The sequence below is a fragment of the Carassius carassius genome, chromosome 38 (assembly GCF_963082965.1).
Source record: "Carassius carassius chromosome 38, fCarCar2.1, whole genome shotgun sequence".
NCBI lineage: Eukaryota > Metazoa > Chordata > Actinopteri > Cypriniformes > Cyprinidae > Carassius > Carassius carassius.
The window spans coordinates 14,670,996-14,743,084 of NC_081792.1; the positions used below are offsets into that span (position 1 = coordinate 14,670,996).

A 72,089-nucleotide genomic window follows, 5' to 3' on the forward strand; every position below is an offset into this window, starting at 1 on the left:
AAGAAAGCAAGAGAGAGAACTGAATGATAGCGAGAGAGGTTACTTAGCAACCACAAGTTAAAGCAAACCATAACACCATTGTGCGATGGTGTGATTGAATTCAGAGATAATCCGCCACAACACTTCTTCACCCAAAAGAACATGTTGTACGTGAACAGAAATACAATGTGATATTAAAGGTAAATACTCCAAGGTCTTTCAGTCCGATGTTTTAGCACCAGGTGACAGAGAAAAAGCTGCATCTCATTCCGGCTTCCTTGTAGGTGAGACATTAATAATTCATTTGATGTTTGCACACCTGCAATCTGGAGCCAAGAAAAAGGTGTTTCAGTGTTAAATTCACAAACGAATAAAACTAATCTTATTGAAACTAATCAAAACACAAATTCCAGAAACAGGTTAATCGATTAATCTTCATAAACACATCTTTATCCATTGTACATAGTGTGCTTACAATGATAAGTTACAACCAAGCCTTCATTAAATGCAGGACCCAATATAGGATTGTGTAATGTACGTTTGTATCAGAGCTGTATGACCAAATAGAGTCTTTTTTAAGATTGCTTTCAGTTTACACAATGCTTTGTTTTCTCAATATCCTAAATAATGATCATCTAACCTCATAGCAACCTATCTCCAAAAGCTTTACATCTCGAATGTTAATTTTTCAAGAGTGTACCTTGGGGTGAAACGATGACAGCTAGCAGGATGTGACACCAAAGATGTCCAACTGCATGTGTATAAGGATTACAAAATATTGACAGAGAACATGGGTGACATCTGTATGCAAACCCGACTGTAAAATGGATTTCTGTGGACAGTAGGTCATTTAAAGACTTATTTTTTGATAATATGGAAACAAAACGAACAACATATTGACCATTTTATGTCTATGCAATACTTTCATAAGCAGTAATGTCTTGTAGTAATGTAACAGTAATGTCTTTGAATGTTCTTCATTGGGGGGCTTTCAGTAAATCATAGTATATGAGATTAATTAGCAATTAATTAAAATATTGTGATTAATTTGAGTAAAACTTTTTGATTGAAAGTGCTAAAATAAACATAAGTACATAAGTAGCTGCTGGTTGTTGCCATGTGGCCCTCTGTGTGTGTGTGTGTGTGTGTGTGTGTGTGTGTGGTACAGGAGAAGTAGGTCACGCCACAGCCGGAAAATTATGCAATGCAGTAAGAATGTGCCTTTAGCTGAAAGGGAGCTGTGAGAGAAATAGTAGCTCTCACATTAATAACTGAGAGAAGGGTAACAACTGATCTGGCAAGCTAATGGATAACAAAGACAAGCTGGGTTGCTCCATTCATATATCAAACAAATCTGCCTGTGCCATTAAAATACCAAAAATACAAATGTGAGACTTTATGTCAATGGACATGCAGGTTTGGGAAGAAAAAGGTGAGCTGTTGATATTAAATAAAGGGCTGTATTTTGTAGGTGACTGTACTTCTCCAGCCAAGACTGTGAAAGCACAATGGCTGCTGAAGTGGGTCTCTGCACCATTCCCATGGCAACTGATCACATGGCTTCTGAGAAAAAAAAACAACGGGCACTGTGTGTTGTTTCATTATGATATGAACAGACTGTTTTTCTTTCTCTCCTCCTCGTCTCATACATGCTTTGTGTGTATGTACGAGAGACCCCCATCACTGCCCACCTGCAGCAATTGAAAATGTCATGGGCTTTTACCGGAATAGGGGAATTAAGATGGAGTATCGCTGATTAAAGTTATTTATGTGACACGAAAGCCGCATGTAATCATGAACAAGTGGATGGTTAGAACTGTGCTGACCGTTTCAAAGTAAAACAACAGATTAGAGTTTAATTGAGAGAAGACCCTTGAGAGCAGGAAATAAACAGCTGTGTTGATGACACACCAATTTACATCTAGTTACCCAGTCACTCTCTAACCTTGCGTTCGTTATAACAAACAGACAACAGGTTATTCGAGGGAAATAATGTAATATATACTATTCAGACATTGTAAAGTAAACACTGATGCCACTGATGGTGACGTTTTTTCACACATGCTGTCTGCGTAGTTTTAAAGGAAAAGTTCAGACAAAAACGATTGGTCATTTTCTCAAAAAAAAAAAAAAAAAAAACATTTTTATACTTTTTAACCACAAATGCACATCTTGCACCAGCTCTGTGATGCACATCCACAAATTCATGCATGACGTAATCACGTTGGGAATGTCATACAAGGTTAGCTCTTTGTCTGAGTGCTCCAGTTGAAAAAGGTAGGATAGGACAAATAAACTCCATCTCATTTTCTCCTGCAACTTCACAATCATCCAACGTTGTTGTTATACTTTTTTTTTTGTAAAGGACGTTTGACTTTCTTTGCACGTTAGCTTTGTAAACACTGGGTCAGTACTTTTGCCTATGTCACACGTGACCTTTCCAACATGATTACATAATGCGTGGAGTCAAGCTAGTGCAAGATGAGCATGTGTGGTTAGAAAGTATATTAATGTTTCTTTTTTTTTAAGAAAATTACCAATCGTTTAGCTAGATAAGACCCTTATTCCTTGGCTGGGATCGTGCAGAGCCCTTTGAAACTGGACTGAAATGCAATTTGGACCTTCAACCCTTTGGATCCCATTGAAGTACATTATATAGAGAAGAATCCTGGAATTGTTTCCTCAAAAAAACTTAAATTCTCTGTGACTGAAGAAAGAAAATCATAAACATCTTGGATGAGATAGTATAGGGGTGAGTAAATTATCAGTGATTTTTTATTCTGGAAGTCAACTAATCCTTTAATTTACTCACCCTCAGGACAAGATATAAATGAGTTTCTTCATCAGAATTGGAAAACAAAAAATAACATTATACCACTTGCTCACCAATGGATCATCTGCAGTGAATGGGTGCTATCAGATTGAGAGTTCAAACAGCAACGGTTTAATCATAAATGACTTGATGGATTTGTTTATTACAAACCTGCAGCTTTTCACTTCATAACATATTAATTGATGGAATGAAGTCATGTAGAATACTTGTGGATTATTGTGATGTTTCTTGAAGAAGCAGCAGTTTGCTGCAGTTTAGTGAAAAAACAAAACAAAAACAACCTTGACAGGAAACATGTTTGTGCTGAAAAGAATGACAATAGTTGCTTTACCACCTCTGAGACGAATGGTTCTAAGAATATTTTTTCCACTCGGGCTTGGTTGGGCATGGCATGTTTACAAACCGCACTATTTTAGCACATTTTTTTGCCTCGTTAGACTTCATTAAGAATCGTTGTAACCTTCTGGGCGGTCCTCCAAAACATTGCATGGTTGTGTTTCAGCCAACCTGAGCCTAAAAAAAGCCAATCAGAATCCAGTCAGAATGACTTTAAAGAGCTTGAGCGGTTAAAGTGACAGATAACAATAACTTCAACCTGCCACTTATAATAAGCAGGCCAGTTTTGTGCCTTGTAATTATCTTTAGAGTCATCATTCTTAGCGTGAATGGGAGTTATTGGTAAATAACCTGCAGGTTCTGGCACTAAAACACTGTTTAGTCACAGTAGTGAGTGAATTAACTAAATAATGTTGAATTACTGTGCATTTTTTGTTGTCTTGGATGTCCTTTAGATGAATTTCAGATACACCAGTTGCATTACTGTCATTTTGAAATCAAAACAATGAATCGTGTCTGAAATTTAAGTGTTTGTATTCTGTGTATACTTACATATTAACTGTAATTTTGTGGAACCGAAAACATATGGCATTGATGACTGTGCACAAAATTGTGTAAAGGATGATAACATCTGCCTGTAACTGAATGTCTGGCTTCAATTATTGGCAGTTTGTTTCAGAAAAGACCACCAGGAAATTTCTCAGTAAAGGAAAATGTATAACTATTGATGTAACATTACTTGAAAGGATTTTTTTTATGCTCTACCATGTGCACATTTTTTGTAATTGATGAATAGTTGATTTTACAAGACCCATAAGGTTCATTAAAAATTCTGCAACAGTGGAGTGAATTGAAAAATAATCACAAAGAGAATTGCTGCATGATGAATTGCTGCTCGTGAAGTCGAGCTAGTGCAAGATGAGCACTTGTGGTTAAAATGTATATACATGTTTCTTTTTTTAAGCCCCACACCCTACATTCACACCATTGGTTGAGCAAATGTTGGTGTTAAAACAGAACAATAGCAACATGGTTACAGTATTTAACCTAAGGTTGGCTTACTTATAGATTTAAGATATGAGAATGTATTTTAACAACAACAACCACAACAACAAACCATGCTTGAGCTTTAATAGATAATATGCTTGAGGCATTACTCTGTTTATTTCATAGTTCTTCCTGAATCCATGTCATGCAGTTTGACAGTAGAACATCAGATACATACACATAGCAGCAGCATCTTTATGTCATACTCGCTCCAAACTGCAGTTTTCATTACCGCAGGATAGTACACACACACATATAAACTGGCACACTGTGCCCCAATAGGTTTGCTTTGATAACAGCGAGGGCTTGACTTAGTTGCCATGCCAACAGGACAGAACAAAGACAGTAGCCATAATGACAGCAGCAAGATATGAGATATGCAAGATATGAGCAAGATATGAGAATCACAGCTTCATAAATTTATATTCACTGCCGTGATACAATTTACACACATAGCCTCATTTTCTGAGTTATACAAAGCAGACATTTTTTTGGCATTAGTGATGATAACAGATAAATAACATGCACATCCAATTATGCATCACATTTGCCGTCAACAACCTGAGACGCTAAATGCATTTAATAAACACATTTTTGTTGTTGTTGTTTCCTTTAAGAATTAGATCACCCATTTTATTATTACTGGTGCATTATACCATTACATATACAGAACTGAACAAGCTTACCCTTAAATATTAGTGAGGAGGCGGATTGATAAGAAGTAGAGGTGTCCTGTTACTTTTATAGACAGAAAAAACTATAGACGTATACTGAGGGATGGACCTGAGCTATTTTAAGGTACAATAGAGACATGAATCAGGTGATTTTGGGTTGAGTCAGAAGGCAACACCATCTAACTGTCATCCAGATAACCCCAGCTACATGCTAAAAGCAGCTCAGAACATTTGGAAATATTAGCATTTGTTAATATCAAAGCAGAATGTAAAAATATGAAATCTTTAAAATATATAAATAATGTATATATTTATTTTTCTCTTATTATAATTGTTATTAGTAGTAGTAGTAGTATATTTATTGAGAATAATTTATAAGTGACCCTAGCAAAGAGTCCAGACCCTGCCAATCAATAGATATGTACTGTATACACAGATGCCACATTCAACTGCTCCAGACAAATTGAAGTGTCTGCCATCTTGGAAAGGTCAACATGTCATCACTCACAATTCAAAATCAGTGAGTTTTCCAAGATTCAAGCTACAACATTACGCAGCCTCTGGTTGTAAAAACCACTGAGATTTAAACTCCCCATGAAATGGGAAAGCCTTTTGAAGGTGAGAATTTGTTGGTTTGCATTTTTAATATGTATTAACTCAATATTCCAGGTCTTTAAACTATGGTAACTTTTTAATTTTGTGTTAATTAATGGCTTCATGTTGAATTGTGTTAGTTTAGCAAAATAATCTGCCAAAGTCTATTGCAGATACAGATATTCATGCACATATATAAATATGGCTGCAGATACAAAGTCAACTTGCTCTGAAGTGTCCACAGACCGGCTCTGACCGCTTCAGTATGGTGGACAGTTTACATGTAGCAGCCCTTAAATTATTATTATTATTATTTTTAAAACTGCTAATAAGGCATATTTATCTATGTATCTATCTATCTATCTATCTATATATCTATATATATATATATATATATATATATATATATATATATATATATATATATATATATATATATATATATATATGTTTCCAATTGCTATAGAGACCACACAATGCCCACAACACCTTAGCAACTACCAAGAACTACATGCCCTATACGACCTAGACGACCTCAGCACTGTCCTAGCAACCACTCAAGCACCGTATTGACTGCCCAGAACACAGTAGCAACACTCTAGAGACCTTAATACTTTAAAATGCAATTCCTACCACTCAGTACACCCAAGTGAAGTGCCTAGCAACTAACCAGATTGCCCTAGCAACCACCCAAACATCATTTCCTACGTGATTTCCCAGAACATTTTACCAACACTCTCACGAACATGATATCCGAACAATGCCCTAGTTACCACTCAGAATACCCTAGCATCTGCCTAACAACTAACCAGAACGCCCTAGCAACATCCTAGCCACCATCCAGAAAATCTTATCAACACACTAGACCACAACTTTTTTTAACTAAGCATTTGCTTCCACCCAAATATACCAACAAAGCACCAATCAACTAACCAGAGCACCATAGCAAAGCCATATTAACCATAATACCACCCAGAACACCCTAGCATATCTTAACAATGCCCTAGTTACCACTCAAAACACCATATCAACACCCTAGAAACCATGATGTCTTAACAATGCCCAAGTTACCACTAAGAATACCCTGTCAACACTCGAGACCATAATATCTTAACAATGCTCATGCTACCATTCAAAAAACTCTACCAAAGCTCAGAGAAACCACCCAAAAATAATATCAGTGACTGCCCAGAACACCCTAGCAACACCCTAAAGACCATAAAACCGCAATGCCCTTGCGACCACCCAAAATACCACAGCAACCACCTAGCATCCAACCAGAGCATCCTAGTGGCCATGTCCTAGCTAAGACTGCCTCAGCAACCACCCAAACATTCTGTCAATTATTTTGTAGAGGCAAGCAGTCTGTTTCTGTGTTGTTATTATGCTGCAGCTACATATCTAGTGGTTGCTATTCTCTCCTTGGACTGTTGCCACTTAAATTCACTGTGTGGCAGCTCTTGTTCTCATTTCTTGACAACACAGCACATTCCCATCCTCCTCCTCATGATCCAGCATTTTATTCACCTGCCTGTGATCAGCACCATTATATTCTGATTCTCTTCATTAATGCTAACATGTTCAGGCACACGGGTGCAGTTGTGATCTGATCTTTCAGGTGTGACAGGATGAGGTCATATCCATATCGGCTCATATGGACTAAGCTCAGATTGCACTATAAAGCCTTTGCATGTGTCAAATCAGATGGCTATTTTAAGCCGCTCTATGTGGTCGGGAGTCTGGTGGGATTTGTAGATAGTGGCTCTCTCCTGCTCTAGGCTGGGAGACGGCAGGCAGGATGAGTAAAGACAGAACTAAACAGATTGATCCTATCTTCCCCACCCCCACTCCATCTCTCTTCCTACAACACACTCCCTGTTCCTTTCAGTCTGGAACGATTGATTAATCCCTTCGATTAAAGACCCCCACGGAGCTCCATTATCTGTAGCGGGTACGATTTCAGCACTCCGTAAGAATTTCGTAGATTGCACCAATTAAACAGCAAACCCTTGAGATTTATCGCTCGTTCTTTTGAGTATGCGGCCGCTACAATGTTAGTTATTCTAAGTGAATGTGTAATATAAGTAGCAATTAGCTGGGCTCCCCTTCCTGATGCAGCAGGGCAGACTACTGTACCTGACTGAATCAGTCATATAGATTGAGACCGACTCCCCGTTGAGAAACACAGCGGTCACCCCATATATGCTAAATATACTATAAGCAATTTTTGCAACTCCATTTTAGAGTATTTTGTCCTTTAGATTGCTAGTAAAAAATGGCAGGTTACAGATGGTTTAAAGACATGATTAAATTAGCTCGATGGCATACAATGTTGGCATGCAAAAGGATTATACTTGAATGTTTATTATTATTATTGTCTTTGCTGACTGTATAACAGTGCTTTTAAGCAGCATAGTTTTTCAAAATCATTACTCCTTTTAAATGTTAGAACTGGCTGTATAAATCTTAAATTTATAGCTTTTTAAAATTGGAAGGCAAGTGCCAAGGTAACATGGAGATAAATAGAGACGGAAGGATGGAGAAAGAGAATGTAAACATGAACTTCAATAGGTTTCTGTGTGAACACAGCCACCTAGTGGCTGAATATATTTATATGTATGTGCATATCCTGTACACATTCATAGGCAGTGTGTATCTGCTTGAAGAAAATCAGGCTATGACGGCTTAATAAAGGAACAGTTCACCCAAAATTTTACATTTGCTTAAAATTTACTCACCCTCAGGCCATCCAAGATGGAGATGAGTTTGTTTCTTCATCAAAGATGAATGGGTGCAATCAGAATGAAATCAAAACATCACAATAAACCACAAGTAATCCACATGACTCCTGTCCACAAATTAACATCATGTAAAGTGAAAAGCTGGATGTTTATAACAATCAATTTATGGAGTATGGATTTGTATTTTTGCAAGAATCAACAGTTTAGAACGTAAAAACCCCTTGATGGATTTGTTTATTAGAAAAACGCCGCTTTTCACTTTAAAAGATGCTAAATGTTTTTATCAGCTGTTTGGTCTCTCATTCTATGAATAAAAATATGACATTGTGATATACACTTAAATTAATGTTACCCAAATAATAAAGTTGTGTAATCATTTACTCACCCTCATGTTGCTTCAAAGCTCTATGACTTTCTTTATATTGTGGGACACAAAGGACAAAAAAATAATAATAATGATAATAATAATAATATAATAATAATACTGAAGATTGTCTGAACCCCGAAGAAAATCACACAGGTTTGAAATACCAACAAGGTGAGTAAAAATAAATAATAAGTTTGAGTTTTTAGGTGAGCTACATTGTAAAAAAAAAAAAAAAGAAAAAACGGTAAATGACTGGCAGCTACGGCTGCCAAACAAAACCCGTAAAATTACAGTAAAATATTTCTTAATTGAAATAACACAGTAATTTTACAGAAATCTTTCTTGAATGTTTTACAGGGGGAAAAAATATTTTACAGATTTTCCTCGTTTCAATTATGATATTTTACTTTCATTTTACAGTTTTTGTTTGGCAGCCGCAGCACCCAGTCATTTATAATTTTTTTTTATTTTTTTTATGGGATTAAAAAAGAAAAAAAACTATATTTATTTGAACTGCATTTGGATTGGATTTCACTGAATTAACTGTAAGGTTCACAGAGATATGAATTTCCTTGGAAATGGGGGAAAGAACTCCAAACCCACCTCTCCAGACATCAAGGCCAAATGTAAGGATTTGATGAAGTCCCTGTGCAGACGTGTATTTTTGTTGTTGTGGACTACTGTTCAGAAGTGAAGTCTGTGGCTCCCAGAGCTGCAGCTCTCACTCTGTTAGAACTGATGGAAGTGTTACATACTTCCTTCAGTTCTTTTCTCCTGGGACCAACACAAAGTGCTCCGTCAGAGAACAACACTACGGGGCAAGAAAGATGAAAAGAGAGAACAGGGGTACGGTGATTTTTCCCTTTTACTTTTTCCTCTCTCTTTTACTCACTGTCTCTCAAATCTTGAGGAAACTGTTTGAACAGTTTGATCTGTTTTGATCACTGCAGCTCATGAGGCCACTTTCAAGGGTTTATAATAGATGATTGTGATAGGATGTGCAACTTAAGGTCTCTAACACTAGATGGCATCAGCAGTGCTGAAAATATACCCATCAGCCTTGGCTCTAGAATTTAGAAAATAAATACTACAAATATATGAAAATTAATGTATTTTAATTTCTCCTTGTTGTAACCTCGAGTATTTTACTTTCTCTCCTATGAGTCAAATGGTAAATTCCAAGGTAAAAGGGAATATAACAAACCATTAATAAGATGAAGCAAAAAAGGTGCAACTGCAGATTTAAGACTTTAGTAAGAAAAAAAAAACTTAAAAGCTGATTGAGAAGGTGACTAAATAAAACCCAGGTATACGGCACATATATACTTACAACTTAAAATAACTATTTTCAATGTTTCAAAATGTAATTTATTCCTTTATTAACAAAGCTGAATTTTCAGCAGCCATAACTTCAGTGGTCAGTGTCACATGATCCTTCAGAAATCATGCCAATGATCTAATTTGATGGTCAAGAAACAGTTCTTAATATTCTTGTTATTATTATTTTTGTGGAAACTGTGATAATACTTTTTTTTCAGGATTCCTTGATGAACAGAAATGTCAAAAGGACAGCAATTTGAAATTGAAATCTTTGTAACATTATAAATGTCCTCATCATCACTTTTGATCAGTTTTTCTTGCATGCTTACTGGAGAAAAAACAAACAAACATATTTTAAATGGTACTTTACTATTGTATTTCCCTTGCCAAAGTACCATGTCAATACCCATTTAGTATCATGGTACAATATATACCAAAAAATATTATATACCACGGTATAATCTACTTACACAAATGTTCACTCTAAAGACTGTGTCAATGTGTGTATGTTCACTTTTGAGCATGAGAGAGCTAGTGAGTCTATTATGCCTGTCACTCTTGTTGCACCAGCAGCTATCTGAAACATTTTGAGCACACGGGCTTACACTCAGAGTTAGCACGTCTCTCTCACTAATAGTGCTCCTCACAGACAGGCTTAACCTACAGAATATCTGCATAAAATTTGAAACTGCCACTAACAGACACAGTCACCTGCTGGGATTGGGATTATCAGCCATGTTATCCTTAAAGAGCAAAGACATCTGAAGGTAGGCTCGATTTATGTCTGTCAAGTGCAAGGAGTTTGATTTGATTCATGATACCCATGCTTTATCTTGGATAAGTTGTTGGTTACATTTTTTACTTTCCTTAAACATCTATAAAATGGTTTTGCTTTAGTGGGTGACAGTTTGTGTGAGGGGTTGTGGTGGTGGGGGGGGGGGGGGGTGTGAGTAAACATCCACAGAGATGTAACTTCTAGCCTTGAGACACTGAGGCGTTATCCTTCATTTAATGTTTAAATTGCATCCTGTTTATTTAAAATGTATTGGGGGTGTGGGTATAATGCTGTTTCATACATTCATAGTTGTTTACACAGTTAAAGAGTTGGATTCTTATGCTAAGCATGGACAAAGTTTCAAAAAACAGTTTGGACGTGTGACAGAGAATTTCTGTGCCAAAAATCTTACTTCAAGGTTCGTACAAGTTTCTGGGAGTTTTTTTCCGATCGAGGCTCTTGATGATGTAGACGAGGGTGGAACTCCTTATATGGGTATTTCTTCCGGAAAAAACCACCCGCGCACATATTGTCCGGAGTGAGAGCAAGATCCGCCCATCAACAAGCTTCATCCGGCAGCAACCAATCAAAGAATTGTGTTTTTGGTTGTAAGGGAACGATAATTTTGTTCAACTTCCTAAAGAACCCAGCATTATGTAAACAGTGAATACAGTTCATTTTTCCAGGGCAGCAACGGAGTTTTACAAGTATGCTTGTTGACGGATCATTTATAAACAAGACCCAGCTCTATGCTGGATTTGCACATCATTTGATACTGAAAGATAGAGCAGTCCCAGCTATAAAAGATCCTGGTCATGATTCAGAACTGCAAACGGTAAGTGAAACGTCAACAAATGTCTGTTTTGTTGGTATTCTGCGTTCAAGTGCTCATCACCCTTTAGCTCCGCCCAAGGCGCGCCTCCAGGAGCTCGGCTTTGTCCGGAGAGACTCGTAAAGCTGTATCTTTCTTTTATAAATATGATAAAACTAAATACTTTTTGGAGATATGAAGGGTGCATTACTACTCAATAGGTACTCAAGATTAACCTGAGATTGGGTGAAACTATGTGTGTTATGCCCCCTTTAAGGCTTTGAAAACAGCTGGGATTGCTTGAATACTACAGCAGACCCTTCAAGCAACCCAGGTCTGTGTTTTGGTTGCGTTTTCCTCTTGATTTATTAAAATTACCATCAAGGAATCCAAAGACAGTAGTTTATCACATAAAACATATGCTTCTTTGCTGTTACACTGGTGTATTTTTGTGCGTGAATTCCTGTTCTGACCTCTTGACCTGTATTTGGTGAAGGCCCACCAGCTGACCTTCAGCAAGAGCCCTGTTTTAGCCAGCAGGCAGCAAATCCATGTGCACTTTGCTCACATGGGAGAGAAGAGGGCTCACCCAGGGGTGTCACGACTCCATCATGCTTTCTAACGGGCTGTGAATCTATGTAACTATAAAGACAACAGATGCACCACAGGTGTAGATTTGAGTTTTTAAGATGAGTTGACACATGACCCTGGCAAAGTTAAGAGACTACTGAATGATACCACAATAGCGATTATAGATGTAAATAAATGATAGATAGATAGATAGATAGATAGATAGATAGATAGATAGATAGATAGATAGATAGATAGATAGATAGATAGATCGATCTAAAGAACAATTAATATGTTAAAAAAGTGTGAAAAATGAATAAAACAATGTAAAAAAATATGATTAAAATATAACTTAAAATATAAAGATATACATTTAAATTCATCATGATGATGATGATTATTATTATTATATTTGTTTATTATGATTATTAACTGTCTGCACTTGGGAAAATGAAAATGTTGGCAATGCAACTAAAAATCTGAACTGAAAACATACAGAAACACAGACCAGACAGACAGAACATTAGATAGACAGGGATGCAAAAAGATAAGGGTAAAAAAAAAAGAAAAAGGTGAGTACACTGCATGAATAGAGAACTTGCCTCAACTAGGGGGGTCCAGGGGATACTCCACACAGAATTCTTTTTTTAAAGATATTTACTTCACATGCAGGGCTGAACTGGGACAACAACAAAAAAATAACCCTAGTGTCAGGGTTTGCACTGACACTTTGTCTTGTGTTTTTCTTTCTTGTGTCTATGTTATTTCAGCACATGGCCTTGTTTTCCTTGTCCATGTGCTTCCTTAGCCCCTCCTCCTTGTTTCCTCTTTACCACACCCTCTTGTTAGCCTAGTTGGTCTAATTGTGCTCACCTGTCCCTCATTTATTTTCCTCCCTATTTCTAGTGCACCTTACCCTTTTGTGTTTGCTGGTCTGTGGTCATTATCACCCCCTCTGTCTCTGTGGCTAAATATATGTTCATGTCTGGTTGGTCTTTTGCCCGTGTCTCCCTGTCTGGTTGGTCTTGTGCCCTTGTCTAGTCCTTGTAATTCCATGTTCTTGTCTTGCTCCTTGTTTTAGTAATTTGTTTGTTATTGCCTTTTGCTTTTATTCATAATATTTATTTAGTTTTTCTAGTCTTGATTCTTGGTTTTGTTTGATTATTTGGAGTTGGTTAAATTGGTAATTTCTTATTTTGCTACTTAACCTTTTATTGGCTTATATTTTCCTTGTCTCGAGTTTAATTTGTGTTTTTGTGGAGCTTTGTCCTGTCTTGTGTTCGAGTTCCTGACCTGTCCCCATGTGTCCTGCCCCGGTTCTACCTGCCTGGCATTTGGTTTGTCTCAGTCTGTGGTCAACAAGTTCCTGAGCTCTGCTCTATGGTGTGGTCTTCTCTATCAACCTGGTCTTGCTGCCCCCTCTGCCAAAGTTGCCAAAGTATTCTGCCAGTTGTTTCCTGAAGCCTTCCCTGTGGCCTTCCCTAGCTGTTCCTGTTGTGGTATCTTTTGTGCACTTCACTACCTCTAGTATCAGTCTGTCTTGTCAATAAAACCTTATCTCACTGCAATTGGGTCCTCCTTCCTAGATCCCTGACACCTGGCATTTGTTTCAAGTGGCCCACCACTACGATCAGAATCAGTCAAGTTGGACCATACCCATATATTTACGTTGTCTTTGAAAATATACACACAATAACACCGTGTATACCTTTTGGTATCTGTTTAAGTGGATTGGTGTATTCACTCAGTCTGGATTTTCTCTTAAACGTCAAAGTTATGATGCTTTGAAAAAAACCATTGTTTACAAAAACTAGGCATGCACGATTATTATTTGTCATGACAAATGACATTGTTTGACCATGAAACATGGGACTTTCAACAACACAGACTCAGCTGATATTGTTTTGCTTGTAGCTGGCACTGTTATTAAGTTTAAGCCATGTAATTTTCCAGTGCATTTGCGAGCTCAAACAGAGACCCATTGATCAATGGAATGCTATAGTTATTTTGACCATGGGCTAAAATTTTGGAACATAAAATGCTAAGTGTGTACTAAAACAAACAGTGTGAATGCAAAAACAAATATATTAGGTACATAACATGATACAATCTCAATGTTAACTCAATCTAATGTTAACCTAGAAAAATGTGCGCTATTCAAGTGTCTGAACAGTTGCTCGTTCACAGCATGACAGATGGAGGCGCCGGTGCAGTAACTTGCTCTTAAAATACTACATAATTTTGGTCATACAGATTAGAGTAATACATCTTTCGAATCTGTAAAGCCTCTACATTTATTTGTGTCCACTCACTATAACAACAAAACATTGCGCTTTTGTAAAATAATGAAAGGAAACAAGATGTGCTTTCTACCTTTTCGGAGAGAAAAGAATCACGCTTTCTTGATAGCTCCATCCCCAAATTTAAGAAACATGCTATTCATCACAGGCACCTCCCCTATTACTGCTGGGCACACCCCTTACTGGTGGTTGGCTACAAGTGTGTTTTGGTGCTCGATTCGATCCACTTTCAACAGCGTTTCTCAGAAATAGCTTACTGCATCTTTAAGCCAAAATCACAGAAAACACTAGTTTATCAATAGATTATTAAAATGTTTATGCAGTTTAATCTTACGGTTTTCCCCTGACATGTTCGTCATCATTACTCCTGGCAAGCTTTATGTGTGCACTACAGCACTTATTAGGCTATGTAGGCAATTAAAGGCTCATTAGAATGATTTAAATGGTTTATTAATAAACGTGTGATTAGTCGACTATTGCTTAAAATTAACAACTACTAGTCGACCAGAAAAATCTTTAGTCGAGGGCAGCCATAAAATATAGTTATCACCAAAGCTCATTCTTGCCTTCAAAGTCATTGTCTGATAATGCAACGAGTCAACAAGTCAGTATCCTAAGCTTTCAGACGCAGCCAGCATGGGTTCTGACACATATCAAATCAGATAATTAAATATATAAAACCTGTTAAATTAAAAGTTAACTCATTGTTTTTTTCTTTCCATATTAGCCTATTTTTTGAATAAATGGGGGAAAAGGCTGTTAAAAATGCACAAACATGCAAATCAAAAAAATAAAACTTTTAATAATAATGGATCAAATCAGCATATTAGAATGATTTCTGAAGAACACTGTGATGACACTGAAGACAAATTAGCTGCGCCATCTTAAAAATAAAATATTTTTTTCAAATTTATGATTATTATTTATAGCATTTCACAATATTAGTGGGTTTACTGTATTTTTAACCAAATAAATGCAGCCTTGATGAGCATATACTTTTTTTTCAAAACATAAAATATCATCAAGCTTAACTTTTGAACAGTACTCTAGCATGTTTTATGTGCATATGCAAATAAATACACACACACACATACAAATGTTTTGCCATCAACACATTACTCTTCTACCACAATATTGTCCTGAACTGTGTTTATTTTGCGGCATTTCTATAACAAATACAGTATATGCAAGTATATATAAATTTATTCTGATTAAACAGATTACTTAAACAGCATATCAATCTATTTTGTTTTGTTTTTTCGTCCTAGAAAAAATGTTTGCTTGTATGTATTTTACAACAACTACATCTGAGTGCAAGTGCAAAACAGTTGTATTATCAGTTCCTGTTTTTTCAAATATAGCAGCATGACTTGTTCCTTGTGCGGGTATCGTTGGCCCTGCTCTGTGATTTATTCCTGTTGTTTAGGTGTCATTACCCTGTGGCTGCGGCTGTGTCACTGAGCCTGTGAGTGTGATCAACAGTCTGCTGACTGGATCTCTGACCAGTGGCAGAGCTGGAGGAAAACAGCAAGTTTTATATTTACCAATTGATGGCTGCTGTCGAGAGCACTCCGCTTTCTCACTCGAAACAGTATTGACAAACAGACAGGCTACGCTCTCACTAAGAGAGGCACGTCAGTCTTTCACGACCAGTCAGTGTGCTTTATTAAATAATCTGCTGGTGTGTGCTCCTGGCCTCATGTTATGACTGATGCTGAACGTGACGCTTGTCATACCTGCCGGAGAAGCCTTTGTGATTTTTCTAAATGCAGTGCAACAGACAAACAGCTTGAAATACAGTCCAATGTATTGGACTGACCAAATACAGTTATAGTCTTGATGTGGAAAAAAGAAATTAGCTTTGCTGCCCACTCTCTCAATGCTGAGCAAATATTTGCATTCTGACCTGAAACGGATGTCTTTGGTGGCAAGTAGAGTGTGGTATAATCAATTATAAAAAGTTGTTAGCTAAGTAAGCAGATCAGAATAAAACACAATGTAGAACAAGAGGAAATATAGGTCATAAAGCTCCACCATTGACTCATCTATCAACACACTGAAGGTGTGAGAGAAGAAGTGAGATTGCTGTGCATGTGAGAACAAGAAAGACATTTATTGACCTGACAGACTCATAGGAAGGAGCTTTGGTTTGAGCATGTTTGATTGTGCCCCAGTTGATATATATACCATTTTGAAGTTTGGGGTCTGTAATATTTTTTTTTTAATGTTTTTGAAAGAAGTGTCTTATGTGCTATTTTTACTATTTTAATTACAAAATACATTAAAAAAAACAGTAATAATATGAAATATTTTTTTTACAATTTAATATAACTGTTTTCTATTTGAAAAAACATTACAATGTAATTTACTCCTGTGAGGCAAATCTGAATTTTCAGTTGCCATTATTACAGTCTTCAGTCACACATGATCCTTTTGTTGCTCAAGAAAATATTTTTAAGGACCTCTTTAAGTAATGGCACATTCAAATAATGACACTCATCACCGTGTTCAACTAAATCCTGTTCTTCTTGAATCAGGATCCTAAAATAGCATCCAGCTGGTGTCACACTTGAAATACCACGTTCCTAAAGTGAGTAAGGCAGTTACTTGGATGTGTTTACTGCGGTAATAAATGATATCATCTAGACACCATCTTTTCGACACGCAGCTCTGCAAATGACCCATTTGCCCTGTTGTGACAAACAATAACAATGATGCCAATCGAAGACATTCTATTTTGTTCCTTCAACCTCAGCCACACTTTCAACACATATTTACAACCCAACAGATAGTTCAGCAGCACTTGCTCGTCAAACACACCCACCAGCACAGGATTCCAGACCCCCCTTCTTCTTCCCACTCATACTTTTAAAGCTAATCGTGGCGGTGATGGCTGTAAATCACGCATTGTACAATGTGAAGCATGTCTCTGTCTTGCTGTGGTGATTTCGGACTCCAGCTGCCGTGGAGCCTTTAAAGAGACACTGACCTTCCAACACCAAAGTCTTCAGGTTACACACCCTGTTCACACTTAGGACCCTTAGACCGGCACCATCTGCTTCGTGAGAGACGTTTCTCAACACAGGAATATCTTCAGTTGCTCAGACTTCAAAGTTAAACACTAATGCACCTGATACTAAAGAGTGCATTGAACTGACACAACATTTGGCTTCCTATCATTCATTAAAAAAAAAAAATAACAATCAGTATTATAACTATATAACACTGCCCTATATATATATAATTTTTATTTATTTTATCTTTGTTTCAGTTATTTACATCAGTTAATCTAAATAAAAATAAGTAATGATGCCATGGCAAATAGGCAGAGAAAGGCACTTTACAAATAAACCCAATTTACCCCTGAACTTTTTGATTGACCCCATATAAAACTTCTTTATATCCCTGGTAGTTCTTAATGTAAATGGTCAGGGAATTTCCTCAGCAGCCATTTATATGCAGTAAATAATTAATTCAGCTTTATAAATAGACTTCTATGCACTACTTTCTCTACAGTTTGTCTGCACACATTTGCATTTGCTGTGCAAAATAAACCATATTTATATTCCATATGCATGTGTTTAGATAATGCTGAAAGATTCCAAAATAGAAATATCATTAGAGTAATAGACCTGAAAATGCTCCATTAAAATTTAATTGTGTTTGCTTGATGAGAGCAGTAAATTAGCAGAAAAAGAAACAGTTGTCAAGATCTGAAACAATAACTGAATAGAGTTGTTAGCATGAAAAGCGATCTGTTCAACCCTGTAAATAGCCTGTGATTAACCAGCACTGAGTTTTTACCCTCTTTGGGTGACAATCCTTCTACCTAATTAAGTTTGTAATCATCAACACAGATAAGAATGACTGATTTGCTTTAAATTGTATTTGATCCCTACCGTGATGCACTATGAAAACACTTGACATCCAAAGGTTATTATCGCAAAAATACACTCCTAAAAGGGTAATCAGGAACTTGACAAAGTTCATTTACAATCTGCCTAGTAACAAGAATTGCAATAATATTGCAGTAATATTAATAATGAAGTCCTCCAATGTAACTTTTTCAACAATCACAAACTAAAATGCAAGACAGCTCTAGTTGTGTTTGTATGAAACGAGAGTGACACATTATTATTCTTTCCGAATGTAAGATTTAGCAATTGATTGCATATCTAAGGTTATCTACATGGGCTCGGTGATTGACCCATTGTTTCAGTCAGCTCTGAACATTTCATTTAGCTAGTCTTTAACCTTATCAGTGATGTTGTCCTTTGGAGTTTATCTCTGTTTTTGTCATTAAAGCCACAATTTGATGCCACATTAATTGTGTACTAAACTAAATGCTAAAATGCAAGACATGATAATGATAATAATTAATGCAAACAAAAATTTGCTGAGATGAAAACAGTAATAAATCATGATGTTTAATTATTTTGCTACCTGAGTGTTGATGAAGACACAAATAAATACAACTAAAACATAATGAAACAGTTTGTGCATGTTTTCCCCGCCACGTGATCCATGTTTATTTTATTCCCTTAATCAGCCCTTCCCATTCCTGTCCTTGTGATCATTTGATCCAGGTATTCCCCATTTAGTCCCATTAGTTATTGTGTATTTAAAGTGTTTCTTCTTAGTTCCTCGTGCTGTCTTAAACGCCTGCTCCTCGTGCTGCGTGTGTGTCTCCTGACTCCCCTGTGCTTTCTCCGTGCTCCCTCGTTCCTCCACAGAGGCATAATAGTGACACTATAAAAACATTAATATTAATATTAACCCCACATGCAATGCCATTTGCAACATTTCACGTTTTTGGAAGTATCTTTTTACTGAAAAAAAAGACTAAACTAAACTACTGTTGCACTACTGGAGACAAAAAAAAAACACCTTGGCTGTTCCCCAATACTGTTTAAGCCAGCCTCTGTTTCATGATTTTTTCCCACCAAGCTAATGTGGAGCATCAACAATGACTCAAAAATCACTGAAGTGACAATATGGGTTTAGTAAATCCCATTATGCACAGCCACATTTGATGAACATTCCAGCTGTTTTGGGTGAAAACCAGATGTCTGTGGTTTTTAGCCACAGACATCTGGCTTCTGCAAGGCATTATCTACCCAGCTAAGGTGACCAGAAAACACTGGATGTGGTTCTCCGTTTCATTTTGCCCTGGCAGTTTTGGCAGGTGTTTATAGGGGGCAGTGGGGACAATGGGTTTCCTTGGGTCAGTGCGTCCTGTCTGCCTTTGCCTCATATCTAGTTCATCGCCCTGTAAACTACCCCACTCAGCATAGGCAAGAGATTCAGCACACACAAACAAATGATATGTGGCATATTCCCATCATAGACATTTACAGCTCTCAACTGCAGGGCAGAGATTTGCTCACTGATGCATTTCATTCTAGATAAAATGTTGCTGTGGAACTTTTTTGGGTCAGTCAAGCTGGGCACAAAATTTGTATGATATTGAAATACATTAAATTTAAGTTTAGGCCAAGACATTTTTTGAGTGTAAATGCAGAATTAAATTTCGTTTTTTAATTAACAAGCTTAGCTTGTATCAGACATTTAAGCACATGGTAGATTCTGTGAAAAGAACATGTTGAGTGATAAGCCTGGAATGGATAGCATCTGAGGGCAGGAGTGTGCAGTCAGTCATTCGTAAACATATGGCCCAAAACACCTGTGTCTCCTCTCCATCAACATCAATCAGCAATAGGGTGCAAGGGAGGAGGCTTTGAACGGCAGTCCCTCTCTCTTTCCTCTCTTACTTACTCTCTCCGCTGGGGCTGGAGAAAAGGATCAATCCTGTGAATGGTCCTCCTCTCCTTGCTCACTTTTCTCATTATTCTTTTCACCCTGCCACTTGCCAGCCCATGAATAGTCAATAACAAACCAACAGGCAGGAAATTAAGGAGCAGATGCTTATTTCAGTGCCTGGTGTGAGTCATATTTATGGAGAACTGGTTCAAACCGCGTGAGACGGACTTCGTTCACTGCTGAAGATTATAGAAAATACTTTTCTTTTTTTGAAGATTGGTGGATTCTCTTTTTGAACTTTACTATGTTTACCCACCCCAATGGAGTCATTTGTTTAGTACTATGGTTGTAAAATTTCACCCTCTCCAAAGGCTGTTCATTTTAGGTTATATTATAAAAAAGGAGCATTTCTCTTTTCATATTGGGAACAGTTAATAGGCCAGCCTGTGTGGAGAGAAGCACATGGTTGACTAAGTGTGCTTTTACTGTCAGGTCGTCCCAGCAGTCTTTTGTGAATGCCTCAGAGAGAGCCGCACATACTGGAATAGCTGGGAGAATGTTTCTGTTGGCCGGAAGCAAAGGAGCTCAAGGATCAGGAAGTGAGAGAAGGTAAAGTACAATGACTTTAACTAACTAACTAACTAAAACACCTGTTACAGCACTATGCTAAACCTAATTTTTTTAAGGTCTCTGTAAGGAGGCTGCATGCTTGATTTCATGTTTATTTTAAATCCAGATTTATAAAATATGGTCATAAAATAATTGTAAAAATAGTTATGAATTAAAAAATCTAATTAAATAAAAAAATATATATATAATTATATAAACAAAAATTAAAAATACATATAAAAAGTGCAGATATGAAATTCTTTCATGTTACAGCCCATAACCGATAAATGGCAAAAATAAAACTTCTATGCTAATTTGTCTAAATAAATAAAAAATAACACAAAACAAAAATTGTATCAATTGTTTAAAATGCTAAAAGTGAATCATTATAATGAACAGAAAAAAGGATATTTACTTTAATAATGTTATTAAATTAGTAGTATTTAAAAATAAAAGAGAACAATGAGTGACTTAAAAGTAAATTAAAAATTTTAAATATAGGAAATGGACATGCACAAATAAATATCCAACAGTGACTGATACATTTACAACAGCAACAACAATAATAATCTAAAAAAGTATATCAACCAACACTTGCATCCCTAGAAAATATGCAACTTCTGAATAAAAATTACTCTCATCATTCTAGAACGGATCCATCACAAATTGGTTAATGCATGGAAATCTGTTCACTATTACTAGCAGTTTTAATTAAGTATACATACAGAGTTCTGGCATGAAACTCTAGATGGCGCAGTCCGATGGGTCTAACTCTATCCAACCTAATGACATCATTATTACATGGCACAGCTAATAGGTTCTCTCCTGTATCGGTAGCCAATTAGCTCAATGCTCAGCATTCAAATATATGACTAGGGCTTACCGTAGCAGTTTGCTTCAGAAACCCTCCACCTTTCCTAATTCGCCTGTATAAATCTGCTACGAGGTGATTCATGTATGCTATATGGGGGTTATTTCATGTATGTTATATTTGCAGCAGCAACATTTCTTACATGCTCACAGCAGCATATTGTGGATGTATTGGCAGTTGCAAGTCTTGCTATCAGCATAGCAGATCTATTCCGCCAAGACCAAAAACATTAACTTTTCCATAAACATTACCATGCCAATCCCACCGAGAGTTGTCATAACAGAACTGCCGTTTTACATTAATTTAGCAGTATGAGGGAATGTAATTTTAATGATCAAACTAATTTTAGATTCTGACGTAAACTAATCACAGGAAGTGGGTTGTTAATTTGTAATGCTTCTGACCACTGTACTCACAGTAACTATGCAATTTGACAGTAGCAGGAATATCTGCGTGTCATTTGGGCTTCTGAACTAAACCTAATTCAACCTGGGCATCAAACATTTTTATCTGATAAGGAACATTGAAATGTTTCTTGAAGCAATATCTTGTTTTATTGAGTTTGGCACATACCATGCCTTCATTAATGTACATCTTTTTCTTTCTCTTTGCGTGTCTTGTGATTTTTATATCACTCAAGCAGGACCATTTATCAGAAGATTCGTGAGTATGATGTTTTGGAAAAGAGGATGACAATCACAGCGCTAAAGGCTGGAGAGGACAGAGCCATTCTCTTGGGCCTCAGCATGATTCTTTTCTCTGCCCTGATGTACTTTGTGCTAGGCATCACAATGGTGCGCTCTTACTCAGACAGGTAAAGAAACCTTCTCAAGAACAGAAAGTCACAAAACTACACTGAAACCACAGAATGAAAGGGGCATTCAGTAATTTCTCCCCATTCAAAACTTTGAAATTAATAGTAATTATGAAAAATACATTTAAAATTTCTACACTGGTGACCAAACATTGGAATTTTGACTTTGACTAAGTACTATTAAAAATCTCTAAATTAAAATATATGTGAGATAATGTATATGCTAATATATTCCCTAAATCACTTGTTTCTTGTAATGTTTTCTATTCCATTCTAGAGGTTGACCGATTGATCGTCCGGCCGATTAACCGGGCCGATTTTTGCCATTTTTGCATTTAATCATCATCGGCTGATAGCGCCAATTTATAGGCAGGAGCATCTGCAAGCAACTAAGCTTTGTTGTGGAACAAGTGATGCTGCCTCTTGCAGCAAACAGATTGTCATTCTACATGCATAACCCTGGGGGCTTTCACACTGGCAGTCTAGTTTGAAACAGGGCACGGTTCGCATGAAAAATCACTAATATGAAAGCTGTCAGGCGAGCCCGGTAGCATGCCGTGGTATCGAACCCGAGACTACCTGAAGGAGGTGGTCTGAATTCGGATGCACTCAAACACTTACAGTTAACTCATATGTACACTTATACACCTATACACTTTATTAATATTATACAAGTGCACTGATTGGCAGAGGTGGAAAGTAACGAATTACATTTACTCGCGTTACTGTAATTGAGTAGCTTTTTTGTGTACTAATACTTTTTAAAGTAATTTTTTAAATGTGTAATTTTACTTTTACTTAAGTATATTTTGTTTGAAGTATTGTACTTCGCTACATTTTAAAACACATTAATTACTGAGTAAAAAAAATAAAAATAAAAAAAATAAATCGCTCCCTGGAAACTACGTCAGTAAATAATGGGCAGGAGGGCAAACTGGCGCTAAAGTCACAAGAAAGATGCAGACGGACAAAACAGGCGTTAGTGGTGCAGACACCACTGAAAACGAAACCCCGTCATATTCTGAAGTTTAACTCGAAGGAAATGAAGTGAACCCTTGGCAATATGTATGCTATATTATGCAGTGTAAGCTGTACTTGCCTAGGAAGACCAAACTAGCAGCTTATAAAATCTCGACAAGACATCAACCCTTCGCAAGAATGTAGAGGTAAGCTAAATAATTCGTTGCATTGGTGGTTAAAATGAAGCTTTGACATTTTAGCAAGAGGTTTTGCACAAATTAGCTAAAAAGACCGTGGTGAGGAGTGTGCTATTTTTGTTTTAATGATGTGCGTGCGCATTTATAGTGCGTTCTTTCACTGTGTGATTCAGTCTCCTAAAATCCATTTAGAATGATCACAAAATTAAAGATAAAGGGGCAGAAAATTCACATAGTTATATAATTTCATATATTAAATCAAAATCACACAAAGAATACCATCTTTTCCTCCAAAAATCATCATGAATATATACATACATATATATATATATAACAGTTCAGTAAACAAGTTAATTAAGAGACTTGCGTTTTAGACACCATATTGCCTTTTTTAGCTCTATTTCTACAACAGAAAATAATTCCAAACACAGCCACCAAAGCACAGTTTTGCGTCTCTGAGCAACGTGACAGTGTTTCGTTCCTGAATGAATCAACCGTTTAAATGATTTGGTTCAATCGCAATGACTCACTTATTAACAGTGACTTGCTGACACATACTGGTCATTTTAATTTCACATTTAAAGTATCTTTTGATTTTTTTTAAATAATTTCTTATCATTTCAAATGAGTATTCAACATTTTATGTCTTGTATATCAAAACATTATTCATGCATTTGTAACTGCAGGTTAAATGCATTCTTGTCCTGCACTAAACAGTGTAATACATCTAAATGCCACTTCCAATGAATCTTCTGCATTTCCTCTGCATTAAAAGATGAGTTTGTTGATAATGATTTGCCTGGTAACAGCCCAAATGTTTTATTATTCTAAATAACTGATTCCTTTAATTAAAAACAACTAGTTTGAGATTAATAGACCTATCCCAGGGGTGTCAAACTCAGTTCCTGGAGGGCCATAGCCCTGCAGAGTTTAGTTCTAACCCTGCTCCAGCACACATATCATGTAGTTTTCAAATAAACCTAAATGATTAGATTAGCTGGATCAGGTGTGTTTAATTAGGGTTATATCTAAACTGTGCAGGACTGTGGCCCTCCAGGAACTGAGTTTGACACCCTTGGCCTGTCCCATTTTGACTTCCTCCCACTGTTAAAATGTAACTAAGTAATTTTTACTCTGAGTAAATTTTAAATGAGCTACTTTTTACTTTTACTTGAGTAGATTTTTAGACTGGTACTTTTACTTGTACTTAAGTAAAATTTCATTAATGTAATGGTACTTTTACTTGAGTAGAATATTTTTGTACTCTTTCCACCTCTGCTGATTGGAGAGGCTTGTGTTGTTCAATAAATGTTTAATATAAGTGATTTTCTGTATCACTTATTAATTAAAAGTTAGATTTTATGAGATGAAGAGGAGGAGGGGAATCAGCAAAAATAAATAAATAAATAAAAAAATAAAATCAGCATCATATATCGGCAATTGACTGCCCTGATTTTTAAATATCGGCATCAGACCTGAAAAATACCATATCGGTTGAACTCTATTCCATTCTAATTAGTTATTCTATTCTTCTCCTAAATGCTTGTGTTTCTCATATTTTTTCTACATATTATATTCAATTTAGTCCAGTTTTATCCTATTTAATTTGTGTTCTGTTCTGTTTTGCTTATGACAAACATCTAATCAAAAGCATTCACAATGTCTTTATTTTATATTTATATTTTCTACTATATTCTGTATTGTTATGCTGTATGCTTTTCAATTCTGCTCATTAATATTTGTCATCACATATGTTTGTCATTTCTGCTATAGACACTTTTCACATTTCACAAATTTGAAACACAGAAGTAAACTAAAGCAGAATAAACTTCTATAGAGCAAATACTATTTTGCATTATAATTTGCTCGAACAGCAACATAAAAAAGGAAAATCCACTTTTGCTTTTTTTTGCGAAAAATTTAGATAGATACACTATGGCAGTCAGACAAGAAAAATATATCAAAATAACAGTCGATCCCAGCAGTAAACACTCACACCAGCTTACTAGCTGTTTTTTTTTTTAAGGTGCCATAGAATGCAAAAATCACTAGGTGTTTGAACAGAGTGTGTGAAAATAGCCAGCCTATATGGTACCAATCCACTCACTCATTAACATCATAAACAGTCTCTCCACATGAGCAGTTCCAGACCATGACAACATACTCGGGGAATGTCCCACCATTTGTGATATTAGCATATACAGTACACAGCCCTGAGTGAGAAGCTGAGGTCCACCATTATTGTTTTCTTGCTGTAGATACAATGTCAGTGCCAAAGAGCCACTAAAAGTGTGTTAGGATGCACCACCGAACATAGGAGTCTCCATAGACCGCTGAGGACACAATGGTTACATTTCATTTTCAAAGGAAATGTCCTTTAAAAAATTAAAAACAAAAATGGAAAAGTCCTATATGTTTGTGTTAATCATTTTATGCCGGACTGCCTCACAAATGAGGGTCAGTTCAGCGCTGGAGTTGTGAAAGAAGGATCAGTACCAACGCTTTGTGTGCAAACGTCCAAACTCCAGACAAAGTTAACAATGCGCATCATATTTTGTTTTCCAAAAGCACTTCTTGGCTCTCTGTAAGGCTAATATTGCTAAAGCTAGCATTGTCTCTGCCTGTTAACACTAATGCTGCCTTCATCTGCTACCAGAATGACCATGAATGGGAATGTTGTAGTTAAAAATTGTGTTTGGAAGCTATTGTGAGGTCAATAACATGGTCACCACCAGTTAAACAGTAACACCAGTATGCCAGCGAGCATGAGCTTTTGAAGCTCTACACTCTTCTGGGAAGGGAGGTGGGAGCACCAGCTCATTTTCATTTAAAGGGGACATACACATAAACAGCTCATTTTGGCTCGTGCCGTAAAAGTGTCAATTTCAACAAGCTATAAAAAAATTATTTAATTATAAAGATAAAACTGCATATAGACACTCTTGGGACATCAGAGAACAATTTAAAATATTATATCAATGCATCCTGTGGCACCTTTAATTCAGCCTCATTTAACACACAGTACAGAGTTAAATAATGCACATTAAAATAAAGTTTTTTTCCCTTTTTTTCCCTTTTTTTTAAGATAAATGTATGATTTTAATTGCTACTGAAATGCTTCTGCACATTCTGTGAAAAGAGTCAATTTTATTCTGAACAGAAATGCATTTTTCATATTCTCAGCTGCTCATGAACTGTCCATAAAATCAGTCACTGTAAAACACTAGTAATATTGTCCACAATGAACCAAACTTTTACATTTTCCATCCCTTTTTTGACTACAACACACAGATGAGCAAATGTTACAACATAGGAGCTGAACTGGGTCCTGTAGAGACAAACACCACTGACCCACTACAGACTGCATACAGATAAGAGCTGGCATACACTGAGGTCAAATGCAATTAAAGAGGCAGCTGAGCCAAAGAACACAAGGTCTGTTATTCATAGAGTAGGAGAGGAGGAGACAAGAGGCCTGGCACAAAGACAAACACTAACATGTAATCGGCTTCCACAACAAAGGGCCAAATCACCAAGATGTACCCTAGAGGAAATATCATACTTGTGTCACAATGGCTAAAAATAAAAGCAGCTTTGATTACAGAATTTGATGCAATGGGTGTCTTTAATGGCCTGTTATGTTTAGAAGTAAATTAGCAAAATGTTCAAGACTTTAATTTGCTGTGTCAATTTTTGTAGTCTTCTGTTTCTTGACATATAGTTTTTTGGTGTTTATCCATTATGTCAATTTTACTGTAATTACATTACTGTAGGATTTAACTGTTTCCTTAGGCTGGCTTCACTGAGAATATTACTGCAAGTCACCGTGAAATGTCATTTCAATCCACAAAATATAAAATTGAAGTTTACTTCTGTAAATTTGTTGTATTTTCAAGTAAAACAGCATATTAAAGAAAAAGGGACTTGATTTTATTCCTTAGCAACTGGTCTTCATATGACCAGCTAGAAGAGAGAGGTATAAATAGTGAGAGGAATTGATGATGTCAGCAGAAAAAGAAACGTTGTTTCGGAGCAAGTTATTTTCAGGACGTAAGATTATGGTTACATTGTTCCTTGAAATAATATGCATTGAAAATTTTGCCAGCTTTGATTTTATTCTTACTTTACCTCCAATATGCCCTTTAACAACATGCTTAGAAAAGCTCAGTAGCAAGCAATTTCACAGATCACACTTCCTCACAGGTTAAGTTTCACATTAAATCAGGTGTGCTCAGTCCTGTTCCTCTGGATCTACCTAACTGCAGGGCTAGTTCTCCAGCAGCTTGTTAACCCACAATCAGCAATCTTGATTCATGCTGTATGATAAATGCATATTTAGCCATTATAGGTTATTTCTTAACCTTTTTTTTTATTATTATTCTCTGCACATTGTTTCCTCTCAGCGTTTGGACAGAGGTTTCAAACTGCACAGTGCTGAACTACAGTATAGTTGCTGAGATTAACTGTAGCTACAGTTGCGGCTCAGAGTGCAGGAAGAGCTCCAGGTTTCCCTGTCTTAAGGTATATGTCAGTCTGAATTTCACCGGCAAAGTTCTGCAGCTGTCATACAATGAGGAGGCCCATGAGGCCCACCCTGAGGTACACCACACCTAACCATATGCATTTACTAAGCCGATATATCCAGACCGTTCTCATCCCAAGGCGTCATATACTGACACTCTTGACATTTCGTCAACATCCTACGCACATGGCACCCTCTAGCGTCAATATTAGAAGCAGATAAAAATGGGACAGAAGGCGCCTCCTAGCGGTCTAACCCTAACCCTAACCTTAACCCATAATCTGTGTCTCATATTGACGCTAGAGGGTGCCATATGCGTAGGATGTTGACGAAATGTCAAGAGTGTCAGTATATGACGCCTTGGGATGAGAATGCGTTAATATATCACATTACCTGTGAATAGTGATGCAGTGGCAGTTCTTCTGTGACACTATGCTGTAAAGGAAAAAAATACACGTTTGTTATTTTAGGGAATCTGATTTTAATGTAATTATTTTTACCCAGTGGAAAAAAAAAACATATATACAGAAGAGACCAAAAGTTTGGACACACCTTCTCATTCAAAAAGTTTTCTTTATTTTCATGACTATGAAAATTGTAGATTCACACTGAAGGCATCAAAACTATGAATTAATACATGTGGAATTATATATATAACAAAAAAGTGTGAAACAACTGAAAATATGTCATATTCTAGGTTCTTCAAAGTAGCCACCTTTTGCTTTGATTACTGCTTTGCACACTCTTGGCATTCTCTTGATGAGCTTCAAGAGGTAGTCACCTGAAATGGTCTTCCAACAGTCTTGAAGGAGTTCCCCGAGAGATGCTTAGCACTTGTTGGCCCTTTTGCCTTCTGTCTGCGGTCCAGCTCACCCCTAAACCATCTCGATTGGGTTCAGGTCCGGTGACTGTGGAGGCCAGGTCATCTGGCGCAGCACCCCATCACTCTCCTTCTTGGTCAAATAGCCCTTGATGCCTTCAGTGTGACTCTACAATTTTCATAGTCATGAAAATAAAGAAAACTCTTTGAATGAGAAGGTGTGTCCAAACTTTTGGTCTGTACTGTATGTCTTGAATGATCTCAATCATTATTTCTTTTAAATAAATAAATACGTAAATAAATAATTAAAATAAAAATGCCAAACTACTTAATATTTATAGTATAATAATATTTAATAACAATATTGTTTCTTTTTTTATTATAACAGACCGTTGCATCACCCTGATATGTCTTCCGAAAATATCAAAATAACTTTAAAATAGAATAAATTTTAATGAAAACAAATAAATAAGTAAAAAATATATGCTCATCATAGAAGAGGTGTATCCAAGTAACTACATGTATTTAATATTTAATATTATTTAATTTTAATTTATATGTATTTAATGTATTTTTTTAATAATATATTGGCAATAAAAAATATAAAAAATATATAAAAACATAATATATATATATTGGAAACATTACTATTTTTAATGTTTTTGAAAGAAGTTTCTTCTGCTCATCAAGCCTGCATTTATTTGATCAAAAATACAGAAAAAACAGTAATATTGTGAAATATTATTACAACTTAAAACAATAGTTTTCTATTTGAATATACTTAAAAAAAATAATTTATTCCTGTGATGCAAAGCTGAATTTTCAGCATCATTACTCCAGCCTTCAGTGTCACATGTAACATCCAGTCTATCACATGATCATTTAGAAATCATTCTAATATTCTGATTTATTATGAGTGTTGGAAACAGTTCTGCTGTCTAATATATTTGATGAATAAAAGGTTAAAAAGAACTGCATTTATTCAAAAAAAAATTCTAATAATATATATTCTAATAATATATTTTCTTTACTATATCACTTTTTATCAATTTAACACATCCTTGCTGGATAAAAGTATTGATTTTATTTAAAAAAAGAAAAAAAAAATTACTGACCCCAAATTACTGACCAGTAGTGTATATTGTTATTACAAACATAGTATCTTTTTTTTTTTTTTTTTACTTTTTATTCATCAAAGTATCCTAAAAAGTATCACATGTTCTGAAAAAATATTAAGCAGCAGAACTGTTTCCAACTTCGATAATGAATCATCATATTAGAATAATTTCTAAAGGATCATGTGATAATGATCCTAAAAATTCAGCTTTGCATCACAGAAATAAATGATAATTTAAAGTAATATTAAAATAATATATCACAATATTAATTTTTTTCATGTATTTTTGATCAAATAAATGCAGGCTTGATGAGCAGAAGAAACTTCTTTCAAAAACATTAAAAATAGTAATGTTTCCAAACTTTTGGTCTGTACTGTATATATATATATATATATATATATATATATTTTTTTTTACAATTTTATTTCCCAGACAAATTATAATTACATTGCCAAATTCATTAAGTTTCATATGTCTTTTTTTTTATCTTTATGTACAAAGATTTACTATAGAAAAGCAATAAATAAACAAATAAATAAACAAATGAAAAAAAAAGGTGATTGCGGACATTAATCCTACCTCATCTCGTTGCTTCTATGTGGACATACAAGTGACCCTTACAAATCATCTGTTAATGTAATTTTCATTATATATGTAATTATCTAAAAATCACCACTTAACAATTTGTCCCCAGGATGACACAACAGTATGTTTCTGAGCATGATAAATGACCACTATACAGTGTAGTACACAAACTGAACTGAACACTTTCTATAAAGTGCTCTTCCTTCTTCCCTGCAGTGTTTTTACATCCCAAAGTGCCGCAAGGATCATGCACTGATGCACAGCATTGTGATGAACATCTCAGAGCAACTGAAGACGCACCAACAGGTTTTGTGTTACTATGACCCCTCAGAGCAGCAGGACAGTGTCCTCCTGACACGTCTCTATGGCCGCGGGGCCATCATTAGCTCTCTCCTCTGGCCCACATGCACGCTGGTGGCGGGCACGCTCATCATTGCAATGGTGAAGCTCACTCAGTACCTATCCTTCCTGTGCAAGCAGATCAGCCGCATTAAAAGGTGAGGCTGACAGTATGCAGACGGATATCTCAGACCAGAGAGAGATCTAATCGCTGTGTTCCTTGCAGGATGGGGCTCTACCCCCTAACAGGAGCTTCTCACACCAGGGTCTGCACTCGAAAGTTTAATGGCTGCATCCAGGATAGGGTTTGAATGGAGGTGGCCACGTGCAAATTTGTCAACGGACATGTTTTCTACCCCTACGTAAATAGCTAAGCTATCTAGCTATCTATCCAAGAAGATGCCACTATGTGTAGCGATCTGTCTTGACCAGCTGACGCTTATGTAATCACAGAAATTATTAGTAGTATGACTATGCTACTTCCATCAGCGGTGACTGCTTTCATTCATGGCTCTTTGACAAACACCTGTGGATCTCTTCAAAACCAAAGGTCATATGTTGATTGTGAATATACTGTATCTCCTAAAGGGATAGTTCCCAAAAATGAAAATTTATTCACCCTCATTTCGCATGACTTAATTTATTCTATGAAAATAAATGAATGAATAAATAAAAATGTCTAACACTTTACAATAGGGTTTCATTTGTTAACATTAAAAAAGCATGAAACATGAACTGCTTTAACAATGGACAATATTTCTACAGCTTTTAATAGTTAATTTCATTTACAAGTACACTTTTTTAAATTAAAAGTTGTATCTTTTAACATTAGTTAACGCACTGTGAACAAACATAAACAAGCAATGATCAATTGTATTTTTATTAACTAATTTTAAACAAAAATATTGCTCAGTTATTTCATTTTAACCAATGTTAACAAATGAGACCTTACAATAAGTGATATTTTAAAGAAGGTAAATTGGACCCTATTGACTTCCATTGTACAGACAAGAAACACAGACATTTTTTTCAATATATGTTTGTTTGTGTTCCACTTTAAAAAAAATCAAGCAGGTTTGGAAACAGCATGAGGGTAAGTAAACAACAGAAAAGTCATCCATGTTTTTACATTTACAGACAAGAATCATTATCAAAAAAGAGCAAAAGAATACTCTGTGACGAGTGGGGCGGGGCCGAGGGCCGTGGGAACAGGAGCGAGGCCGGTGGAGTGATTGGAGATGAGCGACACCTGCTCGACCCACCGGTCTCAAGTCCCACGGAGGAGATGGAAGGATATAAAACTGGAGCGATGACAGTGAAGGACGAGAGAGGAACAGGCCTGGGTTTTAGTTGTGTTTGGTTTTTTGTGCTCGTCAGTCGTCCGTGAGGGGCTGACGCGCTGTTTTGTCTTTATTTTCTCATTAAAATGTAATTTGATTGTCCGCCAGGTTCCCGCCTCCTTTCTACTCCTGTCCAGAATGTTCTTTTAGAACTGCACCCAAAGCAACACTTCATTAACATTGCTTTTCAATCACGTATACTGTAATTTCAGTTAAGTTCTGCATTCTGTGTCTTTTCTTTTTTCCCCCCACTTCAGCGTTTTTTGTTGACCAGAAATTTTACTGTCATTTGGAGATACATGGGTGTAATGTCTCATTCCAAAAAAAAAAGGCAGCAGCTGGACTGAATGATTCATAAAGTTTTGCACGGAAACAAACTACAGTGCCTCACTTCATTTAGACGTAATCTACACTGACTGAATAAGTGCAGTAGCAGTCATCCAATATGTGTATCCTCTGATATTATGCTGCTTACACAGGGGACACTGGGGCTAGTTTCCAGAAAGGTTATGTTCATTTATACAAATGCTTGTATTTTTTTTTTTTTTTTGTATGATGGTTTCTAACATTTTTAAAACCCACCGAAAATAGATTAAATCATTTTTGTCATACAAACAAAAATATGATATTTCTTGTAGTTGTTTGATAAACATTTAGATAAAAAAATAGATAACAACTGAATAATAAATATAATAATAAATATAAAAGAATAAGATAATAGATTTTTCCCACAGACTGAACAAAAATGTCTGATTGGGACAAGTGTTATATATGTGTTATATCATTTTATATATACTTAGACCTGAAAAAACATATGTGTTTGAGTGTATCAAAAACGTTTCAAGCATATTAAGATTTACAAGAAAAACTGCAGAATATTCTTTCGATACTCTTGGACCTTGCTAAATGATTAGCTTGCAGCTTCTTAGTCATCATGTGTGAGTTTATAACCAGCACATGAAGCAACATAGGAACTGACTTGACTGTCCTTGGGAGATGGATTTGTTCTGAATGGAACCAGAATGGCTTCTGGAGAGGAGCACCTTTTCAAAGTGCAATCAGGTGACTGGCTGTAATGAATCATACTCATTCTGAAATCAATCAGTCTATAGCCCTGCACTACCCACTACACACACACACACACACACACACACACTTTCCAACCCGCCCTGACATCGTTCTTATAAATAGATCCTTCTCATGATGTTTACCCGTCAAAGGTTTAACTGTTACAGGAAAAGATCAAAGATGCAATTGAACACCATCATGACGTCTATTATGGGTGCCCTCAAAAACAGCAAGAGAACCAATGATCCATTAGAGACAAGCCAGTGTTTTTAGACACAGAAGATGACAGTTATTTTTTTATTTGCTTTGTCTGATTTGGTTTGCAGTGACACACTATTGGTCCTTGGCCCAGACTGATGGGATCTGTCTGGTAGAGAATTTTATTGGGTCTGTGAAATGAGGTATTGCTCATAACTCCAGAGTAAGTACCAGTCAAATCAATGGGATATGGCGATGAAGTTAACTGGGTCATTGGCTGTTTTGAAGATGACGATAAAAGCCTCCTGTCAAACATTTCCATATTATACACCATCAACTGGACATTAGCTATTATTTAAAAAAAAATGTTAAAGCTTAAAGTACATTTAAGCATCAAAGCATTATAATGTAGAGTAGGGTGCATAAAAAAGTTTTCACATTAGCCCTAACATAAAGTTGTTTCACTCAAATCAGACAGCAAATGTCTAATGAATAATGTCTACAGAGGTGACATGTAGGCCAATTATAGGTAACCCATACTCAATTTGTGTTCTGCATTAATGCTATCCAATCTCACACACGCAGCACTGTGCAATCAACACACACATACACACACCATGACCACACACCCGGAGCAGTGGGCAGCTTAATCACCTCAATCACTTAAGCTTTTGAAAATGTCAAACAATAATATTACTATTGCCCAATTACAAAAATTATACAATTTAGTTTTACGATAAAATTTGATATATTTGGCACATAAAATGAGATGAACAATAGAAACATTTCCATTCAGTATTTAATTAACAGTATGAAAAAGTTCTTGTGTAGTGATGTGTCGTTCGTGATCGTTCTTTTTGAACAAATCTTTTAGGTGAAGGAATCGTTCTCGTTCACGTAATCCACTGACTCATATTTCTCATTCACTGAAGTTCCTCCCTCTACAGCAGCGCGGTGCTATTAGCAGTGCATGCGCAGCTCAGTGAACGGTATCTGTGAACTGTTTCATTTCTTTTACTGTCTATGGTTTCATCCTGTCAAAGAGTTACTCAACCTCGAGCCAATAGCTTTCGAGTATGAGATGTGACGGAGCATGTGATTTGCTGAATGTAGTGAACGAATACGCCCTTCACTGAACGAGTTTCATATGAGTCTGAACGAGATCTATATCATTCGTGAGCGAAATGACTGAACTGGTACACATGTTGTTCGTGAACGTGTTTAATGAACTGACACGTGTCATTCGTGAATGAAATTACTGATCTGAAACCCATGTCATTCGTGAACGAGTTGAATGATTTAGTACATCTCATTCATGAATGAAATGACTGAACTGGTACACATGTCGTTCGCGAACGAGTTGATTGAACAGATACATGTCGTTCGTGAATGAAATGAACTGGTACATAGCTTATCTCGTTTGTGAATGAAATGAATGAGAGTAAACCGGGTCAGTCATCCATTTAGCATGTCAATCTCGCAAAATGCAAAGCGCAGTTATAGGTACTGTGCACATACGCTTGTTTTCATATTTAGCATACAGAACATAATTCCACGTTTAATCCCCGATTTATGAATGTGAATATATAGGCTAATATATAAACTGTCTGACCAAACAATTACATGATAATTATGCAAGAAAACCTTGTGCTTTGTTCATCTGAACAACTTAAATAGACTTTGTATATTGAATGTGATTATGAACACATTTTAATAAAGCCAAATCAGTTTTTGTAACAAGTGAATACTTTTGTTGACTTAAAACATTCCTTTTTGCCACCTGCTGGCATATTTTGTGTAATACGAAGAAATGGTAACTGAACGAATCAGTGAACGAATCTGAACGAATCATTTTGGTGAACGAACTGAAAATGAACTAATCTCTTTAAAGAATCATAATTTCCACCACTATTCTTGTGTCTGGCTGTTTTGGTGCTCAGTGCTCTGTAGCACCAGCCAAAGGGCAACAATAATTCAAAGAGGAAGTGTGCTGGATGTGAGGGGTCTGGAGTGATTTTACCAGCCTTTTTCTTCACTCTGGAGGGTGTAAAGTTCTTGGAGGTTTGGCAGGGGGCACCTATAATCCTCTCAGCAGTTCTGACTGTCCGTTGTAGTCTCCTGGTGTCTGATTTGGTGACTGAGCCAAAACAAACCAAAGAGTTATAGATACACAAAGGACAGACTCATTGACGGCTGAGTAGGACAGTGTGAGCAGCTCCTCTGGCAGAAGAAAACTCCTCACCATCCTGCATAAGGCCAATGACTGTAGTGTAAACTAAAAACTTCAGGAGCTTGTCGGAGGGGTCAGCAGAGGTGCCGTCATTTGTGTATGGGGAGAAGTGCAATGGGGAGAGAACGCAGCCCTGAGGGGCACCAGAACTGATAGTGAGGGTCCAGCTTCACTAGTTTCTGCCTGCCTGTCATGAAGCTGGTGATCCACTGACAGATGAAGGTGGGCACAGAGATTAAATCAAGTTGCAATTCTAACTGAAAGCTACACTTACACTTTTTTTATCTTTTGAATAAAGCACTACATAAACATAACATGACATTGCAGGAGTGTAGAACTGGAGAACTAACGCAAACAACAGTTATTTTTGTTGTGCATTTGTTTCAGTAATGAGAGGAAAGTGTGCAGCACATATTTCAATATTCACTGAAACTGCGCTCTCAGTAGCATCTTGTTCAGCTGTGTTTGCTCCTCGGTTATCTTTAAAGTGATGTGTGTCTTCTGACCTGCATCCGGGAGGGCTGTATTACAGTCTTGTGTTACAGCATCACACTGGTCAAAATGCGTTATTGCAGGCCCTTGCGTTAGGTCATATGAGATCAAATGAATATTCAACAAATATGTGTTGATTTGTTTTCTATTGTTGATAAAGTTGAATAACTTTTTCACCCATAGTTGATGCAGACTGGGAGTTGAGGCATAACTTAAGGAAGAATAACAATGGATACATGTACACTAGGGCACATTGTAGTTTTGGCCTAATGGTTAGGGAGTCAGAACTGAAGGTTGTGGGTTTGATTCTCAGCACTGGCAGGAAATGTAGGTGGGGGAGTGAATAAGCAGCAACTCAATACCCCTCGTCACTCTCAAATTCCACACTCATATTGATGCCATACTCATTCACGACAAAATGAATGGGTAAATAAGTAAAGAAAAGTTATGAAAAAAAAAAAAAATTATAAAAAAGGAAGGCAATGAAACCTCCAAAACGTCCAATCCATTTACAACTAAATTGTCAGATAAAGATAAATCTTAAATATTTATGCTATCCAATATAATCATGTATCCCAGTATTTATACCAAAGCTGAAACTAAACTTAAAAAAGTAATCACTCGAAATTAAAATAAACATTGAAAAATAAGAAAAACATTTTCTTTCAGCTAGTTGCCAATGCCGCATTTTTCCATTTAAAACAAGTTTAACTTGATGCATTAAAACAGCAAACTAAAACTGAAATGAAATAATAAAAATTAAATTGACAAAAAATTTTTTTTAATAAAATATTTATAAAAATTACAAGATTATCTCCATCATACTAAAAACACTGATCCCTAATCAAACTTATTTGCATTTCTGTTCCAGCAATCAATTAGGGTTAATGATTTGAACAAACTCCCAACTCTGTGCATTAAACTTTAATATGTAGCTTGCCTCAAACCGTTCGTGCTACAGACGTGAATGATACCTCAAATCATATGGCTTGTGGAGAAGAGATATGCTGTGGCGTTTTTTAAACCAATTAGACTTACTATTTTTACCTGGCTGAGCATAAAAACAGGAAGAATAGTAGATCGATATCATCTAATGTACACACAAGATCCAATTGTTTTGTGTCCTCAGCCTCTCATGAGAAGACCCACAGATGTCCCTTTTTAACAAACAGCACAGCTGTCTGCCCTGAGCATAAGGGAAAAGTAGGAAGTGGGGTTTCCTGTTCCCGGAGAGAGATGTGTTCTGAGCTGAAAGAGGGCACAAACAGAGAGAACAGACTTAGGTGCTCTTTGTTTGAATGACTTCTCTAAATCACACATTACAGGTTCATCTCAATAAATTAGAATGTTGTGGAAAAGTTAATTTATTACAGTAATTCAACTCAAATTGCTAAACTTGTATATTAAATAAATACGTAAGTAAAAATAATAAAAAGTTTGAGTCTTTGGTTCTATTAATTGTGATGATTTTGGCTCACATTTAACAAAAACCCAACAATCAACCCCAACCCCAATCTCAACTAATTAGAATACTTCATAAGAACAATAAAACAAAAACATTTTTAGTGAATTGTTGGCCTTCTGGAAAGTATGTTAATTTACTGTACATGTACTCAATACTTGGTAGGGGGTCCTTTTGCTTTAATTACTGCCTCGATTCAGTGTGGCATGGAGGTGATCAGTTTGTGGCACTGCTGAGGTGGTCTGGAAGCCCAGGTTTCTTTGGCAATGGCCTTCAGCTCATCTGCATTTTTTGGTCTCTTATTTCTTATTTTCCTCTTGACATTACCCCATAGATTCTCCATGGGCTTCAGGTCTGGTGAGTTTGCTGGCCAGTCAAGCACATGTCACGTACGTTGATACAAGAAACGAGGAGAGATCCAAATGCAGGTATGAGATTTATTTAAAGGGCAAATCCAAAGGGGTAAACAGTCCAGGCAGGGTCAAAACCAGAAAATCCAATAACACGAACACAAAACAAGAACACACGGAAAGAGCAGACTATGAACTGTATCTCACATACAAATGCACAAAAGGATAATGGGGAAACAGGAGACAGGTGGGGAACAATCAATTAACTAACAAGGAGGAAGGTGACCAAATAAGGAGACAGGAAGTGATAATATGATAAACACAGTGGAAAAGGAGGAGACCTAGTGGAAACCCAGGTAACACAACCCAGACACTATGACAGCACATCAACACCATGGTCATTTAACCAACTTTTGGTGCTTTTGCCAGTGTGGGCAGGTGCCAAATCCTGCTGAAAATTTAAATTAGCATCTTCAAAAAGCAGGTCAGCAGAAGGAAGCATGAAGTGCTCCAAAATTTATTGGTAAACGGTTAAGGGTGCAGTGACTTTGTTTTCAAAAAACACAATGGACCAACACCCACAGATGACATTGACTGTGGAAACTTAACAGCACTCTGTGAACAGTCAGCTTCTTTGGCAATGAATGTTTGTGGCTTACCCTCCTTGTGAAGGGTGTCAATGATTGTCTTTTGGACAGCTGTCAGATCAGCAGTCTTCCCCATGATTGTGTAGCCTAGTGAACCAAACTGAGAGACCATTTTTTTAAGGTTTAGGAAACCTTTGCAGGTGTTTTGAATTGATTAAGCTGATTGCCATGTCACCATATTCATATACCAATTTGTTGAGAATTTGTTAAATGTGAGCCAAAATCATCACAATTAAAAGAACCAAAGACTTAAACTACTTCGGTCTGTGTGCATTGAATTTATTTAATACACGAGTTTCATAATTTGAGTTGAATTACTAAAATAAATGAACTTTTCCATGACAATCTGTAACGACTGGGTGAAGGAGTGGCAGGAAGCAAGTGCGAGATTAATGAGATTTAATGAAGACAATGAGACAATACAAAAACTGAGACACAAATAACGCTGGGAGGAATGCACAGTCCAAGATGGTGGTGAGGAATGACGAATCCGGAAGGCGGAGGTGAGTTGGCAGCAGGAGAGGGTGACACAGGAACTGCGGGGGAGCGAGCCGAAGGTAAGTGGTGTTGCTTGGTGGTGGGTTGCATAGAGTGGTCGGGGTTCCGGGGAGACATGGACATCCAACGCAGAAACACACAAGAAAGCAAGGCATAGGTTACAAACATGAAACAACGCTCTCACGAACACAAGACGCTAGACAAGCCAATATATAGGGATGAGTAATGAGTGACAGCTGTTGCTGATGACAATTAATGGAGACGCCCACAAACTAACCAGTGCTGACGCGTAACACACAGACTTCACCCACAAAGTGCAAAACCCAGACATCACGGTTTACCAACCGTGACAGGACCCCCGCCTCTAAGAACGCCTCCTGGAGTTCCCAGAAGGGCCTACCTGCTGATTGTAATCATCAATAAGGGAGTGATCCAGTATGTCCCTAGCAGGTACCCAACTCCTCTCCTCCGGACTGTAACCTTCCCAGTCCACCAAGTACTAGAATCCTCGTCCCCTCCGTCTCGAGTCCAGAATACGATTAACCGAATAGGTCGGTTCCCCATCTACAAGACGCGGCGGCGGGAGAACCGGGGTAGGCGGATTAATACTTGAATAAAACACGGGTTTAATTTTGGACACATGGAAGGCGGGATGTATCCTCCTGTACGCTGGAGGTAGTTTGAGGCGGACTATCACCAGACTAATGATCTTGGTGATAGTAATGAATTTGGGAGCTAATTTGTTAGAAACGGAACGGAGAGGAATATTGTTCGTAGAAAGCCACACCTAAGCTGCACTGAAACGGAGAGAGGCCCGTGGCTGAAACTGGTAACGAATTGTGAGCGTACTCCACCATAGAGAGTTGTTGGCTGCAGGAAGAAGGTTTCTTGGAGACCAAACATCGCAACGTTCTCTCTAAATCTTGGTTGGCTCGCTCAGACTGCCGTTACTCTGGGGATGATAACCCGAAGACAGGCTAACCGTCGCTCCTAGCAACTTACAAAATTCTTTCCAAAATTTGGATATGAATTGGGATCCCCTGTCAGAAACCACATCTACCGGGAGGCCATGTAACCGAAAGATGTGATCTAGAACAGTGACCGCTGTCTCCTTGGCTGTCGGTAATTTGGGCAAGGGAATGAAATGTGCCGCCTTCGAGAACCGGTCCACTACGGTCAAAACGACCGTCATGCCATAAGAGGGCGGGAGGGCGGTAACAAAATCTAGTGCGATATGTGACCAGGGTCTCGAAGGGACAGACAGCGTTTGAAGAAGCCCATCAGGAGGCTGGTTAGATGACTTACCACTGGCGCAAACTGAGCAAGCCAAAACAAAATCGTGGACGTCACGAGCCATAAGTGGCCACCAGAATCGTTGTTTAACTGACCCCTTGGTTCGGCTTATCCCTGGATGACAAGCAACATTAGAGCAGTGACCCCACTAAATAACTTCGGACCGTAACTCTTCCGGCACAAATAAACGATTCAGTGGGCAACCGGGCGGTGGGGTTACCCCTTCTAAGGCCATCTTGACCTTCGATTCGACCTCCCATACGAGTGCTGAGACGACTATTTTCTCAGGTAAAATACACTCGGGAGTCACCGGGCAGGCGGAGGGATCAAAAAGACGTGACAAAGAATCGGGTTTGACATTTTTGAGACCCGGGCGGTACGTCAGAGTAAAATCGAAACGACCGAAAAAAGTGCCCACCGATCCTGCCTGGAATTGAGTCTTTTGGCGGTTCTAATGTACTCTAAATTATTGTGGTCCAAACAATGAAAGGTACCCCTGAACCTTCCAACCAGTGACGCCACTCCTCTAAAGCTAATTTGACGGCCAACAATTCTCTGTTACCAATGTCATAATTGTGTTCAGCAGGAGATAACAGATGAGAGAAAAATGCGCAGGGATGCATCTTATCGTCCGAGGCAGCACGTTGGGAAAGAACTGCTCCTACCCCCACCTCTGATGCGTCGACCTCCACCACGAACTGCTGTGTGGGATCAGGGGCTACAAGGATGGGAGCCGAAACGAAGCGGCTCTTGAGGTTGGTAAATGCAGTTTCGGCTGCATCCGACCACCTGAACGGAGTACTGGGGGAGGTCAAGGCCGTCAGAGGTGAGACTAGTTGGCTGAAATTACGAATGAAATGTCGATAGAAATTGGTGCACCCCAGAAACCGCTGTAGGGCCATACGGGAATCTGGAGATGGCCAATCTATCACAGCCTTAACGTTGTCAGGATCCATACATATTCCCTCGGACATGACGATATACCCTAGGAAGGGAACAGACTGTGCATGGAATACGCATTTCTCCGCCTTGACAAAAAGCCCATTCTCGAGTAATCTCTGGAGCACTCGTCTGACGTGTTGAACATGTTCCTTGAGAGATGAAGAAAAAATCAGTATGTCATCCAGGTAAACACATATAAACTGATCTACCATGTCTCTCAACACGTCATTAACGAGTGCTTGGAAAACCCCTGGCGAGTTGGAGAGCCCGAACGGCATCACCAAATATTCAAAGTGCCCTCTAGGGGTGTTAAAGGCAGTTTTCCATTCATCCCCATTCCTGATGCGGACCAAATTATAAGCGTTACGTAAATCCAATTTTGTGAATACGGATGCTCCCTCTCCAAAGCTGAAGACATCAACGGTAACGGATAGGTGTTCTTTATTGTGATGTTGTTCAGCTCTCGGTAGTCAATACAAGGTCGCAGAGAACCATCCTTCTTACCCACAAAAAAGAATCCCGCCCCCGCTGGAGAAGAGGAAGGGCGGATGAACCTCGATGCCAAGGAATCAGAAATGTATTTCTCCATGGCCTCCCTCTCCGGAATAGAAAGAGAGTAAAGTTTGCCTTTAGGCAGAGACTTACCTGGCTCTAAATCTATAGCACAGTCGTAGGGACGATGCGGAGGAAGAGAAGCAGCACGGGACTTACTGAACACCTCCTTCAGGTCCAAGTACTCTGCGGGCACGTTTGATAACACCATGGTCTCTTTCTTAAAGACAGAAACAGGCACAACAGGACAAGCAGAAACCAGACAAGACTCATGACAACTTTCACTCCACAAGGTGACAGTGTTGGAACCCCAATCCACTCGTGGATTATGTTTGATTAACCAGGGGTGACCTAAAACAATGGGAGCTATAGGGGAGTCCATGAGGTAAAAGGATATGGTTTCACTGTGGTTGCCTGAGGTGAGCAGAGTGATGGGTTCAGTGTAGTGGGTGACGTGTGGCAGTTCCTGGCCATTGAGTGCGGTGACATGGATGGGATGAGACACAGGAAGGACAGGAAGGTTCAAGTGACGTGCAAGGAGAGAGTCAATGAAATTACCTTCGGCCCCAGAGTCCAGAAGGGCGTGACAGTCGTGAGTGTGGTTCTCCCACCGCAGTTTCACCGGAAGGAGAGTCGATGATGTGGTTGAGGACTTCCCGGCGGAGATCCCACCCAATAGTAGCCTCAAATTTACTACTGGGCTGGCTCTTTTACTGGGCATGAATGGATGGAATGCTCAGAGCCACTGCAATATAAACACAGTCCTTGGGACCTCCGCCGCTCTCTTTCCCTCCGGGAAAGCCGATCTCTACCCACCTGCATGGGTTCGTGATCGTAGACGGGACCGACCATGTTCTTTCAACTCGAGCGGCCCCTTTCGGGAGAGACGTAATGGCGTGTAGGACTGACTTGTCTACCCAGGCGGTTAATCCGAGCGTCCACCCGAAGGGCCAGGTCGATTAAGCCGTTGAGCGTTGGGGGCAGCTCGAGGAGGTAGATCTCCTTCTGAACACAGTCGGCCAGCCCATGCAGGAATCGATCCCACTGTGCCGCCTCGTTCCACTGGCACGCGGCTCGATCGAAGACCCATTTCATCTCTTCGGAGAGGGAGTGGAACGAGGCGCAACACGGATATTGATTCTCCCACACCGCCGTTCCCCATTAGGCAGCCCTGCCAGAGAGTAGGGTAAGAGCAAACGCAACCTTGGACTCTTCTGTCGCGAAGGTGCGAGGCTGCAATGCAAAATGCATGGAACATTTGTTTAGAAAAGTCTTGAAAAAGTTTGGCTCACCGGAGTAACTCTCTGGCGCCGGAAGTCGCGGCTCTGGCTGGAAGTGGTCCTGGGAGGTCTCCCGGAGGACGAGCGGCGCAGGCGGTGCGGTGGGCGCAGTGGGAGAGGTGAGTTGATGAATCTGCTGGGTGAGCTCGGACACCTGTGTCACCAGCGCTTGGATCGCGCATCTGGTGTTCACGATGCTCTCCTGCTGCTGATCCATGCGGTTGACGCTGTGGTGAATGAATTCAGACAGTGAAGTGGTGCTCGCTGCTTCCATGGTTGGTGAGAGCGTTCTGTAATGACTGGGTGAAGGAGTGGCAGGAAGCAAGTGCGAGATTAATGAGATTTAATGAAGAGAATGAGACAATACAAAACTGAGACACAAATAACGCTGGGAGGAATGCACAGTCCAAGATGGTGGTGAGGAATGATGAATCCGGAAGGCGGAGGTGAGTTGGCAGCAGGAGAGGGTGACACAGGAACTGCGGGGAAGCAAGCCGAAGGTAAGTAGTGTTGCTTGGTGGTGGGTTGCGTAGAGTGGACGGGGTTCCGGGGAGACACGGACATCCAACGCAGAAACACACAAGAAAGCAAGGTATAAGTTACAAACATGAAACAACTCTCTCACGAACACAAGATGCTAGACAAGCCAATATATAGGGATGAGTAATGAGTGACAGCTGTTGCTGATGACAATTAACGGAGACGCCCACAAACTAACCAGTGCTGACGCGTAACACACAGACTTCACCCACAAAGTGCAAAACCCAGAGATCACGGTTTACCAAAAATTTTGTGGTAAGAAGATCTGCGACGATTCTCCCTATGTGTGTGCTGCAACAAGATTTAATTTTCCTTTCATCGGTTAAGAATTTAAAACTCTTGTAGTGTGTGCCCGGCTTTACCTGGGACATGTCTGTTGTTGCTTGCGTTGCTTCACATGGCTACAGCTAAAGTCTGTCATTGGACGTGACAAAGTGCCCATTGCAGTTCATTTGTCCTTTGTGTTTGTACATAATAAATAGTATGAGGCATCAGTTTTCTGTCGGATATTTTTTGCTTGTGTTGCATCGCATTCAGTGTAGACAGAATCATTGTTTATAATCAGTTTTATTCTCTTTAGTCATGTCGCATCATGCAGCTCGCATCCAGGGTAGTTGCACAATAATGACTCCATATGTGCAGTTGCTAGTCCAACCTGACATGTAAGCTTTTTAAAGGGACATCGGATGCCCATTTTCCACAAGTTGATATGATTATTTAGGGTCTTCATGAAATGTCTGCAACATACTTAGGAGAAAGTGATTTGTCAGTGGACAATGCAAGACCTTGCAAGTTTTTTGATTAATACCAGTTTTATTTTCTTCTTTTTTTCTGTCGTTTAGAATAAATATCTCCTACTGCTTATTTTATTTAAAAACTTTATGCTGATTGTGCTGTTATGCTGTAATCAGAATCTACAAAAATACTTTTTTTCTACCTGTTAATTTGTAGTAGTTTTGATTTCTAGCCATCAGCATTCTATAAAAAAAACACTCTTTTTACCTTGTCAAAAATAGATCAGTTCACAGTGACCCGTTTCAGTGCATGTCTCTTTAAATTATAATGAGCTACTACTCACCCCACTCCTCTCTTCACTTTTTGTGTATTCGGTGTCGCCTTACCATCAAAAACAAAACTAATCCACTGCGTCCTCTAGGCTCTGATGCTGAGAGATAAAGAAAACTCTTATGTTCACTCTTACATCCAACACCTGTATTGTTTGCTAGACATGTCGCTACAGCTGATCAAGCGCGAATAAAGTGGCAGACAGCTGAGGGCAGAAATATGCTAATACGGGACAGTCCATCAGAGGTTGTGGGCAGGGCCTGAACAGTAAGATGATATTAAATTTGGATAAGACCAGTGTTGCCAGACGTATGATAATTATCGTATTTGTACGATAATTTTACCTCTGTACGATGTACGTTTTTTACATTTTTACATTTTTACATTTTACATTCTTTGCACTGGCTACCTATTAAGTTCCATATCAGTTACAAAATCTTACTACTTACTTTTAATCATGAATTTGACCTCATTGTTTAAGCTTGTAGTGCATCCTGATGGCTGCATTGAGTTTGTCAGGATGTTGCTACCCCTCTATTAGAGCAGCTTTGTTAGGGCGCATGCTATGAATGCAGCTGTGGCATGCAGTAAGCAGAGTCTTGTTCCTCACTAAAGCTGAGCAGGCTGGTCAGTACAATGGTCAGAGACCGTTTGTGAAAATGTAGCTTGCTACTACAGCTAGTTTTAGTCCAGCCAGCATGGGCTGATGATACCTTGGCTTGAATGGGTGCAGAAGTCCTAGTTTAATGATGCGGACTTCAGATGAGGCATTAAACTGGCCTCCTGACATTCTGTTGTCATGAATTCCCCACTTCCCCACTGTTGTCAGGAATTTGATTGTTTTCTTTTTGAAGCTGGTAGCACATTCTGGTAGGCCATTGTGAACAGCTAGCTTGCTGCTGGAGTTAGTTTTACTCTGGCCAGCCAGGGGTGCTCATTCCCTGACTTTTATGGGTGCAAAAGTCTTTGTATTACGAAACGGACTTCACAATGTAAAAAGAAGCAACCTTCTAATAAAGCGTTAGACCGGCAACTGTAAAAAGGAGCGTTGTTTACATGAGGCATTAAACTGGCTTCCTGAGATTCTGCTGTCATTAATTCCCCACCTTTAAATATGAATTTGATTGAACTCATTTTTAGGCTGTTAGTGCATCCTGATGGCCAAATTGAGCTTATCAGTATGTGCTACCCCTCTATTAGAGCATCTTCACTACCAGACAAAGTGAAGTGACATTCAGCCAAGTATGGTGACCCATACTCAGAATTTGTGCTCTGCATTTAACCCATCCGAAATGCACACACACAGAGCAGTGAACACACACACACACACACACTGTGAGCACACACCCGGAGCAGTGGGAAGCCATTTATGCTGCGGCACCCGGGGAGCAGTTTCGTTCGATGCCTTGCTCAAGGGCACCTAAGTCGTGGTATTGAAGGTGGAGAGAGAACTGTACATGCACTCCCCCCACCCACAATTCCTGCCGGCCCAGGACTCGAACCCACAACCTTTCGATTGGGAGTCCGACTCTCTAACCATTAGGCCACGACTTCCCTTCAATGTATCCAATGTAATGATACACATCCGATTTCTTTCTCAACTGTTTACATTCACTTAAGACATAACCAATCGTATTTTGAGGATACTCACCCAAATGGCAATTCGACATTATTTATGTATTTCAAAAGCAAGAAGAGGCAAAACTCAATTTGGTGTTCAAGGGCTGTGAGACATGGCTCAGAACAGGGCACAGGTGCTGAATTAAGCTCTTTCACTTCTTTTTGTGATCGCATGCTTAAATTGTTAAGTGTATTTGTTTGTTCAGGCACAGGAGGACATGAAGGAGAGCTCGGTGCGGTGTTCGCACGTCTGCTTTTGCGTGTGCACCAAACACAGCATGTGAGTACTCAGTTGAGTTCTTGTGTCTTGTGCTTGAATGCTTTAAAGTCTCTTGAATGTTTAAATTGACAAGGCTTAAAAACATGTTCAAATAAGCTTTCGTGAAAGTGGCCGGTCAGCTGTCCATACCTTGTTTTTAGGCTAGCCTCAGGCAGTTGGTTGGTGGGGGCCTCCACAGCCGTGGGCCCCTATAATAGTCACCACCTTTCACCCCACTTACGACGGCCCTGGGGTCTCATTTATAAAACTATGCGTAGGATCTTTACTAAAAGTTTACGTGCGCCCAAAAGCCAAAAATGGCGTACGCCAAAAAATATTCCGATTTATAAAACCGTGCGTACGCACACCTGTAAGCAATGTTCCCTTTATAAATCACAGATCACCCGCAGATGTGCGTACGTGAACCAGCCTCATATCCCGCCCTGTACACGCCCATTTTTAACCATAAATAGTCAATGCAAATCACCTCATGATTGCTGATCAGCATGTAAATGAGAGTGGAATCCCATATATACCTGGAAAACTGGCATGCGACCCGCCAATTAATTAATCCAAGAAAGTGAAAACGTGCATTTCTGTTAGCCTAATTTTAATAATGGCGACAGGTGAGAAAAGAGGAAAAAAACGTAATTTCTCAGATACTGAGATTGAAACACTTGTAGGGGAGGTGGAGGCTCGGAAAACTGTGTTATTTGGTGGCCACAGCAGTGGGGTCACTAATAAAAAGAAGCAGTGCGAGTGGCAAAGTATTGCTTCTGCCGTCAATTGTGTCAGTGGGACAGAACGGACAGTTGCAGAATTAAAGAAAAAATGGTCCGACCTGAAGGTATACAAATTTTTTTTTTACCAACATATTACATTTGTGTTTTATTAGGCTATATACCTATATAAATAGCAATATTGATTTTCAAAAAGTTTTATTTACATGTGCTTACAGTATGCAAAATATGTGAAATAAAGATTCTCATTCATTCAAGGTGGAGGCAAAGAGAAAACTGTCCTCCCACCGCCAGAGCGTGGCTGCAACTGGTGGGGGCCCATGTACAGCTGATCTCACATCAGTGGACAGCAAAATCGCGGCTATAATTGGGGAGGTCAGCGTGTGTGGTATTGTGTCGGAAAAGGAGGGAGACACTGACGTGACTGAAACCACAGAGGAGCAAGGTTAAACCGATTTTTAATCATTAACGCTGTACATTTGAGTGTGTGGGGTGATAAATGGATAAATGTTGCCAATTGTTTGTCCTCCAGTCCTTCCGGAGTCTGAAGCTGTAAATGAACAGGAGGTTCAGGGTGAGGGGTTCTCAGATGCAGATGCACAGCGTCCGGCTCAAAGCAGTGCCCCTTCTGCGTCTGGCACGTCCAAAAGTGGTCGGGTACTCACTGACGCAGTCCTGCAGTTACAGCGAGAGACAATAAACGCTGTCAACAGGGTTGCAGATGAGCTACGGCAGATGAGAGAAGTGATGCAAGAAATTGCACAATCATTAAAAGATGCAGTTAAAACATGAACCTTGAGTTTTGTCTTTCTTTACAAACGCCGCATGACATCCTCACGGATTCTTGCACCTCGTTGATATCCCTCTTGTCGGCCAGGGGGCTGTGGCTCGGGGTCGTAGTAATGCTGGGGTAGAGGGAGATCAGGAGGGAGAGGAATACCGTTTCTCAGTGCTATATTGTGCAAAACACCACACGCCCTGACAATCTTGCACACTTTTGCTGGATGGTATAAAAGTCTGCCACCCGAGGCATCCAGAGCACGCCATCTGCATTTCAGGATGCCGATGGCACGCTCCACAACTGCGCGGGCACGAGAGTGGACCTCGTTATAATGAGTTTCCTCTGCGCTCTGCGGGTTTAAAAATGGGGTGAGGAGCCAGCGTCTCAGGGGGTAGCCACTGTCGCCTGCAGGTTATAATTATATTAAAAACAAAATTGTTACAGTTTCTACTTTTTAATATTGTTAAACTCACCAAGAAGCCAGCCATCACGTACTGCGCCTGCATTTAGTCTGTTCCCTACACTGCTATGTGTCAAGATAAAGGAATCATGTGTTGAACCAGGCCAGCGTGCCACAATGTTTGTGAGGGTCATGTTGGAGTCACATATGATTTGCACATTAATAGAATGCACATGCTTTCTATTAACATAAGCAAATTCATTTTCAGATGGTGCCCTTATAGCAACATGAGTGCAGTCAATTGCGCCGATTACATTTGGGAAACCAGACATTGCTGCAAATTGCGTTTTAATTTCGGCCTGTTCTCGCACAGTGTAGGGGAACCTGATGTATCGACTAACCATATTAAGTATACCATTTAAAACGACAGATATTATGGCACTCAGGGACGGCTGTGATATACCAGACCTATAGGGTGAGATGATAGATTCCAATAGAATTATTTCATATACAAAAAGGTCTTAGAGACAAATTTGAGGATTACTTATAGTTTTTTTATATTATTAATTTACCTGTCTGCCAATTCCCGCTGGAAACAGCCGGTTGCCAAGAACCCCAGAGTGGTGAGGACTTGTATTTGGACTGGGATGGCATGGTTCCGGCGTGTTGCCCTCTCTAATACTGGACCCAATTCAGCACATAGATCCAAGAGCACAGCTCTAGGGAATCTAAATCGGCTTATTAGCCAGTCATCATCATGGGCCAGGAAATCATCATGGTCCCTGAAAACTCGTTCTCTCCTTATTCTGCCATTAGTGTAATCCTCCAACAGTCCCAGGAGTGCCATCATGAAGCATTACATACCCGGGTCACCGGAGAATTTATATGTTTCTAGCAAATAGACTGATCGTTAACACCTTGACAAAATCACTTAATTAATTTGTGGGCGAAAATTTAAGACGAAAATGTTATAGTGAACACATGCTTCTTGACGGTTTTGTAATGAACACCGTAATAGTTAGGACCGATGATGAGTAGCGATTGTGCTTCATGACTGTATTTGCAGACTTTGACATTTTATGATATAGGCTATGTACATTAAGGAAAATATTTCCTTTTTACACTGTGTTCTGCAGTTCTCTAATAAAAGGGTATTTCATGCTATTCTGTAGGCTATCACATGTATCGCGCCATGTCCTCCTGTGCTCCCGTTGTGGACAATGTGACTGTAAGGCAGCGCTGATTATTATTTTATTTTACTTTTAATACATTTTGAATTACGTTTGGATTTTACTAGATGTATATAGCCTAAAACAATCGGCACAAATAACACTGTTGGATTTAATCTTCATGATAATGTGGATATAACGTATGAAATGGAGTGAAAATTAAATGTCATTCATTCTTATAATCGTTCTTCTCACATTTATTTTCTACAATCTAACTTCAGTTCACGACCTCACCATCGGTGTCGCCAATTCCCTTTGTCTCCAGAATGTGCGTACGCACGGCTCAAAGTTTGCTTAAAGGTGCGCACATTCTCCCGTCAAGTTTGTTTTTTATAGATCACAACCTTTGCGTGGGAACTGGCGTACGTACGTTTCCAGCCCCGTTTTGTGCGTACGCACGCTTTATAAATGAGGCCCCTGGTCTTGAGTACCAGAACTGCATCCTTCATATCGCCGAAGAGTCTGCAAGTTGTGACATCGACATAAATTATTCTCTTAAAGCTGGGTTATTTGTGAAACTGGACAAGGTGATCTTTCCCTCATAACCAAAAACAACTTCTGTGGTGACATTGTTTCATTTAAAGTTTAAATTTTTTTGATTACATTTTTACTTTACTGTTAATAATAATAATAATAATTTCCTCATGGACAGACCAGTTTATAAGATTGCAGTTAAGTGTACGCATGGGCTTTTATTAAGTAATATGACTGTTGTACTATTGCTTTTATTGTATATCTATCCCACAGTGCATCAGCTTAGTACTCTGTGGTTGTTTAGCGCCCTCTGTTGTTTGATGTTTGTATGTCAACTGAAGTATTAAGTTCCTCTACAAACACTTATTTTCAGTTTTCCTTCACTATCTGGTTCAGTTCACCCATTACAATCAATCAATCAGTCATTCACAAGAAATATATGTAGGCACAATTTGAATCATTCTTAAGCATTTAAGCTTACACCTTTAGATCAAGTTAATTTTTATTTTTTTATTTTAAAGGTCAGAATCAGTAATATAAATTAATATGTAAATACAATTTTGACTGATAGTGTAAATGGATACTTCTGAAATATGTACTTTACATATGTGTGTACTTAGAAATCTAAACCTAAACATTGCACACACTTCTATTATTTTTTATATACAGCTGCATTTAAGTGTAACCTTACCCCTTGTCCACACCCTAAAAGAAAACTTTTTGCATTTTCACAGCTGTACTCAAAAATAGGTAAAGTAGGCGCGCGCGTGCACACACACACACACACATACACTTAACGATCAGTTGCTCACCAGCAATATATCTGTGCAAGATTGTGAGAGCAGGGAAGAGTCCAAGAATATGGGCAATCAGCCTTCCCTAAATCATAGCACTTGTTATTTTGAGTCTATTAAGATATATTTAGGTTTCAACAAGGCAAGAATTATTTTGGGATAACATTATGCTATGACAAATCTAGTTTCTCATAAAACAACAATTTAAATGGACTTCAAAAGCTAAGGATAGATGTACTATGTTTTATTTTTATAAGAACCCATATAAATAATATATGTTTTTATATACAAATCTCATTCAATCACATTTATTAAAATTATTAAAAATAATCTTAGTTTATATATTTTAAATAATATAAATATTGAGTTAGGGTTAGGGATATTTAAAATGTATACAATCAAAAGTACTTCAGTTTAAAGATGTGTCACTAGTGATGTTACGGTCTGTGCCAAGGCTTTGGAGCGTGTGTCGAGAAATTTCGGCAGCTTTCAGTGAAGTACGTATTGAGGCTTGAATTGATTTAGAGCAGGAGTCTTCAACCCTGCTCCTGGAGGTCTACCATCCTGTAGACTTCAGTTCCAGCCCTGCTCCAATACACCTGTCTGTAATTATTAATTAGCCGTAAACACCATGATGAGCTATTCCTTAAAAAAATAGAAATAATAATACACTGCACTACTACTAGAGTAAAGCTGATGTCACAGTTTAAATACAATTCATCGACTGAACTATCAGAATATCCATTGTTACCCATCTTTTCAAGACATGATGCTCAAAATGATGGATCACAAAAGGACTTTTCCATTGATTGCCTAGCAAGATCAATATCCACTTCTGTACTCAGTCTCAGTCTTCTGTACTTCTGTACTCAGTTCTGTACTAATATAGCTTTATGATTCTCATCAAATTTAATGCACAGAATGCACAAGTAATACAACTGACCCGACAATGTTATAATTAGGCTAAATACATGTTTCAAATAAATAAGAAAATCTGATAAATAAAAAGAACTCACTTAAACTGCATAGAAATGCACAATCAAAAGAGTAGTAAAAACAAAGGACAAAGTGCAATTTAGAAAATGAGGAAAAAATGCAATTTGGAAATAAATCCCACAGGGTAAAGAAAGCACAATATATTTTTTATTGAATTTCTTTCACGCAGGTTTTTGTATAGTTATAATATTGGAGATTAACAGTGCCAAAATATAAACACCCATTTTCTTTTTTTACTCTCTCATGAACTCTTTAAAATTTAATTGATTCCTTTTTCCCCCCATTGTAACAAAAATGAAAGCATGTGAGTGCATGTATATAAAAGACAACAGAAAAAAAAAATACAGTCCAACAACAATATTCCTGTGCCCATCAATATTAATTACAGGTAATACTTTGAAGGACCTGCCTTGACTGTGTGTTTTCTTTTTTTCCCTAACAACAGAAAACAATAGTAATAAATTCTTGACTAAATGTACAATTCTTAATATCCATGGGCACAAGGAGCACCTTGAACAGAAGGTGAAGGGGAGTGCATATAGTGCTGCAGGACTGGCCAGTTGTTCCTGTAGATCGTCTTGCTTGGTTGCTAACTTTTAAACTCTTTCCCCTTTGCTCTGTGGAGATTTTTTGGAAGCTTTTATCCGCAAGAACCAAAGCAACACCAATCTCTGGTGGGTATTAGGAATGTAGAGAAGGATCCTCAGAACTAAAAAAAAATATATATATATAAAAGGAGTTGAATTTAAAAAAAATGACATTTCATTTAAACTTCTCTGTAAAAGAATATAAATGCAACATCTCAAACATACATTCTTGAGGAATTCCTCTGCGACAATTCGGGCCCGAGCGTTGACCGACAGCTTCATCTCACTGATTTCCTTGTCGATCTCCTCCATGAAATGGATAACAAAGTCAACCAGCTTGTGTTTATACATCTGTTCTGTGTGGAAGTTGGTGATGAGGAAGCTGATGTCATAGCCCTGAAAAGCACAAAAGAGGAATTGAGAAAACATGTTAACAGTTTAGATGCTTCACATGCACACCATCATTCAGCTATTTTTTAAGGTTTATCACATAATGAACTATGATAATGAACACATATCATGATAGCCATGAGACATGTGAAGCCCAATGCACCACATGCATCCACTAACTTTTACATATGCTTAATGTTTGTGATTCTTTAGAAGGGTTATAGCACCATTTATTTGCTAAATGTTGACAGTGAATCATGTATGCTCTGTATTGTTCTGTTCCAGTGATGTGCTGAAGCTCAACCTTGAAGGAACAAGATATTGCCTATATTTTATCTGATGGCGTATTTGTAGGGTTGTTTTAGGAATGTAATTATGCCAAAGGAACAGTGTTCAGAAGAATCAACAGCTGCCCAGTTGACCAGTGCCCTAACAAGGTTTATGACTCACCTGAGACCCTTACAATAGTTGATTACGAATGGAACTACGTGTCTCCAAGATACTGCCTAAAGAAAAGAACCTTGTTTGGATGATTCTAGAATTATCTGTACTCTTAACCTATCAGAACAACAGATCATCCATATGCCTATAAGTGTTTCTAAGATGTTTCTGTATTCGAACTTAGTTCTAAGCTGACTCCTTTTACTCGTTTTCTACTGCCTTTGGATGTGTGCAGAAGTCTTTCTTCAGTAAACTCTCTGTCAGCTGATAAAACTTAAAATTTGACTCCTTGTCTTCATTGTGCAAACTGGTCTCTCAATGGGGTTTAACTGTAATTCCCCTACTGGCCTACACGACTCCACCAAAAAATAACTTGACACGCATGCTTTTCAAAACTTTTGCATATCATTTGTTTTGAACCAATGCTTCGGAGCACGTTTCAAATTACCAAAGTCACATGATTTCAGTAAATGAGGCTTTGCTACGTCATAACATAACAGGCCGATGATCTCTGTGAACCCATGAACCAATCTCGATCTGGTTTTTACCTAATCTCTGATAAATTCTAGAAATTAGTAAACATTTTAATGACACATTAGTATCAAAGTAATCAATCCCTACAAATGAATAAAATTACACCTATTATACAGACACATCTTATTTAATGGTATGAGATGATTTGTTAATTGCATTTAGCTGATTACACTTTCAATAAAACGTTTGCAATTGGTTTGTAAAAGGTCTTTTTTATGCATGTGTGGGATGCATTTACACTATTTCGACCAGCGTGTGGTGTGGTGTTTTGAGTGCTTAAAAAAAAAGTGAATCATTTTGCAAAGCTATTAATCATTGATGCATCTCTGGTTGAATGAATTACATCTCTCTCTTCATGCCTTGGTCATTCTTCACGACAGAGCTCACCTCAACAGGTTTCCTCCGCAGGATGAAGAAGTTCTCCGCTCGCATCATCATGAACCTCATAAATTTATGGCACAGGATCTTCTCGATCTCATCAGCCTGAGAAAAGCAGGAATGTCTTTAGAAGATAACAGCAAGAAAAACACATCGATCTTACACAGGTCATCCTAAACTGCATACCTGCTTGACAGCAATGCTGACTCTCACTGAGTTTATGGACCCCTCGATCAGGACCTTCTCCTTCTCATTGCGGCTTATGACCACAGGCTGCAACAGAAGCTCTTTGCTACTCCTGTATTGTAACACACACACATACATATACACATCATGTTCAACACATAAGCAGGATGTGGGTGTGTGAATGATTTCCTCACCTAACCTCCACCTCAGGCTTGTTGTGCCTCTCCACCACCTGAGAGGAGAAGTTCTCCAGACACAGGGCTGCTTGAAGAGTGGAGCGCACCGCGTTCAGATAGGGTCGCAATGTCGCAGTCTACACACAAAAAGGACCATATTTAGTTAAATAACACTTCATTATATAACTTAACTGAGCTTAAAGGTGTCTTATAGTTATCATAAGCACAAAGGAACATGGTTGTCATTGGGTGGAAGAGCGGTTTTCTGCTTGGCCACTCCATTGATTGAGTACGTGTCAGTCATTGTGGTGGTGAAGCGTCAATCATCTGCCTGAACATCACTTACTGACAGCTACCAGTTGTTGTAAATGCATTAAACATTTATTCATTTATTACTTATTTCATCTGTGCAGTGTGCTGCGCATTTATTGTTTTCAAAATGCCCAAACGAGGTTTTGCCTGCAAAATCACTGACGTTAGCCAGCTAGCATAAATAACATCACTCGATCAAATGAGCCAAAAAACCGCATGCAACTGGTTTACCCGAATGCTACTTATCGGGTCATTTGATTACCTGCGCTACAATAAATTAACAACCACAGCAACTTTAAGAAATGTAAATCTCTTACCATTTTATATGAGGTCCGTGGAGGAAGACGGAAGTCAGCACGCCACGCCTGGAAATCAGAAAACACGCCTTCATTGCGTTCTCACACTGCCGTAATATACCTATTAGAAGTGCATTTGTGTTTATCATATGCTCATGATTTAAATCTATACGAGTGAATGGTATGTAATTAAATACATTTCCATACATATACAAGTTCTTCCGGTTCTATTTTAAGCGTGTAAATTGGGAGAAAAATATAAACACCAAGACGACCGTTATTAGTTCACATCGTTTCCTATGTTTACGGTGAAGCCCAGCAGCAATCTGACCATTATTCGCTTTTTCTTCCTTATATGGCGAACAACACGACAGGTCTAATACACTGTAGTCAAAAAGGTGATGATCTAGAAATATCACTGTGTTGAAATAAACGTTAACTCTGTTGTGGCTTTAGATAGCACACAAGTCTCTAAAAAGAAATAATCTTTAATTATACCGTTTGGACGCGCTTCAGATAGGAATGTACCATTCCGTACGCTGCGGTGTTTTGTGGGGGATGTTAACTGCCAAGAGGGGATATTTATCTGAAATATAAAAAAACAGGTTTGCAGATAGTTGATACATATCAGTTAGAAATTGTTAATAAACTATAGACTGGCCATACTAAAGCCACTGTAATACACATTCGTGTAATTAAAATTTAAACGGTGAGCTGTCACCCCCCCCCCCCCCCAGCTGAGATGGTTTAGTCAGTAATGGATGCTCCTTTATTGGAGGTAAACAATGATATTATTTTATGAATAAATGTCTTGTATGGGTTCAGTTGTGTTTTATATTTTAACATAGTATTTAATTGTCGACATAACGTTACATCTTTTCATTGCAAGTTATATACATATTTATGGAAAAAATGTTTCGACCTGTTTCCTGTGGTTTGAACTGCATGTAGCTGAATTAGCATGAAGCCGTTAGCTTCCAGTGGCTACTCTCATTATCTAACACAGGTATCGTATCACTATTACATAACAGAGTAAAGACATCACAGTGGTGCAATGCTTAAAACATTAAATTGTCATATGTAAACCTTATGAATAACATCTATAGCAGTACATCTGTTCTATGTTTGTTTGCAATGTCTTTCTGAGTAACTGTTTGCTTTGACCACCTGAGCAAAATAATTTACAGTCTGTTGTTCATTAATAGTGAGGAATTTATCAAACCATTTTGGACGCCTCATACAACCCTTATATACATATATATATATATATATATATATATATATATATATATATATATATATATATATATATATACACACCCCTGCCTCCCCCCTTTTTTCTTTTTCTTCTTCTTCAGATATAGGGTTCTTGTCAATGAGAAGATGAGTGAACTGAAGGACTGCCCCCCTCTGAAGTACTATGACTTCAAACCTGTGGACCATGTGAAAGTATGTCCACGCTACACAGCAGTGCTCAGCCGCTCAGAAGATGACGGCATTGGCATTGAAGAGCTGGACACGCTTCAGCTGGAGCTGGAAACACTGCTCTCCTCTGCGAGTCGACGTCTCAGAGCGCTGGAAGAACAGAGACAGGTGGGCAGTCTTTTGCTATTTGTCTTTCTGCCACCTACTGACTATACCTAAAATGATTAATGTTTACTCTCTGAAACAGATACTTACAGACTGGCAGGACAAAAAAGGGGACAAAAGGTTTCTGAAATTAGGGAAGGATCCAGATCTTGCAGCCTCTTCTCGTCATTCCAAGCCCAAAAAACAGAAGCTTGATGGAAAGGGAAGTCATGGTCCGGGACCTGGGCCAGGTAGACCGAAGTCTAAGAACATACAGACCAAGGTCCAGGAGTTTGAATTCGAAGTCGACCCCCAAGATATACCCCGCAACCCTAAAAATGATGCTCCCAACAGGTTCGCTGCAATTGAATGTTTTGTCTGTGATACATAATGTACATTTTTTATAGGAATATAGACTAGATATAAGATTTCATGTTTCATACTACCTAGATGTTAAATTAAATTGTTTAAATTAAATATCTATACTTTTTCATTACATGCTTTATTGATTCCAGAGGAGAAGTTAAGTTATGAGTATTCAGTCATTTTCCAGTCATTTTTATGTTTATTAATTTTTATACAGGTCCAAGGCTGTAATTTCATTCACCAATTAAATTTATAAAAATTGACAATAAAGACACAAAAGGTTTCTCTTTTTAAATAAATACTGTTCTTTTGAACTTTTCATTCATCAAAGAATCCTAAACAAATATATCTTGGTTTCCACAAAAATATTAAGAAAGATATATTTATATTATTAACTAAAATTACATAAAACACTAGCACTATTTTTAGTATTGATAATAAGAAGAAATGGATCATCGGACACAAAAGACTGGAGTAATGGCTGCTAAAATTCAGCTTTGCCATCACTGGAATAAATTAATTTTTAAAATGTATTCAAGTTTTTGTAATTATGTAGAACTGTTATATTTCACAGCATTGCCATTTTTACTGATTTTTAATCAAATAAATGCCATTTTTTGAGCATAAGATACTTTTTTTCAAAAAAAAAAAAAATTACTTGCCCCAAACTTCTGAAAGATTATATTTTTGTGGTTCTATATGTGTGTAAAACAGATTCTGGGCTTCGGTGGAGCCTTACTGTGCAGACATTACAAATGAAGAGATCAGAGTTCTGGAAGAGCTGCTCAAACCTCCTGAAGATGAAGCTGAATACTACAAGGTAAAGATCTTTTAGAAACCAGTTCATGCTCCATATTACTGCAGCTTTCTCTGTCCTTTCCTTTAATTAATTCTACATACAGAGAAGTGCGTGTTGAATGGCTGTTGGTTTTCTTTGCAGATTCCAGCTCTCGGAAAGCACTATTCCCAACGTTGGGCTCAAGAGGACCTGTTAGAGGAGCAAAGAGAGGGGGCAAGAGCCAATGACAAGAAAAAAAACATGATTGGTCCTCTCTCTGAACTGGATGCTAAAGGTAACGGTGTCATTTAAGATGTATCTTGATTTCAGTTGCAACATTGTCATTTGTTTTTGTGTCTTATCTTTTATCTGCTACTATTCTGGTTTGGGTAGATGTAGACGCCCTACTGAAGAAATCAGAGTCTCAGCATGAACCTCCTGAGGACGGCTGTCCTTTTGGCCCTCTTACTCAGCGGCTGCTGCAAGCACTTGTTGAGGCCAGTGACTCATCATTTTGCTAAAATAAGTACTTCTATTGTGCAACATTTAGTCAGCACAGCTTATGTTTTATTCATATTCTTCTTCATGTATGTAGGAAAACATCATATCCCCTATGGAGGATTCCCCCATTCCAGACATTCCAGGGAAGGAGGATGGGGCTGGTACATCACCTCGTAGCCAGGGTAAAGCCTTTAGGTAAATCTTTTATTTTTATGAGTTTTATCTTATGATTTAGTCAGTGATGTTTACTTGTGTATTTAGACTATTCAGAAGTTAAGGGTTGGTAAGTGTTTTTAAAATGCTTTTGAAATGCATCTCTTATGACCTCCACAATACAATAAAAACAGTAATATTGTGAAATATTACTACAATTTAAAATAAAATCTTTTCTGTGTTTATATATAATGTATTTAAAAAAAAATTAAGTATTTCTTGATGAATTGAAAGTTATAAATATAATTTATTTGAAATATAATTTTTTTTTAACATTATAAATTTTATAACACCATATATTATTAAACATTATGAATCTTTACTGTCACTTTTGATTGTTTAAATGTATTCTTGCTCATCAAGTTGTGCCAGAACTACTTTCAAACACATTTAGGTGGATGTTTTTGGCTGTTTTTTTGGCACTGTTTTTTGACATCTTGCCACAAGCTCTAAAGATGACATGTCAAGTTAAAAATACTCTTTCTTTAACACCTCTCAACATTCATTCTGAAACTCTAAACATTCAGATTTATTTTGTTATGCTTTGTCGAAAGCAGAAACTTTTTATTTTATAATTTTTAGCTAAATTAGCAGCCTTCATTCTTTCATCTTTCACTTTTTATATTTAACATGAATCAGCACTCACAACTCATTTTACTTCTGTAATGTGATGCATTTTTGAGTGAACTGCATATTCAGTAAGGGGAAAAACATGGGTCTTATACATCAGGATTGGATGGTGAAAAGTAAAGCAGAATGTATGATAACTAGCTATTGGTAAACATGATTCAGTAGTCATCATTCAAAAGGATGACAGAGGCAGAGAGAGCAATTACATTTTGATAAAAAATTTTCCTTGGATTTTAAAAATTGTGTGCATCAATAAAGTAAATCGATTCAATTTTATTTAGTAATTTTCTCTTGTTCTGTTGCTTCCAGTGTGCCTCACACACGCTCTCTGGAGGCTCGTATAAGAGAGGAGCTGGTGTCTCAGGGGCTGCTGGACTCTGATGAGAGGCAAGGTGTCGGAGGAGAGTCTGAAGACGAGGTGCTGGCTGAGTTGCAGAAAAGACAGGCTGAACTCAAAGCTCTGACTGCCCACAACCGCTCGCGCAAACAGGAGCTGCTCAAGTGAGTCTCACTGAAAGAGTCTCAGATCCAGATGAAAGATGAAAGATCTGGCTCATGAAGATAAGCTTGTAATCATTCAAAGATATATATATATATCTGTTATAGTTTGCTTTGTTAGACACCAGGCTTCGTGTGAGTTAGGGGAAGTCAACTCTTAACTTTTCACTCTGTTCATGCAGGTTGGCACGGGATGAGATGCGGAAACAGGAGCTTCGACAGCGGGTTCGAGTGGCTGACAACGAGGTTATGGAGGCCTTCCGTCGCATCATGGCAGCCAGGCAAAAGAAACGCACTCCAACTAAAAAAGAGAAAGATCAGGCTTGGAAAGCTTTGAAAGAGAGAGAAAGCATTCTCAAACTCTTAGATGGATAAATATGACCGGCAGCTATAATGTGGTGTTTTATTTTTTCATGTTTGTTATCTATGGACACTTCATAAAGACAGCATCAACATTCAGACAACCTGAAGAACATGTAAACAAACATTTAACATAATGTTCATACGTTTGGTTACTCTTTGTCCAAAGTAATGCATCACATGACTAGTTGTGATAAAGGTGTTAGACACTATGGGATTCATGTGCCACTGAATTGACATTGTTGATGCCAGAAGTATGGCACTTTGAGTTTACTCTTTTTTTTTTTTGATTGTTTTTGGCCTTCTGTACAGCTCCCAAATGCAACTGATTAACATAACGGTTTGAAATGGTTAAAGGAATAATTCACCCTAAAATGAAACTTTGTCGTTCTGAACCAGTATCACTGACTTTATTCTGTGGAGCGTAAAAGAAGATATTTTGAAGAATGTTGGTCACTGAACAGTTTTGGCCATTGTTTTGGATAAAAACACAGGCATTTCTTCTTTTATGCTCCAAAGAAAGAAGGTCATAGAGGAACAACATGAGGGTGAGGAAATGATGTGGGTGAACTATTTATTCTCGTAGTGTTGTTGATAGTATTTTGTTACTACATGGGGTAGAGCAAGAACACAGTATTTTGAGTTTTTATATGATTGAAAGAAAATAAAAGCTTTTATAAAGGCATTGTACATGGTAATATCGAGATTATAAATCCATGTTGTCATTTATTCGTCCATGTTTAATTTAGCTGTATGATTCTGACATTTTGTGAACTTTTTCTAAACCATCGCCATCGTCATTGCAGTTGCATGTATGTGTGTGTTTGAAAATAAAAACAAAATTTGATAAATTAATAATAGACTGGTGTTCGTCATCTAATCTCTCTTCTGCATGCAAGGATTTGATTTGAAGTGTTGTGAGGGCTGTCTTGACAGGAGGGCGCGCGATGACGTTTTACATTCTAACGCAAAAGCTTTTTTAAACCGTTTGAAAGAACCAATTGGCAGAAATGACCAAAACAATGAACACAACCAAAGCTAACTAAGTAAACCAATCGTGGCAAATTAAATCAAATACTAAGATAAACATGAATATTTAAAATATACATATAATAAAAATACACATTTATATTTTCCTTTTCCTATGTTCTTTTTATTAATATATTTATGTTTCAGCATCTTGCTAAGCAAATAGAATAAATGTTGTGTTTTGTAAATCAACTAATCAAAGGAGACAGCTTGAAGGCTTTGCTGTAATGTACAGTAATTTTACAGATCTGTCATTTCTGGTTCATTTTAAAGGTATTGACTTAATTCTATTTTAAAATAAGTAGAAGTTTTTTGCATTTGTGGATAAAAAACATAAGTATATATACATTTTAAATGTAATATACAATAGTTAAAATTCACCACAATTATTATAAGAAAACATTACAGTGCTTTTATTCTTTTGAACGAAAAATGCAAAATCACAGCAATATCTTAATCTGTTTAAAGCATTAAGTAAATGTACTCTTTAATTTGTTGTGACGTCAAGCAGATTTGGTGTGTGCCAGAATGTGTGGAACGGCTTGCACCCTAGCGGCGAATGAGCTCAGTCATGCGGCTAACTATCGAGACCGGACGGGACAACTACACGGCCCTAATGGAAGGATGGAGACACCGACAAATACTGGCCCTCATACAACAAGAGTCCTCAGTCCTTCAGCCCTGTACTGCTGTCCAGCAGACACTTCAACAAGGCATGTCAAAACATACATGCTCAACATTTCTTGATGAAGAACAGCTGTTTAATGAAGCACTTTCCATAGGATGCCCCTGTAGATGAGTGTGTGTTGGCAGCGATGCGATGGGGTCTTGTCCCGGCTTTGTTCAAAGAGAATGACCCCAGTAAGATGCAGTACAACACCTCTGTCGCAGTGAGAGCCTGCTAGAAATGAAGTCTTACAAGGTACATAAGACACTTTCATTCATTTTACATGCGTAATGAAATGGGGTAAACCAGCCCAATGCAAAATCTCATTGGTCTAATATTCAGCTCCACATAATAGAGTGCAAAAGTTGGATCCCAAAAGTAAAAATCATTTTTCTTCCATAGGGTATTTGGTTTTTAACAACAACGGTGACGATGAGGTAAGACACTGGCTGGACTTTGGAGAAGTAAAGTCACTGGAAGCCATGAAATTACTGCATCCAAATTCCTCCTTGACCTTTCACCCTGTCTCCTCATTGGTCAACAACTCCTCAGAGTGTCTGAAGCCTGTAGAGCCCACAGTCAAGAAGGTGAAACTATTGGTCATTTTGATTGAAGATATGCACTTAAAACAACTTTTTACACTAGTTTATTCATTTGTCCTTTAACAAGGTCCAACAGTGTATATTCTGTACATACATCAGTGGAGAATATTGGCACTTCTGTAATAATTTCCACATACTGAAATGGTTTATTTAACTGCTTATTTAGACATTTTAATATACTGTACATAAACTACAGTTTAAAGGTATGTGGTTGGCTAAAAATGTTTGTTGAAGTAGCAGTTCACTCAAAAAGGAAACATATTTGAAAACCTAACCACCTCAGGACATCCAAGAGCGAGATGATGTTTATTCATCAAAACAGATTTGTAGAAATTTTACTCACCAATGGATCCTCTACAGTAAATGGGTGCCATCAGAAGGAGAAACATCTGACAAAAAAAAAAAACTTCAAATAATCCAAACGACTCTAAGTCCATCAATTAACATCTTGTGAAGTAAAAACTTAAGTGTTTATAAGAAACAAATCCATTATTAAGGCATTTTTACTTTAAATTGTCACTTCATATTCAAAATATGAGTCCATATTCCATAATAACGCTTCCTCCAGTGAAAAATCCCCATTTATTCTCTCATTTCAAAATCCTTCAGCATAATTCTTTAGAACTGTTTTGGCTTGTGAAAGGTGTTTGATCGTTGCATATTTCTCTCTTGATTCAGACAAGATGACTTTCACCAGAGAAAGCAGTATTATTGATGAGGACTTTTATTTTATCCAGCAACAATGGTTTGCAGTTGCAACATCTTGATGGATTTTATTACAAATATGCAGCTTATCATTTCAGAAGATGCTGATGGTCTGGAGTCATGTGGATTATTGTGATGTTTTTATTAGCTGTTTGGACTAATTCTGACGGCACCCATCCACTGCAAAGCATCCATTGGTGAGCAAGTGACTTAATGCTAAATTTCTCCATGAAGAACAAAGACATCTGCATCTTGGATGGTCTGAGGTCGAGTACAGTTTCAGCAAACTAAAACGTTTGGGTGAATTTCTTTAAGACAGTTAAGTGCTCATTTGCCAAGTATTCAGTGTGTAGTAGTGTGCATTCAACATTGTTCCTTTTTTATGATTAGATTTTAAAAAAAAATAAACATTCATGTAATTTATAATTAGTTTATAATAGTTGATTTGTGGACATTTCATTTCATTCGTCCATTTCAAATAGTCCAAGTTATCACTTTTCAATAAGTATACAGCGAACACACAATGTACTGCAGTTTTATTCAACAACTTAATTTTATTTCCATTACTTTGAAATACATTTATCTTGAACAATGTATATGCTGTGCATTTTGTTTCATTACATGTCATGAACAATTCAGTTTTCCCCCAATGTTGTCTAGTTGAGTTTATTGTTATGTAATGCAACAGATAATAATAAAAATAATTACAATATTAATGAACATACAGACAGGAAAAGATCCGAGTGATGTTCTACCATCCTGAGCTACTGGTAGAGTCTGGGCAAAATATTAAAAAAGAAAAGAAAAAAAACGACAGGAGATGGCCTACGCCACTACTTGTTCATGGCAGACTCGCGGTGATTCGGTCATGCTGTTATGAGGATAGATGATATAAAAATACACATAAATACTAATGGTCATAATAGTATGAATTGTAGATCATTTAGATGTAATATCTAAATTTCCCGATCGCATGGTTTGCTATTCGTGTTCCATTTTGAGGACAGCGATTGGGCAAACACAGGCTTAATTGACTGCAGTTCTCAGATGTAACAGTGGGGGCAGTGTTAGACCTCCAGTGCTTCGGGACTTCACAAACTTAGGAGCATTTTTTTTGGGGGGGGGGGGGGGGGGGTTCACAACTCTAAGATGCAAATGTAGCATGCTTTACGTCAGGTCGCCATTTTATTTCAAGCAGAATGATGAAGCAGTTGAACATGACGGGGAGTTCTGGTACCAATGTACACCTCCCATCTTTCATCGTTTCACATCACATGTATTACAACTGCACTGCAGGGCTGGATCATGTAAAAAAAAATCTCAAGAGCCATTCAAGTGTTGTGAAGAGTTCCAGTAGGACTTTTTATGTGGGTGAGGCGTCAGTTCTGCAGAACTGGTGCGAGGTGTCGGGATCGGTGGACGAAAACGGGTGTCAGATTGAGCTTCTTGAGCATATGTGGGTGTGTGTGTTGTGTCGTGACTAAGGCTGTGAATGCGAACTGTGTAGGATACTGAAGGAGAGGCAGTCTGCTCATCTACAAAGGCCAGTGATTATAGGGTTAAGGGGAGGGAAGGAGATGAAGATCGGGTGAAAGAGAGGACGCATGAGAGAGAGGGAGTGAGGCAAAGACAGGGCCAGAGAGGGTGCGGGTGAAACGCTGCGCCTCCTGGAGGTCCTCAGCAGCTACAAGACTCTGCTGATGGCTTGGCTCTATCATTCCGGTCTAGTTTAATTGGCTCAGGGAACTCGTTGTATAACTCCACTTCGGTTTCCTACAAAGTAAAAAAGGGCCACAGTTAAGTGCAAAGCATACTTCAGTTTTGATGCAAACACAGTGTATGCGTCCAGCCAAACATACCTTTCAAAGTATACTCATTTGATAGTGTACGCCAACACAGGCACTCGACACGTGAACTAGAAAGATGCATCCTTGCCACTTATGTTTCTCAGAGTCTCAATTGTGAAACTCAGTTGTGAGTTATAAACCCAGAATTTCAAGATATGAACATAAAACTGTAAGATATATATAATTCAGAGGAAAAAAGTCAGAATTGAAGGATATAAACAGAATTCTCACAATTGTGAGATAAACTCTGTTAACTTTTCTATTTTTTATTCCAAAAAAAACAAAAAAAAAAACTATTGTGACAAACTGAGAGTAAAAAAAGTCTGAATTGCAAGATTTAAACTCAGAATTGTGAGAAATAAATTGTGACAAAAAAAATCGTAATTACGAGACAAACTCACAATTGCAAAAAAAAAAGTCAATTGTGAGGAAGGATCAGTTACATTAATTTTATTTTTATTTTGTGGCAGAAACAAGCTTCTACATACCACTGTTATTAAATTAGAGTGTGTATTTTTTAACTCCCGTAGTTTGTTGTTGTTTCGTCTCACATCGATTTCTTTTTCGACTAAGAAATGGCGAGCAGTGTTGCCAAACAAATTAGTGTAAAAAAACCCCATCCTATGCACAGTTAAAAAAAAAAACTTGACAGTGCACATAATATGCTAAAGATGAAATCTGCATCATATGTAGCCAACGTCATCCACTGGAACACCACTCTATAGTGAATGCATTTCAGAAGATCTTTATTTACCCCCCCCCCCCCCCCCCCCCCCCCCCGAAATCATGTGGAGCACTTTTTATGATAAATGGTTGGCCTTTTTTGGGCTTCAAAAAAGAATGACCACTATTCACTGCCATTATGATACTTGAAAGCCAGGACATTTCTTAATATAACTCTTGATTGTATTTGTCTAAAAGAAGAAAGTCATATACACCTAGGATGGTTTGAGGTTTTTTATTAAATCATGGAGTAATTTTCATTTTTGGGTGAACTATCCTTTAAATATACTTTGGGCTTCATCACTTGGTTTCCACACCTGACGCAACACACATATTTCAACAAACATACCTGTTTGAGTGCATTGCGCGCGATGGTCTGGAAAGCCTGCTCTACATTGATGGCCTCCTTTGCACTGGTCTCAAAGTACGGGATGTTGTTCTTACTCTGACACCAAGCCTGTGCCCGCTTGGTTGTTACCTGAGGGTGAAAAATATGAAAGAACAAAAATGTGAAATTCATAAAGACTGCAGTTAAGGTTATAGGTACATGATTATATTTAAAATGAGAGAAAGGGAACAGTGTTTGCCCATGGGAAAGTCAGCACTATGTTACAAGGCAGTATTGCTGAGGCCCTTCAATGTACACAACAGTTTCATAGTTTGGATCAGTAAGACAACATTAAATTGATCATACGTGGCAGTAAAGACATTTATAATGTTACAAGAACAATAACAACAAAAAAAATTATTTTTTTAAACACTTACTCTTGAAAGATGGATCAGTGCCCAGAATACTATCACAACAGACCGGGCCATATGACCAATCAGAGCAGAGTAGGCTCATGGTAAGGAGAGGGTTTAGAGAGACTGAATCTTAGGACTGAATTGATCGAATTGTTTGAGAATTGTTGGAAAATGAGGTGATATTAAATGCATATTTTGGAAAACTAAAGCATTTTTTTGACTTCGCATGCATGTAAACCTACTCCCAAAACAAAAAAAAATTTAAAATGGCATAATAATGGCCGCTTTATTTTATTTTCAAAACTGTAATTAAATTCTTGATATAAACATGAAGAAAAAAGCCTGTTTAATAGAAACCGGTAAAAAAACTAAATAGTTTGTCATAAAATTTGATTGATATTTACATTACAGAAAATTACAAAAATGCTTTAATTCTAAAAAAAAAGAGATAATTTTCCAATCAAATTAAAATGATGTGGTACGACCAACATGCTAAAACCTCGATGTCATAGAGAGAACCCCTGCAGACCCTCATGACATGACTCATTGCACCCACCTGCCTATTCTCCAGATCGATTTTGTTGCCCAGCACCACAAAAGGGAAGTTCTCTGGGTCCCGTGGGCTGGCCTGGATCAGGAACTCATCCCTCCAGCTGTCCAGTGTCTTGAAGGTGTTTGGGGCAGTGACGTCGAACACCAGCACACAGCAGTCGGCACCGCGGTAGAAAGCTACTCCCAGAGACTGGAAGCGCTCTTGACCTGCTGTGTCCCATATCTGAATGAATGACACAGAACACTCTCATAAACCTTCTTTCATATACGAATATTCTTACAGGCTGCATTATGAAATGCATTAAAAAATAAAAAAAGACCGATTTATATAGTATGCCAGTTACATCTGTTATTATTTTTGTGTTCCTTGGGAGAAGAAAATGTCATACATACTAGAAATGACACGATGGTGAGTAAATGATGACAGAAATCATATTTTGGTTGAATTATATCCTTTAAAGCCTTCTCCCAGTTCATTAAAAAGAAAAAATGTAACGCTAGCTGAAGTAATGAGATAACGCATTGGTATGGGGAAAAGAAAAATGCTGCAGATTCTTTAATTTTTTATATCAAAGCTTCTCTACCTGCATTGTGACAAGTCGGTCATCAACCATCACTTCTTTTGTCAGGAAATCTGCTCCTATAGTAGCTTTGTACTGATTACTGAACTTCTTATTCACATACTGGTTCATCAGAGATGTCTTCCCAACCCTGTTTAGACAAAACAATGTTTAAATCAGTACCTGGCAGAATAAAAGGAGAACTAACACATCTATTTGTGACTGTGCACGACTATGAGTCATGCAAAATGAACTATATGAACACTAATAATGTAGACCATAACAAAATCTGAAACTATTTGAATGATAATCTACATTCCACCCACAAACTTTCCCATCTGGAAAGCTCGTAAGACATTCAAAGGAAATGAAAGGCTTTTTGGAGGTTTTGTATTTGGGTGGTTTAAATGCTTGGTGTGTGAATAATCATATAAATATATTTTTATATTGTTAGTCAAACAGTGCACTGGTAGGGTGTTACTGAATGTTTTTATAGCTGTGTATTTATAGGGTATGTTCAAACATTTCGATACTCTAACATCTAAAAGCACATGTGGCATGACTCTATGGAAAGCAGTTCATTTTGCACTCAGTGGCAACGGTTCACATTTCCTGCCTTAAATTAAAAGTCCAATTAATGCAGTTTGATTCATCTTCCAATTATCTAGTTTAATACATTTTTAAATACAATTTAAAAATAAGACGTCGTCCGAGCATGACAGGTAACTAATTGTTAATTAATTAATTGTACACATATTTTACATTTGTTTTTACTGTACTTTTGATCAAATAAATCCAGCCTTAATGAGTATAAAAGACTTCTGTCAAAACCATTTAAAATATCTTACAGACCCCAAACCTTTTATATTTATTACAAAAAAACTTTGTGAATGTAGATTTTTATTTTTGTGAGAAATTTGTCTATTTACTTTCTTTATTTGTACTACTATTATTTTTCTGTACCCTTTTAGGAATAAAACTTCACACAATTTCCTTTATTTTTTTATGGTGCTTTATATTTAGCAGCATCACCACTTAATATACTGCAAGAAATTATGTATTGAGTTAAAATCGATTTGACTCTTTAATCTATGAACACGACTACTCATATCTAACAGAATGCTCTAAAATGTAATTTTTAAAGGGACAGTTTACCCAAAAATCTAAATTGACTGACCTAAATATTATGGGGGGGGGGGGGGGGGGGGGGGGGGGGGGGGGGTGATACTATGGAAGTCATAGGCTACTGTCAACAGTTTGGTTCCAAATTCTTTAAAATATATTTGTTTGTGTATATATATTTTAAAAAAACATGCAGGTTTGGAACAACTTGAGGGTGGGAAAATAACGGCGGATTTGTCGTTTTTAAGTGAACAATCCCTTTAAGAACTAAATGAAAGTGGCAGTAACCTCGACTTTATCACAGGGCACTGTGCTGAATGTGGAAACTCACCCGGAGTCTCCAAGGATGATCACCTTCAGAAGAACTTTCTTCCTTGAGGTCATAGTGTCACAGCTGCGGAGGAGAAAGCGCAGAGCGTGAAGATATCAACCAAGATTTCAATAGCACAAATCATATGAATAAAAAGGAAGTGAAAACCAAAACTGGTTGTACTCAAACAGGCGTATATTCAGGACAGGAGCCTTGTAGTATGTAGTAAGCTAACTGCTATAGCTACAACCACAATCACTCTTTTGATTATTTACCCACTCTAAGTGTGCTAGAAAGACCTTTTTTGTTTCAATGACAGAACCCATGATTCTGCTTGCACTCTCAAATTGGTCATGTGCACTCTTACTACCAAAGTCACGAGAAACGCACTCTCACAGACTACATGTACTTTTGCCTGCCTACCGTTAAACACACAGACTTCCCTTTTTAAGAGCTGGGCTTGAACGTGCGGTTTACTAAACGCTCCTCCATCTTTCAATCAATTACAGATCCATCTGCTGAGGTACTGCCGTTTATCCAGACCATAAAAGTGAGGGCATGGATCATTGCTAAACACTTTAAGAAGTACATCACCCTGACCAAAAAACTAGCTGCCATTAGCAGAGGGTCTTAGGTCACATGGTACATTGTTGTAGAAATACACAACATTTGAATGGCAGAGCATGGAGCGATCATAAATTATGGTGGCTACAACTTATTTGCAGTATTTTCTGGACTATAAGTCACAATTTTTTTCATAGTTTGGCTGGTCCTGCGACTTATAGTCAGGTGCGACTTATCAAAATCGATTTGACATGAACTTAGAGAAATGAACCAAGAGAAAACATTACCGTCTAAAGCCACGAGAGGGCGCTCTATGCTGCTCAGTGCTCCTGTAGCCTACCACTGAAAACATAGAGCGCCCTCTCGCGGATGTGGACAGTAATGTTTTCTCTTGTTTCTTGGTTCTAAATAAATGCGACTTATAGTCCAGTGCGACTTATAAATGTTTTTTTCCTCGTCATGACGTATTTTTGGACTGATGCGACTTATACTTAGGTGCAACTTATAGTCCGAAAAATACGCTAATTAAAGTCATCGATTTCCTTGTTATGGGTGATAACTACTAAATGGACAATATTAAAAATCAATACTATTTAGTCTCAACAAATTAAATACTAAAGGCTAAAAATCACTTATTAATAAATAATTATTAAATGCTACAACTGAATCTAGGCATCACAATATTATAATGTACAGTACGAAAAATGGATATTCATTTTCAGATTATATTTTAATAATTAAATTATAACCATTTAAAAAAAAACACTTAGTGTTTGATGATGGCAGTGTAATCGAAATACAAAACTAAATGACCAATGGTAGCTGATATTAATACATAAAAAAAAGACTATCACTTCTAAAATGTATAATTATATTCAACAAGGGTTGGGTGTACTGACACATTACAAAATAGTATGACATCAGTTGAAAACATGGCACAGTTTGATAAGGTTGGATGTTTCTTTTCAGCCTTTATCTAAAACATTTTCATCTTATCGGCTTATATGGTTTATTTGACTTTCTTGATCTAAATCAGTCTCCAGACTTATACAAAGCAAACAATAGTTTCAAACTGGCGACAGAATACGGATGCAAACATTCAGATGGAAAGAATATCTCTGCTTATGAGTAAACAGTAAGACATTATGTGCAGACAATGTAAACCTGCCTATCTAACTGCAATATCGGGAGTCTTACTGAGGGGATATAGTGTGCTGTTCCAGTGTTTAGAAATCAGCTTTAGGCTAACATTCAGCTCTTTGTAAACCACTGACATGGTATGATCATAGATTCAAGTGGGTTATAATCAGGCAATTTGAAACTTAGAGACTTATTCGTACGCTTTAACTGCTCGTTTTCATATTAAGTAACAGCTGAGCTGAAATCAGGCAGATAAAATCAAATGTGGAGTGGATTATGTAATTAGTCCTTCATTTTGCAGTAACAAACAGCATCCAGCTGCAGGGTTGGGCTGTCTTGGGCATGTGCGCAAATGTCTATTAGGATATATTTTGAAAATTTAGAACATCAGAGTTTTTAGCATGTCATTATGAATCAAGGCTTTCCATGTCATGTCAGTTGAACAATCAGTAAGTTGTTAAACAACATAATCCACTGAACACACTGTACTTATATTTCTAACAGCCTCATTTTCATTACGGTCAAAATTTGAATATAGCCCTACCGTGACTAAGGTCTATGTTCTGTGTCCAATAACCAGCAGATTTTGTTAGCTTTAATCAATGCATAATTCTTCCATTTAAAGTGCAGGATAATTAAGAGAAATAACCCTTTTACAACATATCCCACTTAAACCTTGCAAAACGCTTCTTTTGACACCAAAATTAGCATAGATATCAAAAGCCAACAGATATTACGTATTACTCTGCTGATCCTACATTAACAATTAATGTGCTGTAGTAGCAAAAACTAAAAAGTTAAGGTGAAAACCCCTCATCACGGTCGAGAAGAATCCACAAGTAGCCTGAAGAGCTCCTTCCCACAAACATCATAACTTAAAGTCACCAACATGGAACACTTGCTGTGCCTTAAAAGACATTGTGGTACATCACATCGTAAATCTGTAATACTACACAATCATTAAGAAGAAAAGCAATCGCCAATAAACTAAAGAAAGATATGAAAACACTTGAAAATAACCAAGATATTTAAAAATTGCTCATGTCTTTTCTCTGATCGTTTTATGTTTCAACTCTAGCGTTGAAATGAAGTATTCTCACATAAAGCTTGGCCAGCC

At 37.8% G+C, this 72,089-nt stretch overlaps 4 protein-coding genes and 1 pseudogene across 7 annotated transcripts in view; 3 read left to right on the plus strand and 2 right to left on the minus strand.

The window, feature by feature from the left end:
• The first annotated feature begins 10,452 nt into the window (after positions 1-10,452).
• Positions 10,453-31,310, plus strand: LOC132119399 (calcium-activated potassium channel subunit beta-2-like). 3 transcript variants are annotated; one of them, XM_059529307.1, is made up of 6 exons: positions 10,453-10,658; positions 20,600-20,716; positions 22,228-22,401; positions 27,962-28,157; positions 30,820-31,100; positions 31,169-31,310. In XM_059529307.1, exons 2-6 carry the CDS (start codon positions 20,664-20,666, stop codon positions 31,251-31,253), a joined length of 789 nt encoding a protein of 262 aa, XP_059385290.1. In that variant the 5' UTR covers positions 10,453-10,658; positions 20,600-20,663; the 3' UTR covers positions 31,254-31,310. The 3 variants fall into 3 exon arrangements, with proteins under 3 accessions (XP_059385290.1, XP_059385292.1, XP_059385291.1); XM_059529308.1 differs by having other exon boundaries at positions 10,454-10,658; positions 22,231-22,401; XM_059529309.1 differs by lacking the exon at positions 31,169-31,310 and having other exon boundaries at positions 22,231-22,401; positions 30,820-31,104.
• Positions 31,311-52,317: 21,007 nt separating this feature from the next.
• On the minus strand, positions 52,318-55,558 carry LOC132119400 (actin-related protein 2/3 complex subunit 4-like). Its single transcript, XM_059529310.1, has 6 exons — positions 55,514-55,558; positions 54,903-55,021; positions 54,709-54,820; positions 54,532-54,627; positions 53,005-53,175; positions 52,318-52,901 (listed from the first exon to the last, which is right to left on the minus strand). The coding sequence occupies exons 1-6, from the start codon at positions 55,514-55,516 to the stop codon at positions 52,896-52,898; spliced, it is 507 nt and encodes a 168-aa protein (XP_059385293.1). The 5' UTR covers positions 55,517-55,558; the 3' UTR covers positions 52,318-52,895.
• A 577-nt stretch (positions 55,559-56,135) lies between these two features.
• On the plus strand, positions 56,136-61,265 carry LOC132119397 (transcriptional adapter 3-like). 2 transcript variants are annotated; one of them, XM_059529305.1, is made up of 9 exons: positions 56,136-56,270; positions 56,851-57,085; positions 57,165-57,415; positions 58,142-58,247; positions 58,368-58,500; positions 58,599-58,702; positions 58,801-58,901; positions 59,859-60,050; positions 60,230-61,265. In XM_059529305.1, exons 1-9 carry the CDS (start codon positions 56,254-56,256, stop codon positions 60,420-60,422), a joined length of 1,332 nt encoding a protein of 443 aa, XP_059385288.1. In that variant the 5' UTR covers positions 56,136-56,253; the 3' UTR covers positions 60,423-61,265. The 2 variants fall into 2 exon arrangements, with proteins under 2 accessions (XP_059385288.1, XP_059385287.1); XM_059529304.1 differs by lacking the exon at positions 56,136-56,270 and adding an exon at positions 56,300-56,503.
• A 699-nt stretch (positions 61,266-61,964) lies between these two features.
• LOC132119184 (abasic site processing protein HMCES-like) lies at positions 61,965-65,064 on the plus strand (annotated as a pseudogene).
• Positions 64,543-72,089, minus strand: part of LOC132119393 (ras-related protein rab7) — a 9,338-nt gene continuing 1,791 nt past the window's right edge. The window contains exons 2-6 of the mRNA XM_059529297.1: positions 69,290-69,352; positions 67,861-67,987; positions 67,281-67,499; positions 66,330-66,458; positions 64,543-65,183 (exon numbers count right to left, since the gene is read on the minus strand). Coding sequence (XP_059385280.1) covers positions 65,088-65,183; positions 66,330-66,458; positions 67,281-67,499; positions 67,861-67,987; positions 69,290-69,342 — 624 coding nt within the window. The 5' untranslated portion in view covers positions 69,343-69,352 and the 3' untranslated portion in view covers positions 64,543-65,087. The remainder of the gene's footprint in view (positions 65,184-66,329; positions 66,459-67,280; positions 67,500-67,860; positions 67,988-69,289; positions 69,353-72,089) is intronic.

Coding starts and splice junctions, on each gene's coding strand:
- LOC132119399 (XM_059529307.1), top strand. CDS start 20,664: ATGTTTCTGTTGGCCGGAAGCAAAGGAGCTCAAGGATCAGGAAGTGAG. Junction 22,402..27,961: donor GTGCGCTCTTACTCAGACAG/GTAAAGAAACCT, acceptor GTTTCCTCTCAG/CGTTTGGACAGAGGTTTCAA. Junction 28,158..30,819: donor CCCATGAGGCCCACCCTGAG/GTACACCACACC, acceptor TCTTCCCTGCAG/TGTTTTTACATCCCAAAGTG.
- LOC132119397 (XM_059529304.1), top strand. CDS start 56,454: ATGAAGCCGTTAGCTTCCAGTGGCTACTCTCATTATCTAACACAGGTA. Junction 57,416..58,141: donor AAAAATGATGCTCCCAACAG/GTTCGCTGCAAT, acceptor TGTGTAAAACAG/ATTCTGGGCTTCGGTGGAGC. Junction 58,248..58,367: donor ATGAAGCTGAATACTACAAG/GTAAAGATCTTT, acceptor TTTTCTTTGCAG/ATTCCAGCTCTCGGAAAGCA.
- LOC132119400 (XM_059529310.1), bottom strand. Junction 54,821..54,902: donor AAGCCTGAGGTGGAGGTTAG/GTGAGGAAATCA, acceptor GTTACAATACAG/GAGTAGCAAAGAGCTTCTGT. Junction 54,628..54,708: donor TCAGCATTGCTGTCAAGCAG/GTATGCAGTTTA, acceptor TGCTTTTCTCAG/GCTGATGAGATCGAGAAGAT.